The 72,089-nt window shown below is 42.0% G+C and overlaps 2 protein-coding genes across 4 annotated transcripts; both read right to left on the bottom strand.

Annotated features, from left to right (window-relative positions):
• Window positions 1-16,001: 16,001 nt before the first annotated feature.
• ap5s1 (adaptor related protein complex 5 subunit sigma 1) lies at window positions 16,002-18,420 on the bottom strand. The gene is made up of 2 exons (XM_059965704.1): window positions 18,166-18,420; window positions 16,002-17,367 (listed from the first exon to the last, which is right to left on the bottom strand). Exons 1-2 carry the CDS (start codon window positions 18,375-18,377, stop codon window positions 16,941-16,943), a joined length of 639 nt encoding a protein of 212 aa, XP_059821687.1. The 5' UTR covers window positions 18,378-18,420; the 3' UTR covers window positions 16,002-16,940.
• A 14,803-nt stretch (window positions 18,421-33,223) lies between these two features.
• cdc25b (cell division cycle 25B) lies at window positions 33,224-70,268 on the bottom strand. 3 transcript variants are annotated; one of them, XM_059965701.1, is made up of 16 exons: window positions 69,871-70,268; window positions 68,791-68,864; window positions 65,144-65,195; window positions 57,338-57,379; window positions 53,460-53,493; window positions 51,894-52,010; window positions 49,776-49,886; window positions 47,492-47,620; window positions 46,652-46,738; window positions 46,383-46,559; window positions 45,420-45,521; window positions 40,807-40,869; window positions 40,355-40,453; window positions 38,825-38,955; window positions 36,072-36,189; window positions 33,224-35,264 (listed from the first exon to the last, which is right to left on the bottom strand). In XM_059965701.1, the coding sequence occupies exons 1-16, from the start codon at window positions 70,092-70,094 to the stop codon at window positions 35,124-35,126; spliced, it is 1,701 nt and encodes a 566-aa protein (XP_059821684.1). In that variant the 5' UTR covers window positions 70,095-70,268; the 3' UTR covers window positions 33,224-35,123. The 3 variants fall into 3 exon arrangements, with proteins under 3 accessions (XP_059821684.1, XP_059821685.1, XP_059821686.1); XM_059965702.1 differs by having other exon boundaries at window positions 46,383-46,481; XM_059965703.1 differs by lacking the exons at window positions 68,791-68,864; window positions 69,871-70,268 and adding an exon at window positions 66,019-66,284.
• Window positions 70,269-72,089: the final 1,821 nt, after the last annotated feature.

The following is a 72,089-nucleotide window of genomic DNA, read 5'->3' as shown; positions in this document are numbered from 1 at the left end:
CTGAACAGCCCTTTTCAAGTCCAGCCACAAATTCTCGATTGGATTGAGGTCTGGACTCTGACTTGGCCACCGGGGTCATTTTTCTTGCTGGAAAACAAACCTTTTCCTAAGTCGCAGTTCTCTTGCAGACTGCATCAGGTTGCCTTCAGGATTTCCCTGTATTTTGCTGTATTCATTTTACCCTCTGCATGGTGCCCACAGCATGATACAGCCACTACCATACTTCATGGTCAGATGGTGTGCTTTTGATGATGTGCAGAGTTTGGCTTACACAAAACAAAACGTTTAGTCCGATGGCTAAGAAGTTCAATTTTGGTTTCATCAGAACATAGAATCATCTTCCAGCTGACTTCAGAATCTGCCACATGCCTTCTGGCAAACTCTAGCCAAGATTTCATGTGAGTTTTTTTTAAACTATGGCTTTTTCTCCCATGAAGTTGCAACTGGTGAAGCACCCGGGCTACAGTTGTTGTATGCACAGTCTCTCCTATTTCAGCCACTGAAGTTTGTAACTCCTCCAGAGTTGCTATATGTTTCTCAGTGGCCTCCCTCACTAGTCCCCTTCTTTCATGGTCACTCAGTTTTTGAGGACAGCAGACTTGCAGTTGTCTAGGCAGGTTTACAGCTGCACTATATTCTTTCCATTTCTTGATGATTGTCTTAACTGTCATCCAAGATATATTCAGTGACTTGGAAATTTTCTTGTATCCATCTCCTGACTTTGCTTTTCAATAACCTTTTCACTGAGATGCTTGGAGTGTTCATTTGTCTTCATGGTTTAGTTTTTGCCAGGATACTGACTCACCAGCAGTTAGACAAGTGTAGACAGGTCTGGATGCTTTCAAGAAAGAGTTAGATAGAGCTCTTGAAGATAGCGGAGTCAAGGGATATGGGGAGAAGGCAGGAACGGGGTACTGATTGTGGATGATCAGCCATGAATGGTGGTGCTGGCTCAAAGGGGCTGAATGGCCTACTTCTGCACCTATTGTCTATTTTTACTAAGAATTATTGAAACAACTGACTGCACACAGGTCTCCATTTAACTATTTACAGGGATGTGACTTCTAAAATGAGTGATGATGTGGTTTGTCATATTAAGGGCGGTGAATACCTATGCAATCAATTATTTTACATTTTATATTTGTAATTAACTTAGATCACTTTGTAGAGATCTGTTTTCACTTTGACATGAAAGACTCTTTTTTCTGTTGATCAGTGTCAAAAAAATCCAAATTAAATCCACTGTGATTCAATATTGTAAAACAATAAAACATGAAAACTTCCTAGGGGGTTAAATATTTTATGAGCACCATATTTCTTTTAGGTAGGTGATAGGAACTGTACACAATACTCCAAATTCAACCTCAACAGCTTCAGCATGGTATTCCATCTCCTCCACACAATACCTGATTTACGAAGGCCAATGTGCCAAAAGTTTTCTTTACAATCCTATCTACTTGGGATATCTAAGGTACCTGTTTCAGGGATCTATCTAGCTGATCTAGTGACCTATCTAGCATTATTTTTCACTTCAGCTTACTGAGTGGTAGATATTGGCCAGAATACCACAGACAATCCTGAGCTTTCTTCAAAGTAGTGCCATGGCATTTTCTATGTCCAACAAGAGAGTTGGTGGAGCCTTGATTTAACATCATTTATGCCTCAAAGGGCTACAGAAGCCTCGTTGGGCAGTGCAGTTAGTCTTACAATGCAGGAAAGCACCAGACCATTTGTGGGCTCTTGCTGTGTACTCAATGCTAATGACCAGTAAGCTTCCCCAAGCAGCCTTGCAAGAACAGTGATCCTGTAAGAAGGTCAGGCTGTTAATCCCTCATGCCATTTTACCTTCATTGGTTGGTCCTGCCACAAGGCTGTTGGTCTCGGCCCTGCCTCCTTTTTATTTTTGCTGACAGCATGCCAAACAATCAGAACATTCGTCCTCAACATTTGTCAGGGCAGTGTTCAGAGCTGGGTGATGCACAGTCTGCAAACTGAATGCCTAATCACAGTGGGCTGTCAGGAGATAGGATAACCTTTCAGAGACCAGACTGTGTGGGCACTTTACAGTTACCATGTTCAATCATCTGCATCATGCATTCAATTCAGAGTGGACTACTGAAATTGTACTCCCAGTTGGGTCTGAGGGACAGCTCCCAGTTTGGTTCCATTGCTTCCTGGTTTCTGAAACAGTAACTATCCAGGAAGAATGTTAACTTGTGAATGGTACATCCTACAGTTACTGTACACAACACTGAAATGTGATTTCAGACATTTTTACACAGATGGTAGCCAAAACATATCTAGAAAAGATCTTAAGTTGTTCAATTGTGTGAAATGAACACTGGGATCATACAAGGGAAAACCTGGATACGCTGGAAATCCTAGCAACACACACAAGACACTGGAGGAACTCAGCAGGCCAGGCAGCATCTATGGAAAAGAGTACAGTCGACGTCTTGGGCTGAGACCATTCAGCAGGACTGGAAGAAAAAGGCTGATGACATAAGAAGTTGGAGCAGGAGTAGGCCATCTGGCCTGTCGAGCCTGCTATGCCATTCAATAAGATCATGGTTAATCTGACCATGGGCTCCATCTTCCCCATAACCTTTAATTCCACTACTATGCAAAAATCTATCCAACCTCGTCTTACATGTATTTACTGAAGTAGCCTCCAATGAGGCCAGAGAATTCCAGAGTTTCACCATTCTTTGGGAAAAGCAGTTCCTTCTCATCTCCATCCTAAATTTACTTCCCTGAATCTTGAAGATATGTCCCCTAGTTCTAGTCTCATCTATCAGTGGAAGTAACTTTCCTGCCTCTATCTTGTCTATCCTTTTCATAATTTTATATGTTTCTATAAGATCTCATTCTTCTGAATTCCAGCGAATACAGTCTCAGGCGACTCAATCTCTCCGCACAGTCTAACCCCCTCATCTCTGGAATCAACCTGACGAATCTCCACTGCACTGCTTCCAAAGCCAGTATATCCTTCCCCAAGTAAGGAGACCAGAACTGACAAGCTGCATCTGCCCAAAGCAACTGTTTTTAAGGTACCAGTAACTCACCTTTGCCCCTTTTCCTGTCAGTAGAAATGGTTCCGCCTTAGTTGATTGTATAAAACAAATATAAGAAACAGACATATTTTCCCAGGGTGGAATTGGCTAATACCAGGGAGCATAATTGTAAGTTGATTGGAGGAAAGCACAGTAGGGAGATATAAGAGAATTTTTTAACGTAGTAATGAGTGCGTGGAATGTGCTGCCAGAGGTGATGTTAGAGGCAGATATAAAAGGGATATTTAAGAGACTTTTTTAGATCAGCACATGAATGAATGAAAAATGGAAAGCAATATAGGAGGGAAGAGTTAGAGTGATTTTAGAGTAATTGAAGAGGTCAGCACAAAATCATGAGCAAAAGAGACTGTCCGGTACTGTAATAAAATTCAAGTCTATTGTCATTCAACCATACATATATATACAGCTAACCAAAACACCATTTCTGTGGAACCAAGGTGCAAATCACAGTGCATATACCCAAAACAGTCCATAAAACAATATTAACACAATGGTATTAGCAGATAATAAAAAAATTGCACCATTCTATGTATTAAACTGGGCTAAGAAAATACCAGGTTGAGCAGCATCTATGGGGGAGTGGGGACAGGAATAATTGAGGATTCGGGTTGAGACTGTGCATCAGGACCCAACCTGAAACACTGACAATTCCTCTCCTCCTGCAGATACTGCTTGAGCTATTTTTCTTGGCCTCAGATTCCAGCATCTGTAATGTCTTGTGCGGCCATTAGTTAAGAGCATGCTTACTTCTGCATGTGGATTCTTGACCCACACCAGAGACTATATAAAAATTATTTCAAGCACCAGTGTCATACTGAGGCAGAGCTACAATGGAACAGTTGTTATCTTTCAAGGGAGATAGCAAAACAAGTCCCTTAATCCTTTCGATTGTGAGCAGTGTACCTTTACCTAAACACTACAGGGAGGTAAATTGAAAAAGAGGGTGATATACAGTATTCCCTTGAAAATTTTCAACATATTAAGTGGAACTGATAGAATCAGTAGCAAAAATCCATTTCTTCAGGTGGGAGAGCCTTGGACCAGTGACAGAATGTAAAAATTAGACCAAACTCTCAAAAAGAGTTGTTCTTTTCTGTTCACAAACTTCAGTTCAGCATTCAACACAATCATCCCTCAGAAACTGATTGGAAAGCTGAGCCTACTGGGCCTGAACACCTCCCTCTGCAACAAGATCCTAGACTTCCTGACTGGGAGACCTCAGTCAGTCCGAATCGGAGGCAGCATCTCCAACACCATCACACTGACCACGGGGGCTCCCGAGGGCTGCGTGCTCAGTCCACTGCTGTTCACTCTGCTGACCCATGACTGTGCTGCAACACGTAGCTTAAACAACATCATCAAGTTCACCGATGACACAACCTTGGTGGGTCTCATCGGCAAGAACGATGAGTTGACATACAGAGAGGAGATACAGCGGGTAACAGACTGGTACAGAGCCAACTACCCGTCTCTGAATGTAAACAAAATAAAAGAGATGGTTGTTGACTTCAGGAGGGCGCGGAGCGACCACACCCCGCTGAACATCAACGGCTCCTCAGTAGAGATCATTAAGAGCGCCAAATTTCTTGGTGTTCACTGGTGGAAAATCTCACCTGGTCCCTCAACACCAGCTCCATAGCCAAGAAAGCCCAGCAGCGTCTCTACTTTCTGTGAAGGCTGAGGAAAGTCCATCTCCCACCCTCCCCATCCTCATCACATTCTCCAGGGGTTGTATTGAGAGCATCCTGAACAGCTGCATCACTGCCTGGTATGGAAATTGCACCATATCAGATTGCAAGACCTTGCAGCAGATAGTGAGGTCAGCTGAGAAGATCATCGGCATCTCTCTTCCTGCCATTACGGACACTTACACTACACGCTGTATCTGCAAGGCAAACAGCATAATGAAGGACCCCATGCACCCCTCTACAATCTCTTCTCCCTCCTGTCGTCTGGGAAAAGGCACGGAGCATTTGGGCTCTCACGACTGGACTATGTAACTGTTTCTTCCCCCAAGCTATCAGACTCCTCAATACTCAGACACTGGACTGACACCAACTTACTGCCCTCTACTGTGCCTATTGTCTTGTTCATTATTTATTGTAATGCCTGCACTGTTTTGTGCACTTTATGCAGTCCTAGGTAGGTCTGTAGTCTAGTGTCATTTTTTTCTGTGTTGTTTTCATGTAGTTCAATGTCATTTTTGTACTGTTTCATGTAGCACCATGGTCCTGAAAAACATTGTCTCGTTTTTACTGTGTTCTGTACCAGCAGTTATGGTTGAAATGACAATAAAAAGTGACGACTTGAAAATGACTTGACTTAAGTTCATGCTGAACATCATACACTCATACACACTAACCCTTTACAAACCACATTTTATTCTCACATTTCAGAATCAGGCTTATTATCACTGTCTTTCTATATATGATGTTCTGCAACAGCAGCAAAGTTCAAAAGCAAAATTACCAGATATTACAAAATAAATAAATAAATAATGCGAAAGAAAGAAACAGTGAGATACTATTCATGGGTTCATGGACTATTTAGAGATTCTGTGATGGAGGGGAAGAGGCTGTTCCTGAATCACTGAGCATGGATGTTCAGCTTCCTGTACCTCCTCCCTGAATGAGAAGAGGGAAGATTTTGGATGGTTAGGGGCCTTAATAGTGGGTGCTGGCTTCTTGAAGCAGCATTGATTACCTTATTGGTGGAGAGGGTTATACTAAGCTTGCTAATCTACAATCCTCTGCAGTCTCTTGTGATCCTGTACATCGGAGCCTCCATGCCAGTCAGATGCAACTAGACAGAATGCCCTTCATTATACATCTATTGAAATTTGTAAGAGTCTCTGGTGACATACCAAATCTCCTCAAGCACCTAACAAAGAGCAATTAGTGTGCCTTATTCTTGATTGCATCAATATGTTGGGCCCAAGACAGATTCTTGGAGATGTTGACACCCAAGAACATAATGCTACTCACCTTTCCATTGGTGACTCCTTTATAAGAACTGGAATGTGTTCTCCCAACTTTCATTTCCTGAACTCCACAATAAATTCCTTGGTCTTATTGATGTCGAGTGTAAGATTGTTCGTTACATCAGTCAATCTAACTCACTGCTGTATGTCACTTTGTTGGCATTTGAGATGGTGCCATCTGCAAATTTATAAATGGTCTTGGTTAGCATGTCATTAATTTCACACATAATTTCCTTTTTGCTCTCACATTAGCCTTCTGTAAGTTGTACCTTGACTTCTTGCAGAGTTCTGGATTGGTGGTCCTGAATGCCCCAGATCTAGTTTGCAGCAAACTACAAATCTCTTAGTATAGCCAGGGCTTCTGATTTGGAAAAACTACTAAGTGATCTCAAAGGCACATTGGTTGTTATGGGACAGGGATAGGGATAAGAAATAGCAAAGTTCAAAGTAAACTTTATTATCAGAGTACATATATGTTACCACATACAACTCTGGGATTCATTTTCCTGTGGGCATACTCAGCAAATCTACAGAATAATAACTATAACTGGATCAATGAAAGATCAAGTAAAATGCAGAAGACAGCAAACTGGGCAAATGCAAATATAAATAAACAGCAATAAATAACAAGAACATGAAATAACAAGATAAAGAGTCCTTAAAGTGAGATCATTGGTTGTGGGAATATCTCAATGGATGGACAAGTGAGTGTATTGTCCCCATTTGTTCAAGAGCCTGATTGCTGAGGTGTAGTAACTGTTCTTGAACCTGGTGCTGCGAGGCCTAAGGCTCTTGTATCTTCTACCTAATGGTAGCAGCAAGGGAAAAGCATGATCTGGGTGGTGAGGATCTCTGATTATGGTTGCTGCTTTCCAACAACAGTGGTTCATGTAGATCAGATCAGCCATGATACTACTAGATGGTGGAACAAAAGAAAGAGATAGAATTATCTCCTTTTGTACCTATGTTTATTGTTTTCTAGCTAGAAAGAAGGCAGATCAAGTTTCCTGGGTGGTGAAAAGGCTCTGTCATGTTCAGATGAGTCACTCAAAATCAGAATCACATTTATAATCACCAACTTGTATTGGTTGTTTTGCATCAACAGTAACATGCAAAGATACAGCAGTGAGGTAGTGTTCTTAGATTCGTGGAAATTTCAGAATTCTGATGGCAGAGAAGATGCTGTTTCTAAATCATTGAGTGTGGGTCTTCAGGCTCCTGCGCTTCTTCAACAATGGAAGCAATGAAACAGGGATGCTGGATGTGAAGGCACAAAGTGATCGATGCCACCTCCTTGAGGCACCACTTCTTGAAGATGTCCGTGATGGTGTGGAGAGTAGTGCCCATGATGAATCCGGCTGGGTCTACAACCCTCTGTAGCTTCTTGCAATCCTGTAATTTGGAGCTTCCATACCAAGCAATGATGCAACCTGTCAGAATGCACCACAGCATATCCAAAGGCCTGCTGGTGTGGCAATGGTAGTTATATCATTGGCCTAGTTGAGTCTCTTGCCACTGATGACACTAGAATACCAATGATGGAAACTTTGTGATGGTGATGACTTTGATATCAAGGGTAGGTCATCAGCCACCATTTTGGAGAGCATTATTGATGACCTTCTATCTCACTGCTGGAGATGGCTTGTCTGTTTGTAAAGAGGCTCCTCGGTTTCGAGTGGCAATGTTGTCAAGGACATCTCTGTTTACTTTGAATAGATGTGTTCCAGAAGGATCTGATGGCAATATCGACCATAGCACCAGATTCTCAAAAGGACTGAACACACAATGCCTCAAATGAACACAACCTTTAATCGAGACTTGAGAGCAAAGCAGTGATGTGTACACTGAGCTGCCAATTAAAGTACTAAATGCAGCCTTGATTAACATCTGTTATCAAACCCAAAGGAACTGGCAGAACATCTGTGATGATACTTAACCCTCATTATGTGAAGGGACAGCATAAATTAATTCAGAAAGCCCATTTGAATGTTTTTTAAGATTTGGATGGAAACATCACACAAAGGAAGTTATCCCGATGCAGCCATGATGACCTCTGTGCAGATGGAAGAGAATCTCAAAAGGCAACTGGGGCTTGGAGACTTAAACACAGGAGGAACTGAATGAACTATTAAGAAAGCAGTGCTGAATTTGTATAAAGCACCAGTTAGTCAAGCATTGCAGAAATTTGCCCATTATTGTTTGGAAAAGCATTTAAAGGATTTAGAGCCAATGCCAGTGAATGGAGGCTAAGCCCAGGATAATTTGCAAAATGATAAACAGGTTTGAGATACTGAATGTCTTCTGATTACTATGTGGCTTTAATTCATTCATTATGAGACAAGAAGGGAAAAAGGTTCATGCCAATGATAAGAGGTCATGGTTATGAAGAAAAGCTCTAGAATGTGGAGTGAAAGTGCTGGAAACTCTCAGCAGGTGCATGAAATGTGCAGCTTGGGAATTGGCTGGATCTGAATTGGAGAGTCAAATAATTTATGATAAATACTGGATCTCAGGGGGAATTCCTTGCTACTCAAACACAAACCAGGCCACGAAGCTGCAAGCTGCACTTGATTCCTACAGACCCAATGGCTGGAGCTGTGTAGCTAGCACTTAGAAATCATGGTCAATCAGGTGTCATTAGATTAACTAACCTGGTACAACACTGAGGGCTGAAGGGTCTATTCCAGTGCTGCACTGTACTGTGTACTAAAGCAATAAATTCCACCATTAAATTCAACAGGAACTAGGGGAAATTTGCTCATCGTTGTTTTCCAACTGCAAAGTCAAAAGTTGTTTTTTCCTCTCTCCTGGAAAATACAGGGGCTATTAATCTCTCCATTCTATCTCACAAGACCATAACACATAGGAAAGAATTAGGCCATTCAGCCCATCAAGTCTGCTGCACAGTCAATCAAGGCTGATTTAATATCCCTTTCAAACGTATTGTTCTGTCTTCTCCTTGTAACCTTTCACACCCCTACTAATGAAGAACCTGTCAACCTCCACTTTAAATATATCCAATGACTTGTTCTTCACATCATACATCTTGTGGTCCAGTACTTACTATGTTTTGCTTTATACATCCAGTATTGTGCTTTTATCCAGAGAATTTGAAACTTTTGTGGATATTGGGTAATTTTAATAGTGTATTCAGTGATGGTGAGACTATTTACACTATTTGTTAAAAGTATCCTGACTGTTTCCATCACGGTCTAGTACAGCAATTACAAGGCACAGGAACTCAAGAAGTTGCAGAGAGTAGTGGACTCAGCCCAATACATCATGGACACATCCCTCCCCACCATCAGTAGTATCTACATGAGGCATTGCCTCAAGAGGGCAATTTCTGTTATCAACTATCCCCACCATTTGGTTCATGTCATCTTGTTGCAGCTACCATTGAGCAGCAGCTACAGAAGCCTGAGGTCCCCCAACACCAGGTTCAAGAACAGCCATTTCCCTACAACCATTTGGTCCTTGAACCAATCTGTAAAGCCATATTTAATGCCTCATTACAACAACATCATGACTACTAGCAGTACAATGTGTTTGTCATTACTCTAATTTCATTCTTGTATAAGTTGTTGCACTTGTGAATGCTGTGTCACTGCGCCAGTGATGTTGCCACAAGTCAGCTTTTCATTGCACATGTACATAAATATACTTGTCTAAACTCAACTTTGACTCTACTGAAAGGGGAATGAAGCAGAGTGTAGACAATTATTAGTGAGTGAAGACTGTTCTTCCACATGAAGAAAACTGGGTGAACATTTAAAAGCAGATTTGTGGCAGTTGTACTCCACTGTGTCATTGAGGACAGTGCATACCAAGTCAGTGCACCAATCTCTTTAGATGTACCATAGAAAGCATCCTCTCCTCATGTATTGCATCTTGGTATAGTGCCTACCCTACCAGGAAATTGCAGCGTGCTATGAGTGCAGTCCAAGATTTGTCTTCCCTATGTTATTTACTCTGTTGACATTTCCCACTGCTTCAGGAAATCAACCAACCACTACCCCATCTTCTTTTCTCATTTCCCACTGCTTCAGGAAATCAACCAACCACTACCCCATCTTCTTTTCTCCTTTCCCACTCTATCAAATAGAAGATACAAAAGTTTGAGAACATATACAACCAGACTCTTCTATCCTCCTGTTATCAGACTCTCAAACACAACTCATATAAACTATAAAAGGAATTATTAAATTCTATATCTACTTCATTATTGCATTTGTCACTTACTTGTTTACCTACACTGCACTTTCCCTGTAACTGCAACACTATGTCGTTTTTTTTCACTACCGCAATGTACTTGTGTATAGTATGATCTACCTGGATGGCCCACAAACAAAAAAAAACATGCATCTCTGTCCACGTGATGATAATAAACCAATAACAACCCCTTAAACTGCTGGCAACTACAGCTCAAAACAGCCCACACAGCATTGTGGTTTTGATCTGCCATCTAGCCACGTTAACCAGCAGCAACTGAGATAAGGGAGGAAAGAAAGGGCATATAGCTGAATTTCCTTGTTAATGAAATTCCATTTCACGATAACAACACTGCTGGATTCGGTCCAGATCATGGGTGCATGACCTCATGGGATCAGCAAGGCCAAAGGGCCTGTTTCCATGCTATCTTGCCAATAATTTCCAATTCCGAACCAAAACTTAAGCCTACCATTCTACCTCCAATACTTAACTATTGATAGCTCACTTAATGTGAAACATATAATAATATTGCAATAGGCATAGACTGTTTAGCAGGCCCTGGTACATTTATTTATAAAGAACTAGCTAGGTCCTTCTTAAAGAGAATGTAATATTATCTTGATACCTGATTCAACCAAATGTGACACACATAACTGGATCCCTTCAGGTTTGAATCAGAATTTCAGAATAAATCATCAAATAGTTTAATACTAATGGCTGAATATTGTGTGTTTTAATCATTTCTACGATAAATATTTCCAAAACCTAATTAACTCATATATTTCATAGCCAATCTCAATACTGGAATTTACAACCAAGTAGGGTCTAAATGCTTTAATTAAAACTATTTTCAAATGTTCCATCATTTGCCATTTGTGGATGCACACTGACCCCTGGTGGCAACTTTCACTAGCTAGCCAAGCCAAATAACCTCATCAGCATGCAATATAAATCTATTCACTCAAGAGGGTGGTCCAGTTTTAATTGAGTACCAACTTGGCACTGGTATGGGGTAACATTTCCATTTTCCATGAATTTAATGCCTTTTAATGGATTTTTAAAAAATTACAATAGAAATGTGTCTTTAAACTTACATCACTTCAGTTTATTCAGTTGGCAGTGGGAGTTTCGGATTCTTGTGCCACAGTACATCCAAGACACAGCGTCTAAAGGATGAGAAGGCTTTTGAAGCAGCCGTATTGAAGACCCTCATTGCTGCTGCTTCTAAAAGCTGTCATTCTTTGCACAATGTACTGTATATGCCCAAGACAGTTACATAGTACATTTCATAAACTAAAATATATCTCATTACTTTGGTATCAACCTCTTGAAATGTAGATAGTGTTGTAGTGCAGGAGACGCAGCAGTCTATTCCTGCTTAACTAGTTCCCACAGGTAACAATGGGATATGTCTCAAACCAGGGCTTCCAGAGATAAATCCCCTAGTATTCCTTTTAAAAATTGTTACAAACTTGGCTTCAGTGTAATACATGTACATAAGTCCACTGCTCCAACTATACTGCCTTTGGAGTATCACAAGATTCTGGAGAAACATTTCAACCAACAGCACAGCTGAGACCTTTGTCACTTGTGATTGGTGTTCATGTGCATCACTTCTTTCAATCCTCTGACAGCTGGTGTGTTTTCTCCAGTCATATGCAAAACCAGCTCCATTTCCAGGGACCACTTGAGCTGGATTCAGGAAAGGTTTGTCCCACTGAGGCAAGGAAAAAACTGGTAGGAAAAGGGAACCGTGGCTGACAAAACATGTGAGGCAACTCGTCAAGAGGAAAAAGGAAGCAAGGCCTTGGCATGTAGGATTAAGGAGAACCCCAGGGTGTTCTATGCATATAGGAGGATGATGAGAACGAAGGTGGGACTGCTAAAGGATAAAGAGGGCAACATGTGCCTGGAGGCGGAGGAGGTTGGGGAGGTCCTAAATGACTACTTTGCTTCAATATTCACAATGAAAAGGATCTTGATCAGGATGAGGTCGAAGTAGAGCAGGCCTGTGCACTGGACAGTGTGGAGATTAAGGAAGAAGTAGAGCTGGATCTTCTTAAAAACATTAAGATTGTTAAGTCCCCAGGTTGTTGTGGGAATTGAGAGAAGAGATCGCAGGAGCATTAGCCATGATCTTTGAATCCTCTTTGGCTGCAGGGGAAGTGCTGGAGGACTGGAGAATGGCAAATGTAGTTCCCTTGTTTAAAAAAGGGAGAAACCTGGGAACTGTAGTCTTACATCAGTGGTATGCAAACTACTGGAAAGGATTCTTAAGGATAGGATCTATGAGCATTTGGAGAAGTAGTCTACTCATGGATAGTCAACATGGCTTTGTGAAGGAAGATCGTGCCTCACGAGCCTCATTGAGTTTTTTGAAGAGGTAACAAAAGAAATTGATGAGGGTAGGGCAGTGGATGTGGTCTAAATGGATTTTAGCAAAGCATTTGACAAGATCCCTCATGAGACTCATCCAGAAAGTCATGAGGCATGGGATAAGTGGAACCTTGGTTGTTTGGATAAAAAATTGGCTTAAAGGAAGAAAGCAGAGGGTAGTTGTGGAAGGAAAGTATTCTGCCTGGAGGTCAGTGACCAGTGGAGTGCCGCAGGGATCTGTCCTGGGACCCCTGCTATTTGTGATTTTTATAAATGATCTGGATGTAGAGGCGGAAGGATGGGTAAGTTTGCAGATGACACAAAGATTGGAGGAGTTGTGGATGGAGCTGTAGGTGGTCGAAGGTTACAAGAGGATATAGACAGGCTGCAGAGTTGGGCAGAAAAATGGCAGATGGAGTTCAATCCGGACAAGTGTGAGGTGATGCATTTTGGAAGGATAAACCAGAAGACTGAGTACAGGATTAATGGTCAGTTACTTAAGAGTGTGGATGAACAAAGGGACCTTGGGGTTCAAATCCATACATCCCTCAAGGTCGCTGCACAGGTTGATAGGGCAGTTAAGAAGGCCTATGGGAAGCTAGGCTTCATTAACAGGGGGACTGAGTTCAAGAGTAGAGAGGTCATGTTGCAACTCTACAAATCTCTGGTGAGACCACACTTAGAGTACTGTGTTCAGTTTTGGTCACCTCATTATAGGAAGGATGTGGAAGCTATGGAGAGGGTGCAGAGGAGATTTACCAGGATGTTGCCTGGTTTGGAGAACAAGTCATATGAAGCAAGGTTAGCAGAGCTGCGACTTTTCTCTTTGGAGCATAGAAGAATGAGAGGGGACTTGATAGAGGTCTACAAGATTATGAGAGGCATAGATTGGGCGGATAGTCAGTACCTGTTTCTCAGGGCACCAATAGCAAACACCAGAGGGCATATGTACAAAATTAAGGGAGGGAAGTAAAAGGGGAGACATCAGGGGTAAGTTTTTTTTTTTACACAGAGGGTTGTGAGTGCCTGGAATGACTTGCCAGGGACGGTGGTGGAGGCTAAAACATTAGGGATATTTAAGAGCCTCTTGGACAGGCACATCAATGAAAGAAAAATGGAAGGTTATGGGGTAGTGTGGGTTTAGTACTTTTTGTTAAGGATTATATGGGTCGGCACAACATGGAGGGCTGAAGGGCCTGTACTGTGCCGTAGTGTTCTATGGTTCACACAATACATTTTAGTACGAGTTACACTGTGTTAACAGTCAAACTGCATGCACAGAGATTTGAGTCCACATGGAACCCAGAGCTTTCCCAGAGTTGGGTACATTCAAAGCAGAGCAATTTTAGGAAGACGTCGTTCAAAAGGTCTGAACCCCATGTTGGATTTTCATTTTACCAACCACAAGACATAGAAGCAGAATTAGGCCATCCAGCTCAGCGAGTCTGCTCTGCCGTTTCATTATTGCAGATTAATTATCCTTTTCAACCCCATTCTCCTGCCTTCTCCCCAAAACCATTGTCACCCCTACTAATCAAGAACCTATCAATCTTTGCTTTAAATATACCCAATGACTTGGCCTCCACAATCAAATGTGGCAATGAATTTCACAGATTCACCACCCTCTGACTTAAGAAATTCCTCATCTGTTCTCAAGGGATATCTTTGTATTCTGAGGCTGTCCCCAGCACTCAAAAGAATAATATTCATAATCCATTCAAAAATAAGTCAATATTACACGTAGATGACTCAATGTAACAAGAAGCTGGTTCTGACAGCTGCAAAAGCTCAAAACTGCATCTGTTTCCCCAGGAATCAGCCCATAGCTGAAATGCTTCACTGGAATGATACATCCTGGCCTACAATTAGCATTTTATTATGTATATTATCACCACTCACTCTCTTGGAATTTTCCCCTCTTGCTGTCCCTTGTAACTCAAAGGCAAAAGATCTGTTTCCCTCCACAACTCCCTGGCACAACATATAAAATTATTTTATAACAACTTCAATACAACACTCCCTGGCAACATCCTCTGTATGATTTCAACAGATTATACTTTTTAAGGTTCAACTTGTAATTATGTTTTGCCTGGTTGACTCTCAGCACATGGACAAACTTCTTCCTCTAAGACTTTTTGTTAAGTCCTGATGCCAGGTTTCAACTGAAAAAAAAGCCAAGTAACTCTTTATTCTCGGCACAGTGAAATTAAAACGTATTTGATTTTGTGAAGAAGTAACACATCATTGTTTCAAATAAAAGTGTTTAGGACATACAGCAAGAGAAGTGAAGAAGAATTTAAGCTCCATAATGACATGGCAAATGTGGACTAGTGCATTTGTCATTGTCATTATGGAGCTTAATAATGAGAGCACCATGAACACACTTTCTTGCTCCGTAGTGCTGTCATAGCTCTATTTCTTACCTATACACAGCTTCAATTAAGAGTCACAGAGCTATACAGCACAGCAGCAAACCTTTTGGCCCGACTCATGTATGGTAGCCAAGTTGTATACCTGAACTTGTCCTGTTTGTTCATTTGACCCACACTGCTCTAAACATTTTATTCATCCACCTGTCCAAATGTTTCGTAAACATTGTAATTGTGCACATTTCTACAGTACCTCTGGCAGCTTGTTCCCTGTACCCATCAATCACTCTGTGAAAAATTTTCCCTTCAGGTCCCCTTTAAATCTTTCTCCTCTCACCTTAAATCTATGCCTTCTAGTTTTAGACTCCCCTACTCTGGGAAAAAAAGATTGTAACTATTCACCTTATCTATGCCCTGAATGATTTTATATACCTTTATAAGGTCACCCACCTCTCAGCTTCCAGTGCCGCAAAGAAAACAGTCCCAGTTATGTCCAGCCTCTTTGTATAACTCTAACTATTCAGTCCCAGTGACATCCTTGTGAATCCTTTCTGCATCCTTACAGCTTAATAATATCCTTACTATAGACCAGGGATTCCTAACCTGGGGTCCACGGACCCTTCGTTTAATCGTATTGGACCATGGCATAAAAAAGCTTGTGAACCTCTGCTATAGACAGACAACCAGAACTCCACACAATATTCCAATATGACATACTGTTTACAGATGCAATATGACATCCCAACTCTTGTACTCAATACCCTGACTGATAAATGCCTTCTTCACCACTCCACTCTGTCTACCCATGTCATCAGTTTCAGGAAACTATGTAACTGTACCCCCAGGCCTCTCTGTTCCACACATTCTCCAGGGCCCTACCATTTACTGGGTAACCAAAATTTTATTTTTATAAGGTATCCATTAAATAATTCATTAATTCTTCCAATTCCTTTATTTGATTTTGCATTGATATAGTCATGAGCTTTCAAATTGAATAAACAAAGTTGTTTATTTTACTGTTGTCTGACTACACAGATACAATATGAAATTTGTCATTAAAATATGAACATCTTTTTGCATTTTTCACTGACAAAACAGAGAAGACTTGCATTTCTGTAGCACCAGTCACAGCCTCAGAATGTCCCAAAGTTTTACAAACAATAAAGCATGTCTTAATTGCTCCAAGAAGGGCAGTAGCCAATTTGAACAATCAGAATTTCAAATTCAAATTAAGGGAAAGTCATTCCACAATACACTGGAAGTCACCCTCTCCCCTTTGTTTCATTAAAATATCATGGGATGTTTTACACTTATGGAATATGACAGATGCGAGCAGCAATGATGCTGGAGGAATTCAGCAGTCAGGCAGTATATGCGGAGGGAAAGGGACAGTCGATATTTTGGGACCCTTCACCTGGAGTGGATGGGACCTCAGCTTAATATTTTAACTAAAGGACAAGAAGCCTGAATTGTTGCACTGAGCATCCATGGCAAAACATCAGCTGTTTCACCTCTGAGACAAAACCACTACACCAGAATGTTTTTGTGCTCTAGATAGGGCCCCTATCACGACACGATGATTGCAGTTAGAAAGTGCAATTATTGAACTGGAACAGGACGTGGTTGGAATCAGATGTGTGCCCTTCTTTTACAGGTTCAGAATGAATGAGCAACTGATTGGGTGATCTATACGCCAGAAGCAGGGCAGAAAGTTGAAGAGTTTGTTTAAAAAATCTGTAAAGAAAATGAAAGCTTTTCATTTCAACATCCAAGAGCATCAGTGGATAAAACGCTGATTATATTCAGCAGGTCAGGTAGCATCTAGGAACAAACAAACAGAGGTATCTCATCAGGAAGACGACATTTCATGTCGGCATAAATTTGAACACTGGTTCTCTCTGAACCGCTGCTGTGACTTCGGCTTTAGTCTTACTTCAACATGGAAGCATTGAGTTCCTTCTCCAAACTCTGAATAAAGCAACAGTTAAGAAACATCAGTTGACCATGAGGTAGAAATGTGTTGAGGATTGCCTCAATTCGATCTGTCTTCAGTACAATATCATTACTGTGGTTGAACAGTTTCAGATGCTCTTTAAAGTACCTGACCAACAGGCGCAGGGTATTCTCCGCCAACATAAGGTTCTCGTAAGTATCACAGATTAGGGCAAAGCCCAAGAAGTGAACTCCTATCCACACAACTATTGTTTCTTCGGTGAAGATATCGCCAGCAGGGAGTCGGAACACACCCAAGTCCGGCTCCTGGGACCCAATGGATTCCTCACTCAGTGCAGCCCCTGAGTCAGGGAGGGGTTTATCTGCTGCCTGCCGGGCCAAAATACAGGAAGAAGACACTTGCCTGAAATCAAAAGGCACAGTGACTTTATTCTACTGCATACATATTCCAAGTTTCACTGATACATGTACCTGCAGCTATGGAGGTCAAGTACCACACTTCAACAAGAGTTAGATTGACATCTGCTCATATCACTTCTTCCTCAAGTTCTGAACCACATTATTCCCTTTCTCAAACTTCTCAAATGTTCACACTCATTTTATCTTTGCCTCCTCCCACTTCTGCCTCTTCCCCCAATACATTCCTCCAGAACTCAAACTGCAATCTACCCCAGCCCTCACTCTGCTACACCTGCTCCTGAAGCTCCTAGCCCCTCAGCCTACCAACACTTCAGATGTTCACCCCAAATATTGCTCATCCCCTGTATGCCACTCGTCACCCACCTCTGCTATCGTCACTCTCCACCAGCATTCCCATCCACTTGTGCCTCTCTGTTTTACAATGCAGCTCTATCACTCTCTCGGAACCTTGCCATTTGTCCACTAATGGCACCCCTCTTCTCAACAATCCTTCCTCAGACCTTGCTCCAAGTACTCCAACTCTCCCCAACCCCATCAACTCGCCTCACTCACTAAGTCCGCACCCGCAACCTCCTCCACCCACCGCAACCCTCGCTCACCAACCTCTCCCAAAGCTTTCACCCACCCCAACCCCTTCACCCATCCCAACACCCTCACCCACCTTCACCCAATCCAACGCCTCTTTCTACCTCACCCCGTACCCACCACCACCATCACACACCCATCCCTGTACTACCCCGGCCTCCGCCAATAACCCGCCGACCCCTGCCTGTCCCCCGACCTGGCGACGGCCATCAGCTGTTCCTTCGCCCGTAGCCTATCACGCTGCAGGCCGAGGCTGGCCTGGTCGGAAACTGGAGCCCCGAGCTCGGCGTCCCAATCGGAGGCTGGAACCGGGAGCTCGGCAGGCGGTCCCTCGGGCCCGAACAGCCGCGAGTAGAGGAGCCGGGTCCGTCCGCGGCCGAGCGTTAGCAGCACGAAGCCCCGTACCATGGCAACCGCAGCAAGGTGGGCAACGCCTCTCGCGAGAACACGGGGAAAGACGTCAGTGAGAGCGCCGAAGGAATCAGCAGGTCAGACAGAGTCTATGGTGGAGAAGGCAACAGGCTGGCAGAGATCCTCCAACAGGACTGTTTATTCCCGGTCATAGACGCAGCCTGACTAATGGGGCCCTCCAGCATTTTCTATGTGATGCTCAAAATTTCCAGCATCTGCAGATATCTTGAATAAAGACTACATTACCCAGGGTGCTGCGCGGGCGCGGCTCCTCCTGACGTCGGAGTGTCGTCACCACCCACCTTCGAGTTGAGGGTTCGATCCCCACTTCAGCCACTTGAGCGCATAGCCTGTATCTATGGTTAGGTAGTTTTGGGGGTGCTGCTTTACAGATTCAATATCAAATTTTTTTTTCTTGTTGTCTGTTTTGATTTTTTTTCAGTTAAGAAAGTTTGAAATTTTAAACTAGCATTTCTCAGAGGGAAATCTGTTCTTATCTTGACACCAGACTCTCAGGAAATGTAATCACAAACAAGAGAAAATCTGCAGCTGCTGGTAATCCAAGGAACACACACAAATTACTGGAGGAACTCAGCAGGTCAGGCACCATCTATGGAGGGAAATAATAGTGGACATTTCAGGCTGAGATTCTTCATCAGGAAACCAGACTGAACTACCAGGTTCCTCCAGCATTTTGTGTGTTACTCTTCACTTTCTTTTTCTTTACTTATGTGCTAAGGACTTGCTTCTGCTCTCATACTGTAGGGGATGTAAGGGTGGATTGGTTGGACAGGTGATGCTGGACAGATTTCTGCCCTGGCTGCCTTCATCAGACAGAATTGAATTGTTTTGCACCTTCCCAAAAGTGTCCTCTCCATTTCCTTCTTGGTAATGGTACCGGGTTATTATCGTCATATGTATGACGATACAGTGAAAAGCTTGCCTTGTGTACTGTTCATACAGACCAAGTCATTACACAGTACTTTAGGGTGAAACAGTAACCAAGCAGAATCAAATGTAAAAGCTAACGACAGAGTGCAGTTCAGATAAATGATAAAGTGCAAGATCATAATGAGGTAGATTGTAAGGCCAACAATCCATCTTATCGTTCAGTGCGGAGTGGGGAAATAGCTCTGTTCTATCCCACTGAAATTTATAAAAATTCTGTTTGTATACATTTATTATTTAATCTTGTAGTTGTTTTATGTATTGCATCACAAAACAACAGTTTTCAGGACATATGTCAGTGATGTAAACCTGATTCTGATCCTGGTTTCATTCTTGAGCCTGGTAGTACTGTCTTTCAAGCTTCTGTATTTTCTGCCCAGTGGGAGAGGGGAGAGGAGAGAATGGTTCTTGATTATGCTAGGTGCTTTACTGGGGGAACAAGAAATATAGACAGTCTATAGAGGGACGACTGCTCCCTGTGCTGTGCTGAGCTCTGTTCATAACTCTCTGCTGTCTTTTGCAGTCATGTACAGAGCAGCTGACATACCAAACTATTATATATCCAGAAAAAAGCTTTCTACGGTGCATCAGTTTAAAAAAAATAGCAAGAGTCAAGCGGTACGTGTCAACATTTTTAGTCTCTTGAGGAAGTATTGGAGGTTTTCTTAGTTGTGGCATCAACATGGTTGGACCAGAGAACGCTATTCACAACCAGCAACTCAGATCAACATGATGTAGACAGGAGCATGTGCACTGCCCCCTTTCTTCAGGGCAGGTCTTATGGAGGTGACAGACTGGAGCAGAAGGCAGTCTGTGGTGCAGTAAGTGACACTGATGATGCAAACATCCTTACAGACTCTCATATGGACAGTAACATGGGCCAACAGATACAAATAGATGAAGAAACTCGAACCAAAACGCCAACTGGCAGTTTCCTTCTACAGATGCCCTATGACTCATCATGCTCCTCCAGCTTCTTGTCTGTTGCTACCAATTCCAGCATCTGAAGTCCCTTGTGCCTCCAAATGCCCGGATTGAGGGAGCTGTTCAGAGTTCTTGTTGCAAAGGGTTTGGAGTTTGACAAAGGGAAGTTCTGTTGCAATGGGGAAGTTGGATGTAAGGGCATATCTGGAATTCTCTCTCACAGTTTGTACCTGAGTAAGTGAGTGAGGCCTCCGTTGGTCAGGGTTGACCATGGACGTTGCATCCAAGATGTCTAGGTAAGCAAATCTGGCTAGTACAATAATGGAAACCTGCATTCTCCATATCTCCTCGGATGCTGCCTGACCTGATGAGTTCGTCCAGCACTTTGTGTGTGTTGATCTGGATTTCCAGCATTTGTAGAATCTCGTGTTCTCAATATCTCCTCTATTTTATGCCTCCTAGCATCCAATAAATTCCAATAAAATTGCCGCTTATTTTTCTAAATTCCAAAAACTACAGTCCCAACTGGTTAAACCCCTCTGTCTAGACCAGACATTTCATCCCAGGAATTAGCTTGCTGAACTTCTTTCGGACAAACTCTGTGCTGCTCTATAATTTCTCCAGTAAGAAGATGAGAACGGGTTCCTTAAGGTTGTTCTAGATGGGGGTGGTAATGAGTAATCAACCTTGACCACGTAGCAAGCTCCCCCTCTCCACACATCTGATGAATCCAAAGGAATGGCAGAGACCGATACAGTTTGCTACCAGAAATGTCACAGGAGTTGCCAGTCAGCATTGAACTCGATGTAGAACTGCCTTAGGGACTCCAGCTCCAGATCTTCCCCCTCGTGGTTTACTCCCGATGCCTCCCCTGTGAGTGACCAGGCAGCAGAGGTTTGAGATCAGAGTTTTCCTTCTCCTGAATGAGCTGCCAACCACAGCTGATGAGCCCCATCTGCCTGAAGTGACAGGTTCTAAGGGGCTGGTAACCCACCTTTGTCCATTTTCCTGACAGTAAAAATGGTTCTGCCAGGTTTAGTAACTAAGTCACATGTGAAGCCCCGGAGATGGACTTGGTTGTCAGAGGCTATTTGAGGTGCACACCAATAAGAACATTTGATAGGTGGTGGGAGTTTGTCCCTATTACCACCCCTGGCTATAATAACTTTAAGGAACCAGTTTTTGTCTCCTTACCAGAAAAAGGATATAGCAGCATAAAGTTAGTCCAAAAGAGATTCAACAAGCTAATTCCTGGGATGAGAATTTCCTTCTACAAAGAGAGGCTTAACAAGTTGGGTCTGTAGTTTTTGAAAGTTAGGAAAATAATTGATCTTATTGGAACTTATAGGATCCTAATGAAGCATAAAACAGAGATACTGAGAACACAAGAGATTCAGTAGATGCTGGAAATCCAAAGCAACACACACAAAATACCAGAGAAACTCTGCAGGTCAGACAGCATCCATGGAGAAATGGGTGGGGTACATCATCAGGACTGGAAAGGAAGGGGCAAAAGGTCAGAATACAGTGGGACATTGATAGGATGCAAAACTGCTGAGAAGTGGCAGATAGATTCATTTTGGTAGGTCAAGTATGATGGCAAAATATAGTATTAATGGAAACACTCTTGGCGGTGTGGAGGATCAGAGGGATCTTGGGGTCCAAGTCTGTAGTTTGCTTAAAGCAGCTGCACAGTTTGATTCTGTGGTTAAGAAGGCATATGGTGTATTGGCCTTCATTAATCCTGGAATTGAATTTAGGAGCCGAGAGGTAATGTAGCTATATAGGACCCTGGTCAGACTCCAGTTGGAGTACTGTGCTCAGTTGTGGTTGCCTCACTACAGGAAGGATGTGGAAGCCATAGAAAAGGTGCAGAAGAGACTTACAAGGATGTTGCCTGGATTGGGGAGCATGCCTTATGAGAATAGTTTGAGTAAACTCAGCCTTGTCTCCTTGGAGCAGTGGAGGATGAGAGGTGACCTGATAGAGGTGTGTAAGATGATGAGAGGCATTGATCGTGTGGATAGTCAGAGGCTTTTTCCCAGGGCTGAAATGGTTGCCACAAGAGGGCACAGGTTTAAGTAGCTGGGGAGTAGGTACAGAGGAGACGTCAGGGGGATGCTTTTTTACTCAGAGTGGTGAGTGCGAGGAATGGGCTGCCGGTAACAATACAATAAGGTCTTTTAAGAGACTTTTGGATAGGTACATGGAGCTTAGTAAAATAGAGGGCTATGGGTAAGCCTAGTAATTTCTAAGGTAGGGACATGTTCTGCACAACTTTCTGGGCCGAAGGGCCTGTATTGTGCTGTAGGTTTTCTATGTTTCTGTGTTTCTAATAAGGTTGTGGGGTAAGATATTAAGATCATTTCACAAGTAGGAGATTCTCAAACAAGCAGCATAATTTCAAGTTATGGGGACAATCATTGAAAATGAGGCAAGTGGGAATTCTCACAATCTCTCTCAGAGATTCCCTGATTCTCTGGAATTCTTCTCTTTGGAGAGTTGTGAGGCAAAATTATTAGACGTAATTAATATAGGAGTTGATAAATCAGTGAATCAAGAGCTACAGTGATCTGGCACGGAGGAAGAGTTGAAAATTGGATAGTTTTAATTTTATTTTATTTTAATTTTATTTCAACGGATGCTGCCCGACCTGCTGAGTTCATCCAGCTTGTTTGTACGTGTTGATTTGACCACAGCATCTGCAGTGTACTTTGTGAAAACTGGTTTAGGTTTTCTATGATCATACTGAATGGTGGGGCAAACCTGAAGAACTAAGCAACCTACAATCCTGCTCCTACTTCCTTGTGCTATCACGTCTTCTGCTTAGGCCCTTTGACAAAACAATGTACTGGTTAGGAGAAGAGCATGATCTGTTTGGAGGACTCTGTTGTTAGAGAGAGACTGGGCTTGTACACGCTGGAATTAAGGAGATTGAGAGGGGATCTGATTGAAGCATATAAGATTATTAAGGGATTGGACAAGATAGAGGCAGGAAATATGTTCCAGATGCTGGGAGAGTCCAGTACCAGAGGGCATGATTTGAGAATAAGGGGTAGGTCATTTAGAACAGAGTTAAGGAAAAACTTCTTCTCCCAGAGAGTTGTGGGGGTCTGGAATGCACTGCCTCGGAAGGTAGTGGAGGCCAATTCTCTGGATGCTTTCAAGAAGGAGCTAGATAGGTATCTTATGGATAGGGGAATCAAGGGATATGGGGACAAGGCAGGAACCGGGTTTGATAGTAGTTGATCAGCCATGATCTCAAAATGGTGGTGCAGGCTCGAAGGGCCGAATGGTCTACTTCTGCACCTATTGTCTATTGTCTATTGCAATTTGCTTTCCTCACTCCAATGCTGACCCTTGCCCTGGTCATTTTGCCAATTACACATTTCCAGAGATTTGTGTCCACCTTAATCCAGTTGTTGAAATCAGTACATGCTATTGACAGGCTTCCAAGCACAAAATTAAACTGTCTGCCTATTATCAAGTTAACTGTGAATCTAACTTACTATATCTTTCTTGAATCCCAGAGGCTCTAACCTTTTAGGCCAGTTTCTCATACTTTAATTCCATGATTAAATTTTGCCTTTCTAAATGTGAATTTTATCCTACCCCTCATTTTTCTTTTGCAATATCTTCTCTACCATTGATATTAGAGTCCCTGGTCTCTAATTATCCGACTTAACCCTGTTGCCCTTCCTGAGTAAAGGTACTGCATTTGCTCTCCTCCGGTCATCTGGCACCTCACAGGGAGCCAACGGAGATATAAGAATCTTCATCAGAACCGCAGCAATTTCTTTCATTATGTCTCAAACTGCCTGTGATTCATCTTACCAGGCTCCAAGGATTAATCTGCTCTAAGACCACTACAACATCTAATACTTTATCTAATCCCTTTTAATAACAAATTCTGGAATTTCACTGTCACTTTCCCTGAAATCTTCAAGTGTAATTTTTATTTATTAATCTATTTCAAGATACAGCACAGTAGCAAGTCCCTGCGGCCTAACAAGCATTTATGTCCATCCAATTACTTCCACGTGACTAATTATTAGCCTTTTGGAATGTGGACCAGAAAAAACCATTATGGTCATCGGAGAATGTATAGACTCCTTACAGGCATTGGCAGAATTGAATCCAGATAGCTGACGCTGTAATTATGTAATTACATAATTAATAACTGCTACACTGCCATACCACCCAATGTCCTTCTCCTTGTGAATACTAAGAGTATTTATTGAAGATCACAATTATCTCTATTGATTCCACACAAGTTCTTGCAAAACCAAAGTTCAGAGTAAATTTTATTATCAAAATACATACATATCACCATATACAACTGTGAGATTCATTTTCTTGCAGGTATCCTCAGCAAATCTATAGAACACTAACTATTCCAGAATCAATGAAAGATCAACTGGAGCGCAGAAAACAAACTGTGCAAATGCAAAATAAATAAATAGCAATAAATATCAATAACATAACAAGATAAAGAGACGTTAAAGTGAGATCATCCAACAAGTGATGGCTCTTGAAATGGTGAGAGTTTATGGCTAACATTGGCAAATAGGTGAAAGCTTAGGAAGGCAAGTTCGAGGAATCCACGGTGTAAAGTAAGGGTTCCACATACGTTTGTAGGTTGGGTGAATCAGGTTGGTCAAGGAAGTCTTGAGGAGGACTTCATAGAACGCATCCTTGATGGCTTTCTTGAACAGCATGTTAGTGAACCCACAAGGGAAAATGCTATCTTAGATCTAGTCTTGTGCAATGAGACAGGTAAGATTAATGATTTTGTAGTCAGGGATCCTCTTGGAAAGAGTGATCATAGTATGATTGAATTTCGCATACAGATGGAGGATGAAATCATTAGATCTAAAACTAGCGTATTATGCTTGAACAAGGGAGACTACAACAGGATAAGGAAGGAGTTGGCTAATGTGGATTGGTAGCCCAGGCTATTTGGTAGGACAACTGAGGAAGAGATAGAGAGATTTTTCACAGTGCTCAACAAAAGTAAGGGTGGGGGGAGCCAGCCTTGGATAACTAAGGAAATAAAAGATAGTATCAAATTAAATGCTCATGTGTACAAAATCGCAAAGAGTAGTGGGAGACTGGAGGGTTGGGAAAACTTTAAAAAGCAACAAATTTTAAGCCTAACCCTCTGACAGCACTTTTTGGTATTGTTGCAGGACAAAATATTAAGTTGAAGGCATCCAATCTACATATTTTGGCCTTAAGCTCTCTTATAGCTAGGGGGACGCTTTTGTTTAAATTGAAAGATGTTCTTCCTCCTACTCATGCTCAATGGTTATGTGACATTATGTCATGTTTAGATTTAGAGAAGATTTGTTGTTCAATTTCTGAATCTCATCAAGACTTGCAAACATTGTGGGGACCTTTTCTGAATTATTTTCAAAACCTTCAATTCATTATTTAAACTCAGATGTTGGCTATTATTAATTTTTTAAGGTATTTACCTTCCTTTCTCCTTAATGAACAGCTTAAAAAACAATTTATGTAATAAATGAGTATAGTTTAACATAACTATTATAACTAATATAACAAATGAATACGGGGTAATGTAATTGTTATTATGAATGGATATAATGTAACTGGTGGGTTTTAAAATCTTTTCTGACCTCTTATATACACTTTCTTGTACTGTTTTCCTCTATGTAGAAACTAATAAAAATATTGGAAAAGAAAAAGCAATAAAGAACAACTAAACAAGAAATAAGGAAAGATAGAGTATGAAAGTAAATTAGCACAAAATATAAAAACAGATAGCAAAAGTCTTTCTAAATATATAAAGCAGAAGAGGGTGGTTAAAGTCAACATAGGTCCCTTGGAAGATGAGAAGGGGAAATTGATATTGGGTGATAAGAACATGGCTGAGGCATTGAACGACTATTTTGTGTTGGTCTTCACGATGGAGCACTCATCTAATATGCCAAAGAATGATGTTATGGACAAAATGGGAGGTGAGGACCTCAATAAAATCACTGTCACTAAAGAGATAGTGATAAGCAAACTAGAGGGCCTGAAGGTAGGTAAGTTCCCTGGTGCTAATGGGATGCATCCCAGAGTGCTGAGGGAATTGGCAGAGGTTATAGTAGATGCATTGGTAATCATTTACCAAAATTCTCTACTCTGGACAGGTCCCGGCAGATTGGAAGATAGCAAATGTCACACCACTTTTTAAAAAAGGATGTAGGCAAAAAAACGGGCAATAATAGACCAGTTAGCTTAACAGCTGTAGCCAAGAAAATGCTTGAAGCTGTCATTAAGGAAGAAACAGTGAAACATTTAGAAAGGAGTGGTTCCATTAGACAGATGTAGCATGGATTCAGAAAGGGCAGGTTCTGTTTGACAAACTTACTGGAGTTCTTTAAGGACATAATGAGTACAGTGGATAGAGGGGAACAGGTAGATGTCATATACTTGGATTTCCAGAAGGCGTTCGATAAGGTGCCACACAAGATAAGTAAGATTTGGATGCATGGAGTCGGAGGAATTGACATGAATAATGGATTGGTTAACCAATAGAAGGTGGAGAGTTGGTATAAATTGGTGTTTCTCCAGTTGACAGTGGTGAGTAGGGTACTGCAGGGGTCGGTGCTGGGCCTGCAGCTGTTTACCATTTACATTGATGATTTGGAAGAGGGGACTGAATGTAGCATAGCAAAATTTGCTGGTGACACTAAACTAAGTGGAAAAGTAAATTGTATAGAGGATGTGGAGAGTCTGCAGAGGGATATAGGTAGGTTAAGTGAGTGGGCCAAGGTCTGGCAGATGGAATACAACGTTGGTAAATGCAAGAGCATCCACTTTGGAAGGAATAATAGAAGAGCAGATTATTATTTAAATAGTGAAAGATTGCAGCATACTGTTGTTCAGAAGGACTTGGGAGTGCTTGTTCATGAATCGCAAAAAGTTGGCTTGCAGGTGCAACAGAAAACAAATGGAATGTTGGCATTCATTACTAGAGGGATTGAATTCAAGAGCAGGGAGGTCATGTTGTAACTATAAAGGGTACTGCTGAGCCCACAGCTGGAGTACTGTTTGCAGTTCTGGTCTCCATATTGAGGAAGGATATACTGGCTTTGGAGGCAGTGCAGAGGAGGTTTACCAGTTTGATTCCAGAGATGAAGGGGCTAACCTATGAGGAGAGATTGAGTCACCTGGGACTATACTCTCTGGAATTCAGAAGAATGAGAGGGGATCTTACAGAAACATACAAAATTTTGAAAGGGATAGATAAGATAGGAGTGGGAAAATTGTTTCCATTGGTAGGCAAGACTAGAACTAGGAGACATTGCCTCAAGATTCAGGGGAGAAGCTTTAGGACAGAGATGAGGAGAAACTGTTTTCCCAGAGAGTGGTGAATCTGTGGAATTCTCTGCCCAGTGAAGCAGTTGAGGCTTCTTCACTAAATACATTTAAGATACAGATGGATAGATTTTTTTTACATAGTAAAGGAATAAGGGTTATGGGGGAAAGGCCAGTAGATGGAGCTGAGTTTACAGACAGATCAGCCAGATCTTATTGAATGGGTGGGCAGGCTCGATGTGCCGGATGGCCTACTCCTGTTCCTATTTCTTCTGTTCTCATGTTCCCAACCTGGGGGTCCTTGGAGCCATCAGTTAATGGTAGGGGTGAATGGCATCAAAACATTTGGGAACCCCTGGTGTAAAGGGACATTAAAGGTTGGATAAAGCAAAGAATGTGAGCAAATGGTGGGTAATGGGAACTGAAATTGGGAAACCCTTTGGTCCTTAATGGCTCCACTCTTTCCCTGGCCCTTAATATTGTATTTTATGAACCAGCTATGCCTTTCTAATTTAAGTATTCCTCCACCTAGATTTTTTGTACACCTTGGGCCTTTCCAATTTCAGTTCTGTTTACCTGCCATTTGCTTGTACTTTGGATGTATTCTCTTTACATTCAGGGGTCCTTGGACCTGCCTCCTTTAACTCTCACCCATTTGTAAATGTTGGTCCTAAACAATCCTTAACCTTCTTGTCGATATGCAAGAAGCTGCTCCCACTCCGCTCAACAGTTTAACCATATAACAATTACAGCACAGAAACAGGCCATCTCGGCTCTTCTAGTCTGTGCTGAATGCTTACTCTCATCTAGTCCCACTGACCCACACTCAGCCCATAACCCTCCATTCCTTTCCTGTCCATATACCTATCCAATTTTACTTTAAATGACAATACCAAACCTGCCTCTACCACTTCTACTGGAAGCTCGTTCCACACAGCTACCTGAGTAAAGAAGTTCCCCCTTATGTTACCCCTAAACTTTTGCCCCTTAACTCTCAACTCATGTCCTCTTGTTTGAATCTCCCCTACTCTCAATGGAAAAAGCCTATCCACATCAACTCTATCTAACCCCCTCATAATTTTAAATACCTCTATCAAGTCCCCGTTGAACTTTCTACGCTCCAAAGAATAAAGCCTTTCTCTGTAACTTAGGTGCTGAAACCCAGGTAACATTCTAGTAAATCTTCTCTGTACTCTCTATTTTGTTGATATCTTTCCTATAATTCGGTGACCAGAACTGTACACAATACTCCAAATTCAGCCTTACCAATGCCTTGTACAATTTTAATATTACATTCAACTCCTATACTCAATGCTCTGATTTATAAAGGCCAGCATACCAAAAGCTTTCTTCACCACCCTATCCACATGAGATTCCACCTTCAGGGAACTATGCACCATTATTCCTAGATCATTCTGTTCTACTGCATTCTTCAATGCCCTACCATTTACCATGCATGTCCTATTTGGATTATTCCTACCAAAATGTAGCACCTCACACTTATCAGCATTAAACTCCATCTGCCATTGTTCAGCCCACTCTTCTAACTGGCCTAAATCTCTCTGCAAACTTTGAAAACCTACATCATTATCCACAACACCACCTACCTTAGTATCATCTGCATACTTACTAATCCAATTTACCACCCCGTCATCCAGAACATTAATGTATATGACAGACAATATTGAGCCCAGTACAGATCCCTGAGGCACACCACTAATCACCGGCCTCCAACCTGACAAACAGTTATCCACCACTACTCTCTGGCATCTCCCATCCAGCCACTGTTGAATCCATTTTACTACTTCAATATTAATACCTAGCGATTGAACCTTCCTAACCAACCTTCCATGCAGAACCTCGTCAAAGGCCTTACTGAAGTCTATAGGCAACATCCACTGCTTTACCCTAGTCAACTTTCCTTGTAACCGCTTCAAAAAAAAATTCAATATTTGTCAAACATGACCTTCCACGCACAAATCCATGTTGACTGTTCCTAATCAGACCCTGTCTTTCCAGATAATTATATATACACCATCTCTAAGAATACTTTCCATTAATTTACCCACCACTGATGTCAAACTGACAGGCCTATACTTGCTAGGTTTACTCTTAGAACCCTTTTTAAACAATGGAACTACATGAGCAATACGCCAATCCTCTGGCACCATCCCCGTTTCTAATGACATTTAAAATATTTCTGTCAAAGCCCCTGCTATTTCTACACTAACTTCCCTCAAGGTCCTAGGGAATATCCTGTCAGGATCCGAAGATTTATCCACTTTATATATTCCTTAAAAGTGCCAGTACTTACTCCTCTTTAATCGTCATAGTTTCAACTTCCCTACTTGTTTCCCTTACCTTACACAATTTAATATCCTTCTCCTTAGTGAATTACAAAGAAATTGTTCAAAATCTCCCCCATCTTTCGGCTCCACACACAACTGTCCACTCTGATTCTCCAAGGGACCAATTTTATCCCTCACTGTCCTTTTGCTATTAATATAACTGCAGAAACCCTTTGGATTTATTTTCACCTTACTTGCCAAAGCAACCTCGTATCTTAGCTTTTCTAATATCTTTCAAGATTCTTCTTACATTCTTTATATTCCTCGAACACCTCATTTATTCCGTGCTGCCTATATTTATTGTAGATATCTCTCTTTTCCGAACCAAGTTTCCAACATCCCTTGAAAACCATGGCTCTCTCAAACTTTTAACCTTTCCTTTCAACCTAACAGGAACAAAGATTCTGTACCCTCAAAATTTCACCTTTAAATGACCACCATTTCCCTATTACATCCTTCCTATGAAACAAATTGCCCCAATCCACTCCTTCTAAATCCTTTCACATCTCCTCAAAGTTAGCCTTCCTCCAATCAAAAATCTCAACCCTGGGTCCAGTCCTATCCTTCTCCATAATTATATTGAAACTAATGGTATTGTGATCACTGGAGCTGAAGTGCTCCCCAACGCATACCTCTGTCACCTGACCTATTTCATTCCCTAACAGAAGATCCAACACCGCCCCCTCTCTAGTTGGTTCCTCTATGTATTCATGCAAAAAAAAACTATCCTGCACATATTTTACAAACTCCAAACCAACCATTCCCTTTAGAGTATGGGCTTCCCAGTCTGTGTGGAAAATTAAAATCTCCCACAATCACAACCCTGTGCTTACTTCAAATATCTCCTTGTAAATTTGCTCCTCCAATTCTTGCTCGCAATTAGGTGGTCTATAATACACCCCTATGTATTACTACACCTTTCCCATTCCGCAATTCCACCCAAATAGTCTCCCTAGACGAGTCCTCTAATCTATTCTGCCAGAGCACTGCTGTAATATTTTCTCTGACAAGCAACACAACACCTCCCTCTCTTGTCCCTCCAATTCTATCACACCTGAAGCAATGAAATCCAGGAATATTTAGTTGCCAATTCCACCCCTACTGCAACCATGTTTCACTAATAGCTACATCATCATTTCCAGGTATCAATCCATGCTCTAAGCTCATCCACCTTTCTTGCAATGCTCCTAGCATTAAAATAAATGCATTTAAGAAATTCTCCACCTCTTCCTCTGTTTATCTCTAACAGTACAAAGAACTTTGTCTTTTTCTTCCTTCTCCCATACATCTGTTCCTACAGTCTGGTTCCCCTCCTGGACCAAAAATGGTCATTCCTCCAACCTTATCCATAACAGTCTTCAAGCTAACAGTTCTGATTACCAATTCCAAAACACTCCTGCTGATACTCCAACCACTTGTCCAGCTGCAGGTTGACCTGTCTAACACTGGCCCAAAAAGTTGTCCTGGAAGCACTTCAAAAATTCTACCTTCCATCTTACAGTCTTTTACACTTACAATTCATCTAACTTAACATTGGAGAAAGTGACCCCAGTGCTCTTGCCCTTCTGTAAATTGCCTGCATGTCTGCCTGTCTCACATTATTAGAAGGCCTACTGCAAGTACCTGAAAGTGATCAATCCCTCTCATCTCCACCTTTGTTAGCCTCATTTGAGGACCCTTCAAGGACATCATTCATAATACGATGGGACATAGATTCTATTAGTATTGTAATGCCTTTTTCCTTGCATCATTGCTAGATAATTCCCATAAGAGTTGCCTGTCCTTTCTTTCCAGGGGCACAGTAGCATCAGTTAGCATAATTTGACTACAGTGTCAGTGGCCTTGATTCAATAACCACTGCTGTAAGGGGTTTGTATGTTCTCCTTGTGACTATTGGTTTCTTCCCATGTTTCAAAGACACAGATTACTAATTTAATTGTCACATGGGTGTGATTAGGCAGCACCTGCAAAGACCCTATCAGGGGTCCACAGCTTAAAAAGGTTGGGAAGCCCTGCCGTAGGACCTCACATCAACCTGTCCTTCTAAATTTAAGCAGAGATCAGGTTGGACAAAGGTCATTTTTATATTAACAATGCTTGCAAGATCCATTTTCCAAATGAATGGAATTCAGAAATACATTGTTGGCCATAAAGAAAGATGGGTCATTGTGAGGCAATTAGAATCACTAAGTGAGAGGGACATTGCAAAACAATGTCTTGAACAGACATTCAGATAAACAAGCAAAGAACTTCTATAAATGTTGCAAATCACAGGGCCTATAGGAATTTTGTTGACCCTGAAACACATAATGAATTGTCCTTAAGAGCCTTTGTGGTAGTTGGTGGAAGTACGAGAAAATATTAGAGCTTAGGGCATTGAGTTCAGAGTTGATTTCTGACTTCCTCAATATGACATGTTCTTCCTGTTTGTACATGGCTTTCGACAAGCTCATATTACTCCCAGTCCAAATATGCAAAAATTGGGTTAATTGGTCATTGTAAATTATCTTGCAATCAGACTAGGGTTAATCAGCGGGTCTGTTCTGCACTATATTCTCAGCAGGTCCTGAAGGGTATGGCAAGTGCAGCCAGCAGAGGGAGGAAAGTTAAACATGCAGTAGTTTCCAGTCTCTTAACTTCCTTCATGTTTTTTGGGACCACATAAAGGGTGGAAATAAGTAACATCTCAGCTTCAATCTATACCCTCCAACCTTGTTGTGCTTTGGACACTTGTGTGCCTGTATGATCCAGAGAGCTATGTTATCTGGATTGTTTGGCTCTTGGAAAAGCACCCTTGTCAAACAGGTCAAATGGTAGAGGCTAGACTAAGTGGCCCACCAGTTCTCCAGGTTCAGCGGTTCAGCTCAGGGCTGAAACTTATGGAAACAGCAATGAAGAATGCTTCTACAATTGAGTGGCCAGATAGAGGGCTTTCATTGCTGCCTTAAATGCCAGTGATCGGCAACAAGTTTCAATCTGGACAGGATGCTTGCAATTGCTTAAAATGGAAAATTGTAGCACAAATCCCAAAAGCTAAAAGTTACTTGCAAAATGCTAGGAGAAATTCAGCCTGAAATATCAATTGTTTATTCCTCTCCGTAGATGCAGTCTGACCTGCTAAGACCTTCAGACATCTCTCAGCCCAAAGCACTAACTCCTTTCCTTTGCCTGACCTGCTAAGTTCCTTCAACATTTTCTTTGGGCTACTCTGGATTTCCAGCAGGTACAGAATTTCGTGTTCAAATCAAGATCAACATTTGTACAAAATACCACCGTCAAGTCATTGATGGGCAAGAAACACATTTATCTGGAGCCATTTATTTCTCTGCACTCAGACAACTTGGCTGAAATAGGTACATCTTAACACAATATACATTTAAACCACTTATTACAGCCACACGTAAAATCACACCAATTCCCATCCCTTGTACCACACTGTTTGCATTGTTAACTTTCAAGGCAGTAATGACCAGTGTACAGAAGTGTTACCACAGGCTGTCAGATCACTGAACAAAGGTCATTTAGGCAGTGTAAAAGAATCTACAACTTTACATGGTAGTATACAACTGTTGCTCTTAAAGGCATGGGTCTGGAATCCAATGCTGGACTTACTGCACATTATAGGCAGAATAAGTCAGCCCATAGACGAACTGATGTGCTTAAAGTGTCTGAATGCAGGTGTCCCATAAAGTTAAATCAGGAGTGCTGCAAACAGCAGTGGAAGGTCAACAATTAACCCAACCACTGGGACTGAAGTTACTTCAAACAGTTACTGGTGATTAAAATTCAGGCCAGTGTAAGGGAACAAGCACTGCCATTTTTTGAAATACAGGCCCATTAGCAGCACAAGTTTTAATGAACTGTTTTCCAGAATTTCACAGGAACGAGACAGGTTCATTTATAAAGGGTGCAGCAGTCAGGTGGTTCTTTGTCATTCGGTGTGTAAAAACTTTGTTTTTTTTTTAAAAAAAAGAACTTGTATTAATGAAGAATTCTGTGGTCACAGAGCCATAACTGGAAAAGCCCTGGAAACAGTCACTCATCCTGCATAGAAAAGATAACAAATCAAGGTTTCCTTACTGTTGAGTCAGTTTTCTAGTATCACTGATTTTTCTTCATCTTGGAATACAAAAGCAAATTTAAAATATCAAAAGGTATGCAAGTGGAAATTTAGGAAGTATAATTTTCAATCATCCAAGAATAGTAAAATCCCATAATGAATCCATAGTTTATCCTGATATTGAAACAGCAAGGTTGATTTAAAAACTTGCTGTACACCCAGTACAAAGCCAGGAACTGGGCGTGTAAAAACTTCACAATAAACCTGATTGAACTAAAAGTAAAATTTCAAAGAGTTGTCAGGCACAAAGTAAGACTCTTTAGAAATGGTTCCACTGGGTTTTTGGCACGTAATGAAGATTTCTGATACATGTCTGATAGATTAATATGTCAGGATGAGGTACAATTTTAAGTGCTGTTAAAATGCATGACAATTAAAGAGCAACTTAAATATATTTGGCGGATAAGAAAATGTTAAACCTTGCGTGCCAGACACAAATTTAAGACTAGAAACTTGCAAAATAAAAATCAGGAGTCTGATTACTTCAACCTATTCACAAGGAAAAAAGTTGTCATTCCTTATTCTGAAAGAATATACAATTGCAAATGAGGGATCTTAAAATATTTACTTGGTTTTTTTAAGTTTACAGGTCCACTATTTGTTGCAGAGGCTTCACTAGGCAGTTTTACATGATCAAAGATCACACTGGTTGCCACAGACCATCTCTTTTTCATTTTTTAAAATAATTATTCAGGTAATACCCCACAAGCCTCCAGCATTAAGTAAATGGATGGTGACAGAACTAAATGCACGTCACCAGTGCAAGTTGACTGAAACAGCCAACTGAACCCCATCATGATGCCTTCAGATAAGCTTACACAATTATAGTTAACATGTGTTTTATGCCAACATGGATGTTGAGATAATCAATTTCACACCAAGCCCAGGACTCGTTTGAAATCATGTGGTCCTTGCCCACGTCACTAATTCAGTGTGCAGAATGTTCACTGTTGAACACTGTTGAAACTTGGTGCCGCATCCCAACAGAAGTATCTGGTGCTGACTAAAGGTCAGGCATAACGTATGTATTAGGAAATAGTCCAAAAAGTTCAATGTGAAGAATCATAAGACACTTCACAGCTTCTTAAGACGGCTATACATGTCCCTCTTGCTTCGTTCACCTGCCCAGGTCCTGCTCTTTAAGCGGAATTTCCGAAGGTCATCTTTGAAGTCTTCATGATTCATTGGGCGATATCCCTGAGGCTCGCAGTACACCTAAAATAAAGTTAAATTTACAGATGTGAAGACAGTCAAGTTCAGAATCTACTTCGTTTTTGTATTTAACCACATGGGAAGAGAAATAAGGGAACCGCTGATCAGTCTAGTTTAAGAACAAGAGGAAAGTGTTTGGGCAAAATTATACAAATCCTCACAACTGCATGGGATTCTTCCCACATTTCCAAGATTCAGGTTGTGGGCTTAGTGGCCATGCTGGAAGCATGGCTGGCACACAGTCCTTGCTATTTGGTTTGATGGAAACAACGCACACTGTACATGCTTCAATATATTATTTAAAGATACAGAACAGGCCTTTCTGGCCCATCAAGCTGCACTGCCCTGCAACCCACCTATTTAACCTACCCCAATAACAGGGTAATTTACAATCACCAACCTCCTAATCCATCTTTAGACTGTGCAAGAAAACTGGAGTACTGTGAGGAAACCCACAGTGCCCATGGGGAGAACATACAAACTCCTTACAGATACTGCCAGAATGGAACTCCGAAAAGGCCCGAGCAGCAAGTGCTGTGCTAGCCGCTACTCTATTATGGTGCCGAATACATGTGACAAATAAAGCTAATCTAATTTTTTTTAATATTGGCTGTTCAGGAAAAATTCACACTGAGCACAAGATTTTCCATCCCATTGATTTAGTGCGAGTTTTGTGGGGGGAATTTTCTATAATGCAAGCCCAATGATATCAAATGCTCTAGGCTTCAACTCCATATTTGAAAAAAATGGTCTACAGAGCTCAGTCCTGAATGATCAGTTATTACTGGCAATGAGAGTGCTGATACTTACTTTAAACTTTGGGAAGAATTCTCGGTAGCCCCCTTTCAGAACGTAGAGCTCTGGGTAGTGCAGTTTTGGGTAGTCTGTACCATTCACCTCACGGTCCTTCTCCCGCAGAAATCGACACCTGGAAAACGGGCTTGGTTAAAGGCAGATCCCCAATTGTTTCTTCATTCCCTCAGTAGAGGAAACTGCACTGATAATACTTAATTGGCAACAGGACAGCTTTGAGACTACAATCTTGACCAAGGTATTTTCTTCTTTGTACACATGCTGTAGGAATGATCACATGGACACCTGGAGTTTGTTGGTTCCTGATGCTTTGGTCAGAAGTACAAGCACAGGGAAGCTAAAGTAAAATAACAATTTGACACCCCAATCCAGTACACATTTTCAATTGCTTCATGAACAACTGGATGTCTCAGTAAATTGTGATCATGCCATGCTGGCAACTGAGAGCATGGCAATACTTGCTCCCAACCCAATCACCAGACTGCATTGGTCACTAATAGACATGTTTCAATGTACGTGTGACAAATAAAATTAATATCTTTAAATCAGCCATCTTGGCCAGTTTTCCTCAGTACCAAGAGCATTATTAAAGCCTACATTCTGACCACAAAGGTTCACATCGTCTTCACAATACAACTTTCATTTGCCCTTGAACACTAGGTAGGTCGGTCATGTTTCTGTTCCAATTAACTTCAGTGAATGCCCTTGCCCCATATTAGAATGAGTACAACACTGGTCCACAGCTCGAATAAGCACAGTGAACTCTGGTCTGTTCTATTTAACATGATCAACAAAATTAATATGCACTGGAAAAATACCCACTAGTGCACAATTACAAGCATTATGGAATAAATGACCAATTCAAGGGAGTGATTCTGCCTCCCACCAGGACAAAAAGTGTCAATTCAGGTAGTAAAAACCATTGACAAGAATGCAGGATCAAACCACTATCCCAGAGAAAGCAATCCCTGGCTTTTCCATCTGCACAATCTCCTAGTCACTTGTAAGTCTCCCCATAACCTCTTCAATATAGTCACATATTTAATGAGATAACCAGAACTGTGCTTATTCAGTGGAAATCACCTCAAAACTCCAAATCAGAATCGTTTAATTTCACTGACAAGAAACTTGTGACAGTAGAGTGCAATTTTTTTTTTTAAAAATACTAGAAATTTCAATAATAAAAAAATTACTATAAGCAAGTGCAAAAATAATGAGGCAGTGAGCATGGGTTGGTTCAGTGTCTATTCAGAAATCTGATAGGGGTGAAGAGATGTTCCTGAAATGTTGTGTTGTCAGGCTTCTATGTTACCTCTGATGGTAATATGAGGAGAGAATGTTCTGGGCGATGGATGTTTTCTTGAGGCATTGCCTGTTTCTTCACACGACTATTCCACTTATTGTACACTCACTTGCTTCTCACCCCCAAACCACCTAAATGCAAGTGAACCTAAAGTTCCAAGAAATTGTGGCTTTCAAGTATATTCAAGGAAATTAAGGGATATGATGGTAAAGCAGGAGGGTCAAAGATCAGCCATAATCTTATTGAATTGCATAGCAGGCACAGGGCCAATTGGCTGTTTCCAGCTTTTATATTGATTATGTTCCCCACTCCTGGGGTTGCATTTGTAATATGGTCGGTTGGGCAGGAACTACATTCAGTCGTAAAGATTTCATCCTCACTACACTGCATGCAGTTTCTATACCTATGAACATGTAGCACTGGCCATAGGATCTAGTAATAAATCCATCTGCTACTCTCTGTAGCAGATGAGTTGTTTATATAAAAAAAATGAAAAGCTTTGTCCAGCCACCCTCAACCAAATATCAGAATCAGTGAAGACAGTCTGTTTTAAAATCCAGTCTGTCAGCCACCACTTAAATGCCTTCCGATTGTAGCCATTTATGCATCTTGAAAACAAGATCCCTTAAAATCAATGCCAGTAAACAAACTTCAGCAGCGCGTATAATTTGTCCCTTTGCTGATATAATAACATGTTCAGTTCTGACACAAATGGATCCAAGGATGAAAACAGTCAATGTCCATAACTTCCTTGTTTTTGTCAGCTGAGGATACATTTTTCCTTTTACCCAAGTCTGGTAATTTGCAAAGGAAATAAATCATCAACAGTTCTCATGTTATGCCACCCAATATGTCAGCTTTCTCTAACTTTTGTAATGTTGCCAAGTTTAGTTCACTGCATATTTTTGATAGACTTACTTAATCATTGTCTCATATAGTGTGAATTTTCTGCTATCATTCACCCATGTATTTTTACATTAGCAAGGTAGTTACTGCAGTTGCATCCTCATGTTTGAATTCTGGTTTCTTCTTGGAAACCAGAATAAAAAGGTCAATGTGCTTTGTCATGGATCTTTCTGCCGATTAACTCACCACACAGAAACCCAGAACTCCGTAAATGTGAAGTGCACCTTCATCCTTTCAAAGGCAACACCCAATCACTCTACAAGCTGCCAAAACAGCACTTTAACAGAACCCACAAGCATACATTCGCAAATACCACAAGGTAGGTCAGCCAACCTCAGTTCATCTCCAGCTAGTTTAAGCGTGCAAACATTTACTTCGTACTGACATTGAAAAACTGCAAAAATCCATCAGAAAATAGTGATGTTCATAACCATTAACACACCAGTGTTTGTATAAAAATAGTCGATTTTGGTACCTCCTTTCACATTAACACTTAATGCAACATTAGAAGCCACTTTGCCATGATGAGTTTGTCACTTACATTCTGGGGCCTCGCTCAGATGAGAACTCGCAGTGGAAAATAATAATCACTCGCTTCGCCTTATCAACAGGGACAATGGGTTTCTTCAAAAGGTCCTCCACCTCATCCTCCATGTGCAAATTAAGGGCACCCTTAATGTCAAGAAATAAAACATTTAAAATTTCAACTGCCCCAGGGACACAGGTGATTTAATACGCATCATATTCATTGCTCAGCACACAAAAGGTTGGAGGAGTTCAGCAAGTCAGGAGCATATTTATTCAAAGATACAGAAAAGTAACTGGCCCCCTCAGACCAAGGAACTGGCACCAGCCAATTACACCCATGTGACCAAATAACCTACCAACTAGTCGGTTATCTGAATGTGCTAAGAAACCAGAGCACCCGGAGGAAGCCTACTGTTACCGTGTCACGGGGTGAAACGTACAAGCTCCTTACAGGCAGCAATGGGAACTGAACTGCTGTACCATCTCAATTTCTGCCCAAAATACTGACTAATTTTCCCCCCCTCCCCATACATACTGTGCACTTGCTGAGTTCATCCAGCATTGTGTTTTGCTCAGAATTTCCAGCATCTGCAAAATCTCTTATATTTATATTTACTGCCCATCCTCAAAAGTTTCCTGCCAACACCTCAAAACACCATGTTGAGACACTTCTGGGTCATTTAAGTTTGCCCACAGTAGTAGATTAACAAAATCAAAAATCTGAAATCTGAGAGAATCTGCTGATGCTGATCCTTTACAAAGTCATGGTTACCCAATTTCTACCCAAGCAGGATCAGCCAGAGCTCCCGACAAGCAAACACACATTAGGGCAGAAATACAATTGTTCCATCTGCCAAGTTTAAATTGATTATCTCCTGCACAGGTCAAAGGAGACTCCTGCTCCGATTTCTATTGTTGTTATGAATGTCTTTGTTTCAGAGGGAAAGAGGATCAGAATTCCAAACGAATCAGCTTGCAGCTTGGTGTAGCAACATACTTTGCAAGGGCAAGCAGTTAACACCCCTCGAAGAAATCAGTGCAGTCCTGAAATCTTGCTAATTCAAACAGAAGTTAAGTGTTGCAGGGCCCAGAAGAGTTCCCTGAAAATGTTCCTAGGAATTAAAGGAATTAAAGGTGTGCTTATGTCTCTGGGCCTTCATTTGCTGGAGTTTAGAAAAGCAGGGATCTGATTGAAACCTATCAATGATTGAAAGGCCTCAATAGAGTGGATATGAAGGATGCTTCCTAGTGGGAGAGTGAAGAACCGGACAGGACAGCCTCAGAATAAAGGACATTCCTTAAAAACGAACGAGATGGAATTTCTTTAAGCAAAGGGTGATGAATCTGAGGAATTCATTCTCACAGATGGCTGTGGAGGCCAAGTCATTGAGTATATTTAAAATGGAGAATAGGTTATTGATTAATAAGGGCACCAAAGGTTACAGGGCAAAAGCAGGTGAATGGGGTTGAGAAGAGATCAGCAATGAAGATGAAATGCCTAATTCTGCTCCTGCGTCTTTTGGTGCATGCTTGCTGAACCTACCTTAATGTGTCCCCCTTCATATTCGTATGGGTACCGGCAGTCACAGAGCAAGAACCGCTCAACAAGTCCATCAAACTTTCCGGTTACCAACTGAATCACCTGAAATGCAGCAAGAAAATAGTTAAACTCAAATCTTCAGCCACCTCCAAAACATCTCAGTACCATAACAAGGCACAGACACATCTGTGATTGACTGTGTTCCAGGAGATCCAGTGGGAAAAGATCTTTCAGGGGAGATTGGAAGACCTGGAAATTGTAAGCACCAAGAAGTGCAATGAATAAATACAATAATTTAACAAGGATACCAGAGGGGGAAAAAATGTTGTACATCTCACTTCTAAAAACTCAAAAAAAGAAACTGCTTAATCGCAGCAAGACATGCACAAAGGTTGTTATTAACATGGAAACTTCCTTTACCTTATAGAACAAGTCAAAAGGCAATCTCAACTTACCATTTCTGGTGTTATATATTGCAACTCTTGGTGCCTTCCTTCTACTGTGGGCAATATATACGGCTGTAAAGAGAACAGACACACATTGAGATACATGTAACAGATCTGTGCAAAATATAATTGCAGCCATTGTGGGTATGCCAAAGGATTATCAACAACTTTCTACTTAAAATAAACATGCCAATCCAAACAGTTAACATAACATCCAAATTCCACAATGTGTTAATTACAAATAGTATTTTGCAAATTCAAAGGATGGACATCATAGGCAAGATCCTTGTCCGTCCTGAAATGAACTCAAGGAGCTGCCACTTCAGTTCAGGTGATAAAGCTCCCAGTACAGTTGAGTAACAAGGGTCCAAAAACCAGCATTACATTTTCAAATCAGGGTGACAAGAGACTTTAGATATCTGCGTGCTGTGGTACCTTGGACTGAAAAATAGAGATTTTCATCTTAGTTTCCATCAAAGGCAAAGTAATAACCAATGATCCTTTAATGTGGTTACTGGAAACTCGGGTGGCCAAATTTACAAAATCTCACAAAAACTGAAGACAAGCAACTGGACGGGCTTTTGAAATCAGATCAACTGGCAGCTCTAGACAGAAGCCTAAGCAACAAAGCCAAAATTAAAAGTTAGATCACTGCAGCTAATATTACCAATCACTGGGCTGTGATAAGCCAGTCAACACACTCTCCACCATACAACTACAGAAGTTCGTCAAAGTTTTAGCTGTCATACCGAATCTTCACAGACCCCAAGCTGCAGTGCTGGCGTGCTTTCTTCTTACACTTGTGCTGGGCCCAGATTGGTCCTCCAAAATAATACCAAGGAATTTAAAGTTACTGACCCTCTCTACCTCTGAGAAGGACTGGCTCATGGACCTCCAGCTTCCTCCTTCTGAAGCCAATCAGCTCCTTGATCTTACTGAATTCAATAAGGATCTTGCGGTACCACTCAGCCAGATTTTCATTCTCCCCCGATTCGTCATCGCAACTGATCGGCTCTCAGCAGCAAACTTGAATATGGCATTGGAGCTGTGCTTGGCCACAGTCAAGTGCAAAGCAAGTAGAGCAGAGGGCTAAACATACAGTCTTGTGGTGCACCTGTGCTGATGGAGATTGTGGCAACGTTGCCAATCTGACTGAGTGGGGTCTTCAAGTGAGGAAATCTGTGGTTGAATTGCACAAGGTGTTGAGGACAAGGTCTTAAAGCTTATTGATTACTTTTGAGGGGATGATAGTATTGAATGCTGAGCTGTGGTCAATAAAGAGCATCCTTTGTCCAGATGTTCCAGCACTGAGTAAAGAGCCAATGAGATGGCATCTACTGTGGACCTGCTGCTCCAGTAGATAAATTGCAGCAGATCCAAGTCACTTTTCAGGCAGAAGTTGATATGTTTCATCACCACCCTCTCAAAGCACTTCATAGCGGATGGTGTTAATGAACGATAGTTATTAAGGCAGGTTACTACATTCTTCTTGGGCACCAGTATAAGTGAAGCAATGTAAAGTTGGTGGGTACCTCAGACTACCAAAGCAAGAGTTAGTGATCTTAGTGAACATTCCAGCACAGGTCTTTATTACCTGGCCAGGTACCCCCATCCAGGCCAAACGCTTCCATATGGGCGCACCCTCCTGAAGGCTGCTCGCACACTGGCCTCGGACTTAAATCACCGAATCATCAGGGGTTGTGGGATGCGTGATGGTTCCTCCATGCTTTGACAGCAAAGCAGAACAGAGGCATTGAGCTCATCTAGAAGTAAAGCCCTGTTGTCGCCCTGATTTTACTTTACAAGAATGGAAAATCCTACAAAGAGTAGTAGATATGGCCCAGTCCATCACAGGTAAAGCTCTCCCTATCATCAAGAGCATCTACACTGTTTTCTCCAGAAAGCAGCATCCATCATCAGGTCTGGCCTGCACTCCCCCAGTCATGCTCTCTTCTCACTGGTACAGGTGATACAGGAGCCATAAGACCACAGGTTCAGGAGCTGTGTTACCCCTCAATCACCAGGCTGTTGATCTAGAGGGGTTAACTTCACATCCCCAACAGAGCTGTTCCTAAAAGCAAACGACTGACTCAAGGACTCTTCATCTCGTTCAATATTTATTGCTTACTTATTATTTATTTTTTATACTTGCAGTTTGTTGTCTTTTGCACACTGATTGAACACCCAAGTGATGTGGCCTTTCATTGATTTTATTATCGTTATTGTTCTATTATGGATTTTTGAGTATGCCTGCAAGAAAATGAATCCCAGGATTGTACATGTTGTCATATATACTTAATAAGTTTACTTTGAACTTTGAAAAATCTATCAGTTGAAGTTCTCATACTGTCATTCCAAACGTGCATTTTGCTAAATTCCTTTATGTGATCATATGGACATATACTCAAAGCACATACTCAGCAACATTAAAGCACAAAGAAATTATTTAAAACTTGTTCAAATTCTTGTCACATCAGTTAGTATACAGGATATGCTGCTACCATCAACAGTTTGGTTTTGGCATTAATACTCAGCAGGCCTAAAGGAAAAATGTGTTGCAATACTAAATCTAGTGGTTTGAAACTTGCATATAGACAAACCATTTATGGTATTCTGAAATGCCAAATGCTGTCATACAAGCTCGCTGACATTCACAGTCTAATCACAAAAACAGGCTTGTTCAATTTAACAGGATGACATGTGAACCACAAGTAAAAAAGGGAACTAATCACATTTATGCACATGACTGACTTGCATGCAAGTCAACTACTTTGAACAAAACAAATTCAGATCGTTTTAATTAAAGATAGATGTCAGGTAGTAGGTGACAACTTTCCAAAGACCCAAGTGTCCTCCCATGCAGGAGTAACAAATTGGGAAAGCAAATGTAGGCCATTATTACAACAGCTCAAGACAAGGAGTAGAGATGTCTTACTGCAGTTGTATGGTGCTGTGGTAAGACCACATCTGGACTGAGCTTGCTCACTCAAGGAGACATAACCAGAGCGCTATGCAGATTCTGGCTGATCCCTGGATGGAACAGAGCAGCAGTCCAGTAAAATGGGACTATTCTCAATAGTTTAGAATAATCAATCTTTGAAACTTGCAGTCATCAGGTTTAACAGGTCTGGTTGCAGGGAGGATGGTCTCCTAGGCTAATTTTGATTGAGAGATCAATCTCTGAATATGGAATACAACATTTGGAATAAGACCAAATGTAAGGAGAAATGGTAATGTTCAATGGATTTCTGGAAATCTCATCAGAATATAACTCAGGTTGTGGCAGAAGATCAACTTTGACCTTGAGAGGAAGAACCAAATGACCTGCTCATTTTCTAAAGCTCTTAATGTTCTACTAAAGAGCATTTGTGTGCTGAGACGGAGCCTAGCATTAAGATGAAGGGAAATCGAGTATTGGTTCAAATTCAGAGAAAGAGAAAGTTCAAATTCCAGCTGCACTCTAGAATTTCAGCCAGTAATACAATTAATTGACTTTAAAAATAATCACAACATTCACTTTAAAACTGGTTAAGTTATTTTATTTCAGGAAGAAAACCTGCCAAACTCACCTAGTCAGGCTAGTGACAGACATATCAATGTAGCTGATCTAAATACACACCAGTTCAAGACAACTGAGGGCAGTGAATGATATTATCAACCCACATCTGCTCTTTGTAGATACTACTGGCTCAACACAAAGACAGAATAATTACATCAGCTGGATCAAGGTCTCGGCAATCTCACTTGGCACTGTCAGGTGACTGGTAGCGTAGCAACTGGCATAATGCTTCACAATGTCAGCAATCAGGGTTCAATTCCCACTGCTGTCTACAAGGAGTTGGTACGTTCCCCCCCCCCCCCCCCCCCCGTGACTGAGCGTTTCCTCCGGGTGCCCTGGTTTCCTCCCACACGCACAAGTTAGCAAGGGTTGATAAGCTGCGGGCATGCTGTTGGTACCAGAAGGATGGTGACAATTGGACTGTCCCCAAGCACATTCTCAGACTGCAATAGGTCACTGCTGTAAATGACACACTGCTCCATACGTTTTGATGTACAGGTAAAAAGTGAAGCCCATCTAATTTAAGTTCTATCTTTTTAACTGGATAGCAGTGGAACAGTGTTAACTTGAGTTCCCCCTCCACACAACTAGTTCTGAGACTACTGGTAGTTCACTAATTTACCCCACTTACTCTGAATAATGAATGTGAATACACTATGTTTGTACTAGAAAAGATCTAGCTACATGGAAAAATATGGCCTTATGAATGTCACAACCAACTACACAGATGGGAATGGATTCAGTAGCAGGCAGATTTCTTCCCCTGGAAGACAATCTGGTAGGTACTGTATTGGTGTTACTGGCACTGAGACACAGGATCATTTGCCCTTGTATGGCTGAAGTGATTAGAAAAGTTCTACAACATCAAAAATAAATGTGTGGTGAAGTAGCTTTAAGAGCACACCATGAAACAAATTTGGTCAATGTTAAGGCAAGTACATTAAAGACCAAGAGCATTCAGAGAAGACACACATGTCGGATCTGGTCAGTGAAAGTCAGATGGGCATTAGTCACTGGCAGCTGCACTCACTTTATGAATCAAATGCTAGATAAAGTTTGGTACCTTTGAGAAGTCTCCAATCATTCGTCTACCATCATCGATTGCCAGTACTCTTTCAATTTTGGCATCACAGAAAGACTTGGACCGCAATAGTGTGCGCTGATTCTACAAAGCGTAGAGCAAGGTTAGTTCAAGAATAGTCAGTGTGATTATACAAACTTAACTGTGAAGCTGCTAATGTTATAGCACTTTACAAGCAGGAATTGTACACTTGAAATCCCAACATCAAGATGTCAAAGAGCGAGCAAGCTTTAAACCTGATCTGATTACATTGGAAGAAATAGACATCGTGTTCACTAATTTGAAGCAGAAAGAAGGGCAAATAACACTGGATTGCAAATTTATTTACTCCACAAGTGCAGCCACAGGGACTCTCTGGGGATCAATGTAGAGACAGACAAGGTCAAACACAACTTAGTTAACAATCCTTCAGATCAGTAGCAGAGTGGAACAGTTAGACAATTGAACATTACAGCACAGGCACTTTAGCCCATGATGCTGTGCTGACCTTTTAACCCATTGTAAGATCAATCTAACTCTTCCTTGTACATATCCAGCTCATTGAGGCGCTGCCTCAGTTCCAGCAACCTGGGTTTGATCCCAAGATGTGGTGCTATATGTGGAGGCAAACTTCCCTGTTGACTACAGGTTTTCTCTGGCACGTTGGATTGTCTCCATAATGCAAAGTGCCAGTTGGGGGGTTAGCTTTGACCCACCATTGACCCAGAGTGTAGGCAAGCAGGGAGCTGATGAGAATGAGCCTAAGATAGGTGATTGAGGATCATTGCAGTTTGGGTGGGCCGATGTCTAGTTCAATCCCATCCTACAGCAAGATCAAAACTATCAACTCAAACTGGATCTGCTCACGGTAACATCTGAACACCTTCAAACACACAAGCTTTAACTACAGACACCAGACTGTAATGTCTGGTGTCATGTCTCTGTTCCTCAGTTATTCCTCCTTACCACTTTCTCATCTCCAGCCTCCGCCACAGTGGAGCCAGCAAGACTTCTCCTCCGCTTATTCTTCACGGGCGTCTCTTCATCTTTGGGGCGATCCTGTCGCTTTAAGATAGGTCTTATTTCAAATGATGATCCTGGTGACTTGGAGCCGATTTCACAGGATAATTTACTAGGAGTCCCCTTAAGATTTAAAAAGATTTTTTTTTTTTTTCTCCAAACTGTAATTGCATTGTTTGGTGCATTAAAAAATTTGAACACAACCACAAACTTACATCATTCAGAGTCCCTGGTAATTCCTTTCTTGTCACAATTGGAGCATTCAGCAAACTTGCCATGCCAGAAGGTACATCAGTTTCATTCTGAAAAGGGCCAAATTTGTGTTTAATAAATAAAATTAGAAATGGTAAGATACACTTAAGCCTTCCTTTCCAAAAAGACAGATCTTAGTATGGTGGCAAGTATCAGTCTTACAACCTGGCCAGGTTACTACACCTACATAAAATAAACAGCTCAGTCAATTACAGGAAAACCCCTCCCCAGCATTGAGCACATTTACAAGGAGCGCTGCCATAAGAAACAGCATCTGTCATCACCACCCAAGCCACACTCTTCTCCCTGCCACCATTTGGAAGTAACAGCTACTACCCTTCAACCTTCGGAACCAGCGTGGATAACTTCACTCGCTTCAAGTCAAAACTGATTCCACGAATTATGGGCTCACTTTCAAGGACTCAGTTTGTGTTCTTATTACTTGCATTTTGTCTGTGCGTAGTTTTATCACTGCTTCCACTGTATTTCTTTGTATCTACTGTGTATGTCCACAAGAAAATAAATCTCAAGGCAGGTAGACAGTGACACAAATTTCAGAAGTATTTATTAAACAGAACAACATGTAAAGACCAAGTACAATTTATCAGCCTGTAACTACGTTGTTGCATGATATGGTACTAGATTGCCATACACCCCATTGTGATCAAGGATAAATGACACACTGAAGAATGCATTGTGTAGATTAATGGTACCACATGAATAACTAGGTTGTGCGAGTAGGTTGCTGTTCCCATCTTAAAACAATTTACCACATTCAAACGGTTTAAACAGCTCAGTTTTACCTCAACATCTTCATCAAGCAGCTCCAAAAACCCATCATCTTCATCATCAGCGGAACAGGTCAGCGAAGACCGGTGCAGAGATACTTGACTGGCGACATACACTGAGTCACTGCCCACACTAGACGAGAGCTATATTTAAAAGAAATGGGACATACTTAACAACATAGTTCTAGCTATCAAAATCAACAGGCACTATTAGTTCCACTGGCAATCAGACACTTGCAGCAGTCACTCCAGAGACAGACCTAACCCCAAAATCCAGAATGAGTAGAAATCGACAAATCCCACTTGAAAGCATTCAAGTGTGGCAAAGAAATCAAATGCTGTACAAGAATATGAAGCGTAAATATACAGTCATTCAAACAGAACAGGCTGTTGGAATCAGTGGAGATGGAACATGAATGCAAATACCTATTTATGGCACCACTCAATAGAACTACAGATTTACAACCTATTTTTTCACCATGTGTGTAAACTTACGGACGCTACTGGTGAGACCGCACTTAAGAGTATTGTGTTCAATTCTGGTCACCTCATTATACGAAGGATGTGGAAGCTATGGAGAGGGTGCAGAGATTTACCAGGATGTTGCCTGGATTGGGGAACAAGTCATATGAAGCAAGGTTAGCAGAGCTGGGACTTTTCTCTTTGGAGTGTAGAAGAATGAGGGGACTTGATAGAGGTCTACAAGATTATGAGAGGCAAAGATAGGGTGGATAGTCAGTACCTGTTTCCCAGGGCACCAATAGCAAACACGGAGGGCATAGGTGCAAAATTAAGAGAGGGAAGTTTAGGGGAGACATCAGGGGCAAGATCTACCTCTACCTCTGCCAGGGATGGTGGTGGAGGCTAAAACATTTGGGGTATTTAAGAGCCTCTTGGACAGGCATATGGATGAAAGAAAAATGGAGGGTTATGGGGTAGTGTGGGTTTAGTACTTTTTATTTTTTTAAGGCTTATATGGGTTGGCACAACATGGAGGGCTGAAGGGTCTGTACTGTGACATAGTGTTCTATGGTTCTACTAAAGTTATACACAAGACATCTGTGATACTTATAAACAATTGGGCTGGAGAAGGTGCAAGTTTCAGAAACTTGCATGAACAGGGTCCTTAATTCACACTACTTAAATCAGCTATGTGAACCTCACACCTGGATGTAAACAAGGGCAAAGCTTCTTCAAACTGATCATCAATTCCTCACTCTTTCAAATCAAAATTACTAAGCACATTTCCAAATATCTAACCCTGCCATTACACTTTTTCCCCCTTAAAACCAAAAATTCAGACAAACTTCCACAGATGCACCATGGAGAGTATCCCATCTGGTTATATTGTGGCCTAGCGTGGAAACTCCAGTGCCCAGGGATGGAAGAGTATCAAGTGATGGATACAGCCTATTCCATTTGTCTGAGATGGAATGTGCCATCATCCAGGCCAGCCTCCCTTCACCACTACTGTCAGGCAGGAGGTTCAGGAGCCTTGGGTCCCACACCACCAGGTTCAGGAACAGTCATTACCCTACAACCATCCTGAAACAGTGTGGCCAACTTCACTCTCCTCAACTCTGAAATGAATCCATTAGCTATGGACTCACTTTCAACGTCTGCAAGAAACTGATTCTCAGGGTAGTATATGGTAACATTGACAGTAATACTTTGATAATAAATTTATTTTGAACCCACAATCCCCAAGTCAGGAAGGAAACTGTGGAAAATAGCAAGCTTCAATTTACAGCTTACTAAAGCAATAACTGCAGATGTTGAATATCTGAAATGAAAATATAACGTGGAAACATTGAAACAGCATCTCAGCAAAACAGAATTCAGATCCTCAAAAAGGCATTGGTGTTAAGTTGCCAAGGAAATAGGAAGGGATGGCTAGGACACAAGGAATATCTCCAATAGAAAGGCACAACATGAGCGTCAGTTGTTAAAAAGGGCATCAAGCCAGTATGTCATGGGGGTGTGGGGTTGGGTGGAAGACAAGAAAAAAGGGATGTCAGTTGTGAATTGGAACTGTAGGACATACCCAGGACAGGGTGAGCTAATGGAGAGAATATTAGTCAGTTCAAATACAGAGAAAGTGACCCCAAGATGTCAAATCCAGCCACTGGAAGGCCGCAGTGTTCCCAGAGGTCAGCTGCTAGGCATCACGCTTACATTGGCTCTAACAGCAAAAGGCAGTCTGGATGAGTCCTTACAGAAGGCAGGGTGGAGAGAAGCTTGGTTCAACATGAAAATAACAATGACATCTTTTCAGTTCACAAGGCACTACATTACTTGCCATTAACGCAGGTGCAGAACTGGGTCGCTGCTCTCGTCGGCTCTCACTGTGGAAACTAAAGAGGCGATTTCTAGAAACTGGTCGGACAGGCTTTTTGAATTCAAATACTTCCTGTGAAGAGGCAAAAAGCAATAAGTGAGATGGTTCGCAGTTGGGACTTCTGACCAACAGGTCACTCCTGTACAGTACTGTGCAAAAATCTAGGCACACAGCTAGTAGTTAGTAAGTGGAAAAGACACTGCAGAAGTCTTGGGCACCCTAGCTATATATATGCCCAAGACTTTTGCACGATAATACATGTCCATCCTTTAAATTTGGATAGGTACATGGCTGTCCACCAATGGGAAGAATGATCATTTTTGCAGGAAAATGCTCAAAATTTCCAACAGTCAGGGGTTTCTGAGGTGTACTCTGTAATGAGCAATACATTGCTGACCCAAGTAAGGTGGTATTCCTGGGCTTGCAACTGGAAAATTAAGTTGCAGTGGACGAATAGAGAAAGATCATTTTTTAAAACAACTGACTACCCAATAGCAAAAAGGTCATTAGGGAAAGGACAATTAAGGGGGAAGAACCATAGATTTGGAGTCAGAATCATACCACGTTTGTACCAGCCTGCAAAAGCCCACTACATTAATGTAACATTCATCTTATTTCACATCAATGTCCAACTGTACCACTCACAGGGGAATTTCCAATTACCAATTTAACCCACCAACCTGGATATTTGAGATGTGGAGAGAAACAAGAGCACTTAAGTGAAACCAACACCACAAGAACATGTGAACTCCACACAGACAGTCAGAAATGAACCGCTTGCTGGAAACCTGAGACAGGAGCTCCAGACAGGCTGTAATATTTCTTTTGTTGTACACTGCCCACTTTATTGGGTATGTTAACACAAATATCTAATCAGCCAATTATGTGGCTGATGGTGTCACAGCCAGTGGGCTTGAACACTTTCCATTCGTGCTGGGTTGAGAGTCGAACTAGCAACTCAGCTACGTTAAAAAAACATTAAAGAAATGACAAGGTTGCCACCCGAAGCAGCACAAGGAGCAGACAGGAATAATAACCAGATGGTAGCAACTCAACAGATAAAAGCATGCAGACACGGTCAAGAGGTTCAACTGTTGTTCAGACCAAACTTCAGAATGGGGAAAAATTTGTGATCTAAGTGACTGATTATGGAATGACTGCTGGTGGCAAATAATGTGGGTTGAGCATCTCAAACTGGGAATTACTACTTTGCAAAGAATGATGCAACTAAAGACATCCAGCGAGTGGCAGCTGTGGGCAAAAATGCTTTCTTTAAAATTAGGTCAGAGGACAATGGCCAGACCGATTCAAGCTGACAGGAAGGCAACAGTAACTCAAACAACCACCCATTACGGTTGTCTGCAGAAGAACATCTCTGAACGTACAACACATCCAACATTTAAGTGGTTGGGGTAGCAAAAGGTCACGTGCATACATTCAGTGGGCACTTTATTAGGTAGAAGAGGTGCCCGAGTGTAGTTGTTAATCTGTTTTCCCACCAACTTCTATACTGTATACCAGGAACATTTATTAATTGAAAATGGATCAGCTCTGACCTCAGTATACCACCATGACTCTCTTCAGCAATCAACTCAGAACAGAAGTATCTTTGCATCGCAGTCTAAATTTATGACCCTTAGCCACTTTGGATCTCAGCTTTCTGGTGAGAGGTTAAATAATCTAGCAGTGTCCTTCTGAGCAGTTTCATCGAAAATCATCGAAAAACGATTACAGGACCACAAGCCCCAACTCATGAGTAATCTCCTCAGATCAAATAGATGCTGCCGAAGTTCCTTCATCACTTTGTCTGTGTTGATCTCTATCCTTGTTCAAAATGTGTTTCGGCATTGTATTCAACAGTATCATTCCATCATCTTTTTAGCACTAACCCCCACCACTGACATCAAGGCCAAAATATACAGGTTGGGCAAAAATCAGTAGCTCCCAGACTGGCCAAAATATCATGACTCAATTTGGAAAGACCCAAATGCCCCAACAGATGCATTTAGCAGCCAGCCAAAAAACAAAATCAAATTTTACAAACGGCACCCCAATTTCTTTGATAGACAAGGAACTTACATTTTCTTTGTTTCGTTCACTAGAGTGAATGCCACCATTTGCCGGGCAAGGCACCTCAGAACCCAGAGAGTCGCAATGGATTGACTTTAGTGCAGGACTTGCTCCAAGAAATGTGAGCTACATTTAACAAAAAAAAAGATCACTCAGCAAAAAAAAAAACACTGTAAAGTTGAGGAACTAAAGCCAGGAGTCAGGACAAAAGATCATACTTGTGTCTAATACTAGAGGGAAAACAGACTTTTCCCATTGTAAAATAGTTACTGATTCCAGTTTAGTACATCCAAACTCAACCATGTCGATTCATTCAGTATGGAGTTCTTGCAATGCAAGGACCTCCAAGAGCTACTAATTCAGTAAAACTTTTTCAGAAAACTAGTCGATGTGTGCATGCAGCCATCTATTTCTGCTTCCTTTAAAACTGACAAGCAGCTGTGCATCTTACCAAAGAGCAGCTGCTGGTTAACTGGTTCACAACAACTGCTCTTTCAAGCTCAATGGTGTAGCGCTGAGGATCAGGGAGCTCAGCTGTGTGTGTCTGCCAATGCGGCAACACAGCCCACAACTTACTAAATCTAAACCACCACTCAGCAACCCAAAACCCCACTACGCCCAGAGTAAAGGTTTCAGGAAGAATTCTTTGGAGTAAAATAACAAATTCAGAAAAATATGCCAAGCATCTGAAATAAGTGTCAAAGATTACAGTGAAAAGGCAGGAGAATGGGGTTGAGAGGGATAAAAAAAATAGCCATGGTAGAATGGTGGAGCAGAGTTCATGTGCCAAATGACCCAATCTGCTCCCATGACACAACTATGGTACTGTGGACAGGTGAATTACTTGTGCATTCCGTATGATTTTTATTTATTAGACAACTAAAATCTGCCAACTAAACAGGAACAAAATGAGGAAAGAGACAAGAAAATTCCCAACTAGAATACGGATTCATGTTGCCTATTGCTCCCACATACGATCATCTGGAAGCAGCTTGCCGGAGATTATTAGGGTGAACCGATGATGGAAAAAGCAGAAGAGGGGTTTGCACTTGATATATTTGCTAATTCAATCACAGTTAGATATAGCAGGTCATTAGGCGATCTGTCAATGCTTGGTGGGTTGGAGGTGGTGGTGAGAACTGGCAAGAAAATACAGAACAGGAATATTGAGCTAGAAATAGAAAATGGAAATACCCAAGTTTGCACAGAAGTGTAAAGAAAGGCTGGAAGATAGTCATGAGCCAGTTAATGATACTGGCATAACAAGTAGAAGAAAGCCAAGGGGGAGGTAATATTTTAGCAATTAAGAAACATGGGTTGAAACAAGAATGGAAGCTTGAATACATGGAAGATACCTTGGCGGATAGAATTAAAAGCATATTGGATGCCCTGGCAGAATCATGAATGTGAGCTCTGCCAGCCAGTGGTAACCCCAACCTGAAAGGCAAGCTTCAAAGCAATATAATGAAAGCCCCAATTTCCATGGGCAATTGTACAGTTCCAAAGTTTTCAATTCTGCAAAGTTTCTTGAAGCATAAGCCAGCACAACCATACAAAACTGACAAGGTTACTCACCGGAAGGGAGTTCATTCTTCTTATGGGCAATTTGCTAAAAATAAGAAATGAAGAGCTGTTAGTGTTAATTCATTTATATTTTATAATCTAGAGACAGAGCATGCTAACTAGCCCTTCAGGACCAATGAGACCTCACTACCCATATGACCAATTAACCTCCTAACCAGTACATCTTTGGACTATGGTAGGAAACAGGAGCACCCAGGGGAAACCCATGAGGTCACGAGGAGGAAGTATGCAACCCATATAGATGGCCTCGGGAACAGAAGTTAGGTCAGCGGTGCTCTAAGAGCACTACATTAATTGCTATGCTACCATACTACCATGTTCAAAATAACAGACCAATATATTTAGTTTCTTGCCACTTACCGCAAAATTAATAATATTCAATTCTTGATCATGTGCTTAAAACATCTGAAGTAAAATATTTTTTAAATCTATAGCACTTACATGTAGGGCATTTCCTATAGTGTGTGGCGGGGGGGGGGGGGGAGGGCAGAATCTAGCACAGCCTCAGGATAGATGAACATCCCTCAGGAGGAATTTCTTTAGCCAGAGGGTGGAGAATCTGGAATTGGGTATACTGAAAGCAGAAGTTTTGGTTCTTGATTAATAATGGTGTCAAAGGTCACAGGGAGAAGGAAAATGCAGATGAGTGCAATAACAAATCAGCCCTGACTGAATGCTGGAGCAGACTTGATGGGATGAATGGCATAATTCTGCTCACATGTCATTTAGTTTTCCAGAACGCTATTTAGTTTTACTGAACATTGTAACCATCAGTCCCATGGGTTTCATGTTCAGCTACAGTTCTACAGGATTTGTCAACTTTAATTACATCTTTGATGAAGAAATTTCACATAACTGGTGGATTATTAGTGGGATTAGATGCTATGGAAAGCCACAAAAAACCTTTTACATTGCTCAATATTAAACAAAACTGCATCTCCCTGAATGGATGACTCATCTACAGAATAACCTTTGCCAAAGGCTGTATTCACTTCTGAAAATTTGAAGGCTAACAGCTAACTGGGTAGCATCGTATCCATAGCAGTTAACTCCATGCTGTAAGATCGGGGTTTAATTTCTACTGCTGTCCGTCAGGACATTTTCCCTGTGACCACGTGGGCTTCATCTGGGCACTCCAGTTTCCGGTCCAGTTCCAAAAACACACAGGGTTAGTAAGTCCTGGGCATGCTACGCTGGCACAGGAAGCATGGCGACGCTTGTGGGTTGCTCAGCGAAATCCTTACTGATTTGAATTTGAAGCAACGCATTTCACCGCAAATTCAGATGCGGCAAATTACACCCATCTTTAAAAACTTCACAGAAAGTACAGAAAAGTAACCAATTTCAAAACTAAAAACTGCATGCCAGAAACACACAGCTGGTCAGGCAGCATTCATGTAAAGAAACAGTTAGCATCTTAGACTCAATCACCAGAAATGGGAGAGGGGTCTAGACTGACTAGAAAAATTCTTTCTGCAGATGCTGCTTGATCTGTGGAACATTTCCAGTATTGAGCAACTCCGTGGCTTATAAACTCCAAATGCCATACAGCCCAAACATGTGAACAAGCATTTGAGAGATCAGCCAGAGAGATTTGCCAGCTGGTGCAGCTGTGGGGAAACTTGGGTCATCGCCACTGTTCTGACTTGAAGTAGACTGGGCACCGTAAACACTGGCCCCAAGGGGCTCATATTCAACTGGAGGATCACAAAACCCGCATTGATGAGGAAAATTCACACTCAATTTCAATAGGGGCATGGAATCCCATTGTATCCCGGGCAGGACCTGTACTGTATTACTTTTATTACTTAAATACACAGCGCAGTAACAAGTCCTTTTAGTCTAAAGAGCCAGCGCTGCAAAATTCACCCATGTGACCAATTAACCGACTGACCCACCCATCTCTGTAACGTGGAAGGAAACTAGGGTACCCAAAGGAAACTCGTGCAGCGATAGCAAGGAAGTACAAACTCCGCAGACAGCTGTGGATTGAATCTGGGTTGCTGGCGCTTCAATTGTTACCTCGGCACTCCATGTAGTAATTAGGCGTACACATTTACCAGCTTTTAGTTTTACTAAATTCACCGTTTAAAAATGAGAATATAAAATGCAAATGAGTAACCAGAAAGAAGAGACAAGGGGAAAAAATAGGATTACTCACAATCAATGCTGAACTATCAGGCAAGTATTAGCATAATTTTATTTTAATGTACCCCGGGCTACCGAGGGAGGACATTGCTGAGCCTCTGGCTATGATCTTTGCATCATCAATGGGGACGGGAGAGGTTCTGGAGGATTGCAGGTGTTGTTCTCTTGTTCAAGAAAGGGAGCAGAGATAGCCCACAAAATTATAGAACAGTGAGTCTTACTTCAGTGGTTGGTAAGTTGACGGAAAAAATCCTGAGGGGCAGGATTTACAAACATTTGGAGAGGCATAATATGACTAGGGATAGTCAGCATGGCTTTGTCAAAGGCAGGTCGTGCCTGATGAGCCTGATTGAATTTTGAGGATGTAACTAAACACATTAATGAAGGTAGACCAGTAGATGTAGTGGATATGGATTGCAGCAAGGCATTTGATGAGGTACCCCATGCAAGGCTTATTGAAAAAGTAATAAGCCATGGGATCCAAGAGGACATTGCTTTGTGGAACCAGAATGGGCTTGCTCACAGAAGGCAAAGAGTGGTTGTAGATGGGTCATATTCTGCATGGAGGTCAGTGACCAGTGGTGTGCTTCAGGGATATGTTCTGGGACCCCTACTCTTTGTGATTTTTATAAATGACCTAGATGAGGAAGTGGAGGGATGGGTTAGTAAATTTGCTGATGACACAAAGGTTGGGGGTATTGTGGATAGTGTGGAGGGCTGTCAGAGGTTACAGTGGGACATTGATAGGATGCAAAACTGGGCTGAGAAGTGGCATATGGAGTTCAATCCAGATAAGTGTGCGGTGGTTCATTTTGGTAGGTCAAATATGTTGGCAGAATATAGAATTAATGGCAAGACTCTTGGCAGTGTGGAGGATCAGAGGGATCTTGGGGTCCAAGTCCATAGAACTTTCAAAACTGCTGCGAAGGTTGACTCTGTGGTTAAGGCAGCATACGAAGCATTTGCCTTCATCAACCATGGGACTAAGTTTAGGAGCTGAGTGGTAATGTTGCAGCTATATAGGACCCTGGTCAGACCTCACTTGGAGTACTGTGCTCAGTTCTGGTCGCCTCACTACAGGAAGGACGTGGAAACCATAGAAAGGATACAGAGGAGATTTACAAGGATGTTGCTTGGATTGGGGAGCATGCCTTATGAAATCAGGTTGAGTGAACTTGGCCTTTTATCCTTGGAGCAACAGAGGATGAGAGGTGACCTGATAGGGGTGGAGAGGTGTTGATCATGTGGATGGTCAGAGGCTTTTTCCCCAGGTTTGAAATGGCTGCCACAAGAGGACACAGGTAGAAGGTGCTTGGGAGTAGGTACAGAGGAGAGGTCAGGGGTAAGTTTGTGTGTGTGTTTTTTTATATAAAGCAGGCAGAGAGCAGTGTGTGGAATGGGCTGCCGGCAACGGTGGAGAAGGCAGATATGATAGGGTCTTTTAAGTGACTTTTGGATAGGTACATGGAGGTTAGAAAAAGAGGGCTATGGGTAACCCTAGTAAGTTGTAAGGTAGGGACATGTTCAACACAACTTTGTGGGCCGAAGGGCCTGTATTGTGCTGTAGGTTTTCTTTGGTTCTGTGTTTAAAATGACTGATCAAAATAATCAGTCTGTATATGTAGAATTTTTGAGCTGACAGCTGGCCTTATTTAATGTGCTAATTGGAGTGTACATGCAGAGCAAAACCAGCATGTCACATATGACGGGGACAAACTTACTTGACAAGCACTTTTCCGGATTCTAATATCGCTTTTTCAAATCTGTAAGAGAATAAGAAATCAAACTTAATTTCATGACAAGAGCAACTGAAAAAGTAAACAAAACAAATATGAATAAAGGGTAGACAGGCATTATGTACAATATGAATTGCAGGTTTGCAGATTACAGGAAGACCTAAAGACATTAAGTTCTGTGGTTTAACTATCACACTGCACAATAGCCTTGCAGGTGCTGACTTGAAGGTCAGGGTTTTAAGATAATACACTAATCTGAAACACATAGGAACAGAATTTGCCAATCAGACCATTGGCCACAGTGGAATGGCAGATCAGATTCAATTTATCATCCCTCAACTTCATTCCCTGCTCATCTCCTGAAACCTTGACACCCTTACTCACCAAGAACCTATCAACCTCCATTTTAAATATACACAATGACTTGGCCCAGCAGTCCACGGTAATGAATTCCACAGATTCACCACCTCCTGGCTAAAGAAATTCCCCATCTGTTCTAAAGGGACATTCTTCTATTGTGAGGCTGTGCCTCTGGTGCTGGACTCATCCACTATAGGAAACATCCTCTGCACATCCACCATCTCAGCCTGAGGAAGCGTGAACGTAAGCAGAGGAGATTCTTCAGGTGCTGGAAATCCAAGTGACACTTTTAAAAAAAAATCACTGAAGGGACTCAACAGTGTCTCAATGTTTCAAGCAGAGACTTATCAGGACTGGGCACATTCCACAGTTACTCTTTTCCAGGATGGTAGTTTTAACAGCCCATATCACCACTTGTGGACAAAAATAAGTTAGCTGGAATACACACTTATTACCTTCAGTAGGGATATAACATCTGTTCCTGAACAGCATGTGAGCCCTGAAGTACTGCAATGAATGCAGTTTGCACAGAGAATGATAAAAGGATTCCAAGCGTTTGCAGCTCAAAAAAGATTCAAAATTGCCATTACCATTTCCATAGTGATGGACTTCAGACTCACTGCCCACCACCTGTATGCAAATAAGCTGCTTTGTCTGCCTTCGAGAATGGTCCCCGTCACCATATGCCATGCCGCGACCCTCACAGCTGTCACCATTTCATCAATGCCACAATCAGGAAGACGCAAGCGTGGCAAAACAGAGGCACAACAGAACCGGTCAAGCAGAAAGGGCAGGCTCGTTCCTCACAACACATGCGACCCTCTCTATCCAGCAGGTTGGCCCGTGAATTGAGCAGATGGCATAGCATTCACCCCAGAATTAACTGGAGGCCTTAGAAGTTTACTCCATTAACTGGAAGAATTCTGACATTTTGTAAAAAGTGCAGTGGTTCAGTAACATGCAAATTCTAAACATGTTTTACTTCAAAAGCAGCTACAAATGCAGAGACATCAAGGAGATAGAGCACAAGCTGTTAACTTGAAACATCTACCAGAACATAGCCTAGATTCTCAGGCATTTGTGCTACACCTTACCACAAGACTATTAAAAATTCAAACTGCCCCTTTCCAGTCATGATGAAGGGTCTCAGCCCAATCAACTGAACATTCTTCTGTCTGACCTGCTGAGTTCCTCCAGGAGTTTGAATGTATAGGTTAACAAGCATGGAGGAACTCAGCAGGTTGAGCAGGGTGGGGGGGGGGGGGGAGAACCAACATTTCATATCGGAACCTGACATCAGGGCAGTCTGCAGAGAGATGGCCAATAGTGATGAGAAATGATTCTGAGAAAGGTGCACTGCGGAGGGGTATAGTATAATAGGCAGGGCGGTGAGTATGCCTTTGAGAACATTGCACATACCCAAACAGAGATGAACAGGAACATTCGTAATCTGCTGAGGGCTAGATTTGTGGCATCAAGACTAGTGATCTAGAGCTAGACAACCAAGTACGACTATGTTAACAGAGAAAAAAAATTCTGATAAGACCGAATCAGAAGCACATCAACTTGAAAGCCATTACTTCCTTCAAAGCAAAGCCTGACATGAATGAGCTAAATGCCTTTTATGAATGCTTTGAAAGGGAGAATAAAACTACCGCTAAGAAGATCCCGAGGCATTTCAGCATCTGGTGAACCCGTGATATGTCATCTGGCTGATGTCAGAGCATCTTTCAGGAGGGTTAACACTCCCAAGGCGCCAGACCTGGTTGGGGACTGAAAGCCTATGACAACCAAGTGGGAGGGTTTAAGAACATCTTCAATCTCACTGCTGCGCAGTCAGAGGTTTCCACCCATTTGAAAATTTAACAATCATACCAGTGCCCAAGAGTAACACGAACTGGCTCAATGACCATCACCCAGTTGCCCGCAACCTACATCAGGCTGCTGTTTATTGACTGCGGCTCAGCGTTCAACACAATTACACCCTCAGTTCTAATCAACTAGCCCCTGGACCTCTGTACCCACTTTGACTTCCTTAGGAAGAACAGTCAGTGTAGATCAGAAGTAACATCTCCACTGAAATCACAGAAACACTTCAAATGATGTGCAAGTAGCCCACTGCTCTACTCACTACACCCATAACTGAGAGGCTAGACACAGCTCAAATGCCATCTACAAATTTGCCAATGACAGAACTATGTTAGTAAGAGTTTCAGATGGAGACACTGTGGCATGCAGGAGCACGATTTATCAGCTGATTTAACAGCCCAGTACTAAATGTCAATAAGACCAAGGAATTAATTGTCAAACTCAGGAAAGGGAAAGTCAAGGGAACACACACTAGTACTTATTGAGGGACCAGCGGTGGAGTGGGTAAGTAGTTGAAAGTTCCTGGGTGTCAAGATCTAACATTGATGAAATTACAGAGTCACTACAGTGTCTATATCTAAGGAACTTTGAGGAGATTTGCTATGTCACCACAGACTTATCAGAAATTTCTGCAAAGGGACCATTAAGAGCATCCAAATGGTGGCATCAGTTTGGTGTGGAGTGACCACTGTACAGAAGTGGAAAAAACTGCAGGAAGTTCAATCTCAGCCAGCTCCATCACAGAGGAAACCTTCAAAATGCGACGCCTCAAAAAGGCAGCAGTCGTCAAGGACCCCCCCCCCCACCTCAAAACCCATCACCTAGGAGATGCTCTCATTTCTACCATCCACAAGCCAGGAACAGCTTCTTCCCTTCCACCATCAGATTTTCAAATGGACAATGAACCCATGAACACTGCCTCTTTTTTCTTGTTTATCAATTTAAATATATTTCTTATCGTAATGTATAGTGTTTGTGTAAAGAGGGTTTCTTCTTTTTTGTTAACTAGCAGGAATGCTAATTTACTGATAACGAGAATGGTATTCCTTTGTAAACCAAATGGGGATTAATGTTCTTTCTTCTGAGTCTGTAAGCTTTTGTTGACGGGCTTTTGGGCAGATCGGCGCGAGGGGGTCGAGAGAGAGGACGCAATGCTCTAAGCTGGGCGAGGATCGGACCCCAAAGGGGGGTCCGAGGCCGGGAGATTCTCCGAGGAGGGGGGGGAATGAAGCTAGATGTGCTTGGTTGACCACTCGGAGGGTCCTGAGCTGTTTGGAGAGTCGAGGAGTTCGGAGGGTCCTGAGCTGCGTGTCGGAGTTCGGAGGGGATCGAATGGTGGCCAGAAGACTTCAGAAATTGAGCTCCAACGGCTGTGCACGAAGTGGTTTGGACTTTGATAAGTTTGGCGCCTTTTCTTTAATTTTCTCTTCATATATACTGTATCGTTATTAATCACTTAGTTATAGTAACCTTTATAAATTGTACTCATTTAATCGCATATGGTGTACTGTCTGTTTTTGGGTGAGGCGGGGACATCACACAGCATCCACACCAGCTGATTACCCAGTTTGGCGGGGCCAAAGGCTGCTCCCCCTAGACGAAACGAGCTGAGCGAGCCTGAGGCGACCCAGGGGGTTACATTTGTATTACAATGTACTGCACCACAAAGCAGCAAATTTCATGACATATGCCACCCAACCAATTCTTATTCTAAGACAGTGAGTGGTAAGTGAATGACAGCCAAAAAGGAAACTGTTGAAGCAAGGTTTTCACAAATCTTTTGACAATGTGCCACACATGAGACTGCATAACAAGCTACAAGCCATGGTGTTACAGGAAAGATTCTAGCTTGGACAAGGCAGTAGCTATCTGGCAGGAGGCAGAGTGGGAATAAAGAGCTGGTGAATAGAGGTGTTCCACATGGTCTGTGTTTGGACCAATTTTGTTTACATTATATGCCAATGATTTGGATATAATTGACATCTTTGTTACAAAGTCTGCAGATGATACAAAGATAGGTGAGGGGCAGGTAGTTTTGAGAAAGTAGAGCAGTTTCAGAAGGACAAAACAGAATGGGAGAATGGGCAAAGACTTGGAAGATTAATTTGCAGGTTGAGTCAGTGATGAGGTGAAATGCAAAGTTAGCATTCATTTTAAGAGGACTAGAATATAAAAGCAAGAAAGTAATGTTGAGATTTTATAAAGCACTGGCAAGGCTTCATTGTGAGTATTGAGCAGGTTTGGAACACTTAGAAAGAACGTGCTGAAACTGGAGAGGGTTCAAAAGAGGTTCACTAAAATTGAATGGCTGATGGCTCTGGGCCTGTACTCACTGAAATTCAGAAGAGGGGCAACCTCACTGAAACCTATCAAACAGTGAAATGCCTTGATAGCGTGGGTGTGGAGAGGGTAGCTCTTATGGTGGGAGAGTCCAAGACTAGAGGACAGCCTCAGAAAAGAAGGGCATCCTTTTAGAACAGACGAGGAATTCTTTAGCCAGAGGGTCAAGATTCTCCATCTGAACCACCTGCTGCCCCTGGAACAAGAGGTGCAGGTAGACCCGGAGTCCGACTTGGAGCCTGAATCTAGTAAGAGGACTCTTCAGAAAAACAGGGGGACTACTGGGCCCCCAACAGGAGAGGGTAGGCTGGTCCCCACCCGAGAGAGATACTGATTCAGAGGATGAGGACCTGGATGTGTGGTATATGCTGCCTTTTGCCAACTCCCTGGTGAGACAGGTGAGGTGGGGTGGGGGGGGGGCTAGCTTTGGGCAGCCTAGGTTGCAGCAGGACGGGGTTTGAACACGGAACAGAGGGCTTCAAGTTGCAGGTGGGCATAAGTGATGGATCGGACGTAGACCCAGTAGTGTCTGAACCTGAAGAGCTTGATGAGGTCTCAGAATTAGGAGACCACTTGATAGGCTGGCCTACATAGCACCAAGGGAGCAGAGTGTGACCCCTACTATGTCACTGGCTTTTACACCTGGATTGGGCTTTGTTTTGCAGCAAGGGCTGGCAAATGATCTCAACATCAGGAGGACACGAATAAATTTGATGGGAGGGTGGGGGGTGTAACATGCTGTAAGGCGTCACTGATAATGTAATGGTTTCTCTGTAGCAGCAATGTTTGGGTTTGGGTTCTTTCTTGTGAGTTGGAAGAGATTTTCACAGTCTTTGGTTGGCGAGAGAAGGAAGACACTTGTGGAGAGAGCTGGAAGACCACCGGACGGATGGACCGGGAACGAAGGTCCGAAGGGCAGTGACGATCAGAGTAGGTCGATGGTGGACGATTGACTTATCAGTGAGCTCCAATATTACGTAACAGACAAGATTGGGCCATTTCCCCCCCACCCCCATTTCTTTACTAATCATATAGTCAACTAAGAATTATAAAACTTAATTGTTTAATTGCATATTGTGTAGTGTTTGTTATTTCGGGGTGCTGATTTGTAATAGGGAACACATCGTGCAGCATTCACCCAAATAAGACTTCAAGTTTGGCTGGGCCAGGGGCTATTACCCCCTACATTAAGCCGCTAGCCGAAGCCAGAGTTACACATGCTTAAGGTAGAGGTTGATAGATTTTTGACTGGTCAGGACATGGGGAGAAGGCAGAAGATTCAGGTTGAGGGGAAAATAAGATCAGCCCTCATGAAATGGTGGAGCAAACTTGATGGGCCAAATGGCCTAACTCTGCTCCTATATCTCATGGTCTAATGTAGAGGGTAGAGGAGTGGAGGGTGATGACAGACAACTGCTGGTGGGAAATATCAACACTGGTAACTGATTGTGTGCCTGATAAGTAAAGTTGGTGAGAATGAGGTGACCAGCAGAAGGAATCAACCTTGTTATCTTCTTGAATCCTATTGTTATTGATTTACCTTGTTCAACCTCAGTGTACTATGTAATGATTTTATCTGTATGAGCAGGATTCAGTCAACCTTTTCACTGTAACTCAGTACAAACCAATTCCATCCAGATGGTGGATGGGGGGAACCTTGTGTGAGGTGGGTAGATGGTGGGGGGGTGGGGGAGAGAAGTAGTGAGAGGACAACAGAAGGAAGGCTGTTTGGTGGGGGGGGGGGGGGGGGGTGTTGTGAAGAGATAAAAATAAGACCAAAGAAGGAGAAGCTGGGGAACTCCTAAAATTGAATAACCTGATAGTCATGCAATACTGGATGTTATCGGCAGCTTCTACAATTGTATAAAATACTGAAACAGCAACAATTCTTGCTTTTCCAAAAGTGCCAATGATCAGGGTGCTGGAACATGGCCCTTTATTCAAAGCTATGCACAGGGCTATGCTAGTCTCAAGCCAACTACCAATGGATTGAGATTTCCACCATTTGCACTTTGCCAGCAAACATCAAGGTTGGAAGGCTTACTGAACGTCATTCTATTGAGCGTCATTCTTAAGGCAAATACACTTGCACCATTAGATTGACAAAAGTCAGAATGCCATAGCACTACGACAAACAAAACTTTCAGCCCATCCAGTCTCTGCCTAGTCCCATTGACCTGCCACAGCTCTCCATACCACTCCAACCCACATACTTATCTAAACTTGTTGAATGTTGCAATGGGCATTGCAGCACATTCCACACCTCAGACTGAAAATCTCCCTCATCTTCCGCTTCCACCTTTAACACGTGACCTGTGGCCACTACTGGAGCTCTAGATGGAAGAGTGTTATACCTCAAGCTTTCACTGAGCCTCAATGTAACTGTACAGGAGGCCACAAAGGTCAGAATGGGAGCGAGAAGGTGAAATGGCAAGTAACTAGTTCAGGATTACTCCCTGACTGACCAGAGGTGGTCTACAAATGGTGTACGTGGGCAACAGCACCTAGTCATGAATAAAGTAGCTAGGTGCAATAAAGGGTGGAGATAGATCTCTACCAAAGGAGGTGCAAGGTGCTCCGTCCCTCTGCTAGCCTGCAGGTCACCCTTGGGCAAGTTGTAGCACCTGCTTAGCCCTGGGTCACTTGAAGTCACGGAAGCGGGTGGTAGATATTTGTATGAGCAGCCGGTGCACATCACAAGACCTAATCGTGTGACCACATACGGCAGGCAGACAACCTCTGAACAGTATTCATAATCGGGGGTCACCCATCTTGTACAAACACTGCCCAGAAGGCAGCAATAGCAAACAACTTCTGTAGAAAAATATACCAGGAACAATCATGGCCATGGCACATGATGATATTTGTTATTGCAGTTTACAGTTTCTTTATGTCTTGCTCTGTACTGCTGCCCCAAACAATAAATTTCATGACATGTCAGTGACAAAATTGATTCTGATTTTAGTTCTGAATGTATTGGGCCCAAGGTACACCACCCAGAAGGCAACAATGACAAAGCACTTCTGTGGAAAAATTTACCCGGAATAATCATTGCCATGTGAAGACCATGAATGCCCACATCACATAACGAACGAATAAGGTGCAACACAAGCATCAAAGTGTACACACGGAATACATCAGCAATGACAAGTTGAAAAGCAACCACTGCAATGACATCAAGAACCAAAAAACAGTCAACAACTTCAAATGTGTGTGACTCACGTTTCATCAATTTCCTTTTCATCCATTGGACTTGGCGAATCCATACAAAGCCCTGTACAAGACAAACATCAAAGAACACATTATCTTTTGTTCTGGATTCTGCTTGTTTTACAATGCAAAGTCTCCTCCGAAATCAAGAATGAGACAAAAGCTCACAAAATACTGGAGGAACTCAGCAGGCAAGGCCACACCTACGGAAAAAAAGTACAGTTGACAATTTGGGCCCAAAACCCTTCGGCAGGACTGTTGAAAGGTTTCAACCCAAAATGTCGACTGTATTTCTCCTCTCATGAATGCTGAGTTCCTCCAACATTGTGTGTGTTTTTTGGATTTCCAGCATCTGCAGATTTTCTCTTGTTTATGAGACAATAAAGATTATTGCTTGCAAAAGTTTTAAGAGAATGGAAAATAATTAATAAGAGTAGAGAACACAAAGAACACAAGGAAAGCAATCGCAGTTGTCTCAGACTTACTAGAGAAAATCCAGATTGGTAACAACCAACCCATAAAATAGCCTGATTACTACTAAATGCTAAAATTTTAGAAAATACATAAGCAACTGCACTGTAATTACTGAAATTTCACTTAGCAATTACATGCACAAGGGCCATCATGTAAAAACAAGCATAGGAATTATCCAACAGCAGGCACCCACTGGCCATTTCAGAGGCCAAGCATCAATCACGAGGCATCCAGAATTGCAACTAGGTTAGGAAAAGGTCTCCCGAAAGGAAAACAGAGAACCATCACTTGCTTTTCACAGCCCATTGTTTCATGATGACCATTACTGGCAATGCCATTGTCGTCCAGATTTATCAACTAAAACTTACTGTCCAGCTTCATTGCTGGGTTTTGAAATAACTTAGAGCACTGACCTGGCTTCTGTTAGTTAGACAAGTACCCCCAGGTACATGCCGCACTGTTACGCAAAGACCGTGACACACACTAGTAACAGTAATTCGTCTTTCAACTGCTTTTTGTACTCAATGGATTCCCATTAGCCATGTTGACAGTGGTCAGAATTCAATTCCCGTCACTGTTTTCTCCAGATGTTCTGTTTTTTTTGCCACATTCCAAAGATGAACTGATTAAAGGTTAGCGCATCCTAGGTATGGCATGCTGGAGCCAGGAGTGTGGTGCAAAGATCTGCTGGTTAGGTTAATTGGTCAACGTAAACTGTCTCGTGATTAGGATAGGTTAAACTGGGCCACGTGGGTCAAAGTGCTGGAAGTGGTGATTCTGCACACCATCTTAATAAATAAAAGACACTTACCAGCTGAACACAGCACATTTGGACTCTGACAGTCACTAACACAAATGAGGCATTTTACTGTAAACTAATGTACATGCAACTAATAAATTTCACCTTCATCTTAAACTCCTTGAATACACAAAGACCTGCAGTTCACTAATCTCTACAATGCCAGATGACTTGCACCAAAGGATTTTCCTTATCTCAAATCCAAATAGTATAAATCTATTTTACTTGGATTTGAGATTAGGAAAAATGAGAGGAAGTGACGTCTGAATCAGAACTCTGAACATTCACCCTATTAGGACAAGCTACAATGAACACCTGAAATCTGAGGAATGCAGCAACCTTATTTTCAAAGGAGGGAGGGGGGCACTCAACAAAGAATGAATTCACATCTTAAATTAATCCCCTTTAAAACACTACCTTCATGTAATACAATTAACAATCAGTAAAAATAAGAATGACAAAGACGCCAAGTGACAGCGATAGAGAAAGTATTCATGACAATGTGCATCATTGAATGCCGCTCATGCTTCATATTCCCGGAGCAAGTTAACAGCTGAAAATGCAGTGCATGAGCTCCTTGTACATCCACCTGTGACTGCAGCTGCCATCTCACCCTTGGGGAAATTTCTCAAAATCAGGAACAATGGCAGTTACAAGCACGGAGCCCACCTGCTCCAGAATAAGCCACAGAGTCAGCACCCAGCAGCCTGGTGCACGTCACCTCTTTCAAAAGTCCAGCTGCTTTCAAATGTAAAGCTTACAGCACAAAGCAACTGCCAACAAGATGCTCGAGTTCTAGTCGAGATCCCACTTAAACAATGGATTCCTTCTCTTTCTGCCTCCATCCTTTCAATCCCTGAGGTAGCAGGTTCCCTTTGCTTGAACAGATTTGGATTGAGTGCCCGAAACATTGACAGTACTCTTCCCAGATACTGCCTGGCCTGCTGAGTTCCTCCAGCAATTTTTGTGCGCTGCTCAGATTTCCTCTTACTTCTGATATATTTTATTTAGAGATATTGTGCAGAAGAGGCCCAACAAGCCAATCAGCAGAACCCACCCATTTAATCTTGGCCAAATCGCAGGACAATTCACAATGACCAATTGAGCCACGAACCTTTGGAAAGTAGGAAACCAGAAAACTGGGAGGAAATACACGGTCATACCAACTCCTTATAGACAGTACCGGAATTGAACACTGAACTCAATGCCCCAAGCTGTAATAGTGTCACAATCTATACTACTATCATGGCCCAATGTGCAATATTGGTTGCATTATTGTTAAACTGGAACCTTCACAGACCCAGAAAATTGAAACAAATTAACATCATGATTTTTCAGATTAATGCCCAGCTGCAGTTTGGGTATAAAGCAGGCTGCAAATTTTAAAGAGAAAACCAACTGCACACTAAGATCACCACGGGATCAGTTGGTGCCCTCAAATCTCCTGCAACTCCCCTACATTTCGTGCCGTGAAGAGTGGTTCAGTGTTAAAACTAACTAACCACTTGGGAGAGATATCCCAATCTGCAGAGCCAGGCTGCATTTCACAACAGCACATCACACAGAGCTGCTGGGCAGTCTAATGGAATGAGACTTCATTACCTCCAATGTCACGCTGGGAAAATGAAACAAAAGGTAGCAATTGATGCCACCCAGGGAGGGAGAGGGGATGGCATGACTCAGCCTTGGACTTGCTTGAACAGTACCTGCACAATTTATTTTCTGTTAAAACTCAATGAACAGGAAACCACACAGAGTACCACCCAGAATGTGGTTTTATTAATACTACCAGTCATTAAATCAGACTTTTGGGTCTTTAAATTTTTTGAGTTTCTTTGATAAACCCAAAATTTCTTTGATGAGGTAAAATTGGGTAGGTATATGGACAGGAAAGGAATCGAGGGTTACAGGCTGAGAGCAGGTCAGTGGGACTAGGTGAGAGTAAAGCAATGGCCTGCTTCTGTGCTGTAATTGTTATATGGTTATAAAAGGCACTTTATGACAAAAAATTACCGACAATAAACAATACAATGGCTTTCATTCTTAAATTCACAGTCAATGCTTTAGGTACTATTCCTTGAAGTAATAGGACTGTTGCCATTCAGGAGGCCCTCTTGGGTGCCGAGGGAAGCTTCACCCAACAGAGCCCCTCCCTCTCCAAAGGAACTCGGATGAGACAGCACCTTCTTAAAATGTAACTGAAGTGCCCTTGAAAGAAAGCCACCTCAATGGAAGAGGCTTTACAAATCGTTCTGAGGAACAATTTTCACACTTAGCCTTGATCCTTAAAAACCCTGCGATTTTCTGGATAAAAATAGTTTATTACTAAACTAATACAACAGATGCAACTACAAGCAAACGATTAATCTGAACATCGTACACCTACCGGCATCAGAATCAGATGAGAGAGTCTTAATTAAAGGGGATCCGTTTGGTCGACGCTTCGGTGTATCATTGTTGCTACAACAAAAAACAAAAAATTACGAATCTGAAAGGAATTTAAAATTAAGATCCATTCAAGTTTTTCAAATTGTAGTTGAGTATTATTTGAAGATGCGGTAGTTTTAATTCACTAATTATTAATAATATATTAAAATAAAGGCATTCCTACATCGCAGGGTTCACAAACAGCATATTTCCTGATACACTGCAAATATGACCCAATCCTCACGCCCACATTTTAATTCACACACCTATGCATCAACATTTACACATATATGTACCAAGATTAACTGATCATTAAATCTAAAAACTTTCCCCCAAGACTCAGTTTTTCTAGACCCAGCAGCAGTCCCTGGCTGCGTTACTCTCCCCCACCACACTGTACGTAGGACAAAAGATCGGAATCAGGCCATTCGGTCCAACGAATTGCTTCTGCCATTTCACTCTGGTTGATTTATTAGCTCCCTCAAATCCATTTTCCTGCGTCCTTCCCATAACCTTTGATACTGTGACTAATCAAGAACCTCCGTTTTAAATATACTCAGCGACTTAACCTACAGAGTCGTCCGTGGCAACGAATTCCACAGATTCGCTACCCTCCCCATAAAGGGACTTCCTTGAATCCTGAGGCTGTGCCCCCTGGTCCTAGACTTCTTCCACTATTGGAAACATCCTCTCCACGTCTACCCTTCTAGAGCTTTCAATATACAAAAGATTACAGCGAGATCCACTTTCTTCTTCTAAGCTCCGGAGTGAAGGCGCGGAATCAGTAAATGGTCTTCATACGCTAATCTTTTAATTCCCGATTCATTCTCGTGAAACCCCTTTGGACTATCTCCAACATCAGAACATATTTTCTTAAAAGAAAAATTTCTGCACCCTTTGCTCCAGCCACGATAGCAAGGTCACAATCCTTCCAAAGCCCTTATACCCAAAGTACCAACACAAGCTTCCTCCGTAATACATCATTCTCTCATTCAGCTCTCCCCCCGCCCCACGTCTCCCCTTCTCCCGGTCAATTTACCTGCCCAGGCCTCTGAGGTTGTCCATATTGAGAGCCAAGTTGGTGACGGGGCTGAGCACTGATGTGTCGCGGGGGTAATCGATCCCGCTGCCTGTGAACAGGGCCTTGCACGACTTGGCCTTCTGCAGGGAGATGTAGGGTCGCCGGGGAACGAGGTCAGCGCCACGGGGCCCGGGGGGCCTGGCCGCGTCCAGGACGGGCCGAGAGGAGCCGGCTCCGCTCATCGTCTTTCAGACCCAAAATTAAAATTGTCTCCAGGTGCCAAGCTAAAAGCAAAGGCGCAGATAGGAAGGGAATGGCACAGCTGGGGAGGGGAAGGGCCCAGCGCTCACTGCCCAGCCGGGACTCTGCTGCTTCATGTAGCCAGGCCCCGGCTCCCAGCCGCCGCCTTTATTTCGAAAATCAACACCGCGCCACGCCCCGCCCCGGTCAGCATCGTATGGGAATTTTCACCAATCAGAAAGCAGTTCCGATTCCACTTGCAGAGATTCTCCCAATGGGGGTGGCCCTTTCGGAGGACTTCTTCGCTCACGTCTCTTAGCCAATCGCTATGGCTCTTACGTGAAAGCCGGCTGGATCATTCCATTAGGGAAGAGCGGTGTTTAGAATCTTTCGAGTTACTATAGGTCCGCCAGCCCACCTGATATTTTACTATAACAACTTTCATATAACATATTTATTTGTATTTACATGGTGTTAAGTTACTTAAGCAGTTATTATCTATATTTTCCCATGTTAGTGTGAAAAGTATTAGTGACCTTCCCTGCTCTGTGAATGCGGGGTTCGGTTTTGTATCTTCTTTCCCGCGGGAAACAGCTGAGCGGGGATTTTAAACCAAGGTTCCCGACTTTGAAATGTCACTTGAGATTAATTTTATAAACTTAGATTCTTTTGCAAAAGTTTTGCGGCTAGAATTCCCTATACATCATATTCACATCTGGTTTTGATATGCTTTTTTTTTATTTCCAGGAGAGAAGACAGACAAAGTGTGAAACTTCCACACTTGCATTCATTCATTATTTTAAATATGAATTATTTAGTAGTACACCAGAACTGAAGGCCTTCACGCAATAGAAAATTGACAACCTTCTGATAACAACACTGAGTCCCAAATCACAAGGCAAATCCCCATCCCCCCACCCTAGCTCCTGAAAATATCAGTGCACTTAGCTGCATTCAAAACAGTCAGTGAGACAATGTTACAAAAACATATATTTCTTATCATTCTAATTAATTAAAGAATTTCTTCTCTAATTAGGTTGCACTTTTATATGCAATATAAAATATTACATGCTATTAAAATACCAATTTTGTAAGGATTTTCTTTGTCTTTTAAATGGGAACCTAACATTAGCTTTAACTTTAAAATATTAATACAAAATTGCAGCGATGTTTTCTAAATTTATAAAATATATTTTTAAAAGAATCCTTACAAATTACAATAGTATGCTTGATGAATTAACTATTGTTCAGCCTGTTAGTTCAGAATCCAAGGGCTTTGGGTTCAAGTTGAACATCAGAGAAAACATTCCAAAATCCAGGTTGACATTTCTGCATTTGACATGCTGGCTATGTTAAAACACAGCAGTAAGTATTCTCATGAAAAATGGCAATTTTTCAAAGAAGGCTTATCTTTATCCTTTAATCCTTATTTATCAGATTTTTTTCCTTTCTAAGATTTCTAGGAATGACTATCAAAACATGGAGCAAAAGAAAAGAAAGATGGTGCAATGAAAACAAAATCCATGTGATGCTAAATATTTTAGTGATCCTTGTGAAAAACTGTCCAGTTTAACCCCTCACCCAGCAGCTTTCACAAAGTAAGAATCAGGTTTATTATCACTGATATAGATGCCATGAACTGTATCGCTTTGTGGCAGCATGACACTGTAAGACATAAAAATTACTAGGGCAAACAAAGCATAATGTGGCAGAGCATGATGGGCCAAAGGACCTGTACCATATATGTTGTTTATGCCACGAGGTACCTGGAAAACAATTAGTCTAAGAGAATGAATGAGAAAGTTAGAATATGAGAGTTAGGAGAAAGTGAGAGAAGGTGGTAGCTGGAATACAGAGAGGGAGAGGGTTAACATTGGATGACATGACAAATAAAGGCAGACATTACAGGAAAATGGTGCAGGAGAGAGATAGCAAGGGTGAAAGTGGAGACATGCTGGAGGGTGATAAGTGGGATCACTAAGGGCTACCATTGCTGG

The sequence above is a fragment of the Hypanus sabinus genome, chromosome 3, assembly GCF_030144855.1.
Source record: "Hypanus sabinus isolate sHypSab1 chromosome 3, sHypSab1.hap1, whole genome shotgun sequence".
Taxonomy (NCBI): Eukaryota; Metazoa; Chordata; class Chondrichthyes; order Myliobatiformes; family Dasyatidae; genus Hypanus; species Hypanus sabinus.
The sequence above is the reverse complement of the archived record's forward strand: the minus strand, read 5'-3'. Positions and strand labels throughout refer to the sequence as shown.

Excerpts from the sequence above, each read along its gene's own strand:
- ap5s1 (XM_059965704.1), bottom strand. The coding sequence starts at position 18,377 with ATGGTACGGGGCTTCGTGCTGCTAACGCTCGGCCGCGGACGGACCCGG. Across the intron at positions 17,368-18,165 it reads CAGCTGATGGCCGTCGCCAG|GCAAGTGTCTTCTTCCTGTA; the intron begins GTCGGGGGACAG and ends TTTTGATTTCAG.
- cdc25b (XM_059965701.1), bottom strand. The coding sequence starts at position 70,094 with ATGAGCGGAGCCGGCTCCTCTCGGCCCGTCCTGGACGCGGCCAGGCCC. Across the intron at positions 52,011-53,459 it reads GAAGAATGAACTCCCTTCCG|CTCACATTTCTTGGAGCAAG; the intron begins GTGAGTAACCTT and ends TGTTAAATGTAG. Across the intron at positions 38,956-40,354 it reads ATGAAGGGGGACACATTAAG|GGTGCCCTTAATTTGCACAT; the intron begins GTAGGTTCAGCA and ends CTTGACATTAAG.